We start from the raw sequence: 72,089 nt of genomic DNA on the forward strand, positions 1-72,089 counted from the left end.
TGTTTTCAGGGAAAGGACACCGGATGAAGCTGAAATTCTATTGAATAATATGTTGACAAATGAAAATAATTGGACACTTCCTGAGCCAATTCCGGAGCCAACTCCTAAGCCAACTCCGAAGAAGAGGGGTGTTCTATTTCTCAGTCCTGAAGATATGCAAGAGGCAAAGAAATCTATGAAAGAAAAGGGTATTAAAGCTGAAGATGTTAAGAATTTACCTCCTGTTGAAGAAATACATGGTCTTAATTCATCACCTATTGAAGAAACACACAGTCTTGATAACCCGACACAGGTAGTAAAGGTAAATTCTCTCTATAGATATGATAAATCTGAAATCCCTCCTACTAAGTTTGTTAGCCAATGTTTGGATGATTTTGATAACTTTATGGTTAAGCAAGAAAACTTCAATGCTTATTTTGGTAGGTAATTAAAACGCAATGCTTATATGATTGAACACTTGGGTGATTATATGTCTAGAGTTAAAGGTGAACTTAAACTCATTAGTAAACATGCTTCTATGGTTACCACTCAAGTAAAACAAGTACTTAAAGCTCAGAATGATTTGCTTAGTGAATTGAATAGTAAGAATAATGACTTTGTTGTTAGAGTTGCAACTAGAGGGGGTAAAGTGACTCAGGAACCTTTGTATCCTGAAGGTCACCCTAAGAGAATTGAGCAGGATTCTCAGAGAACTAATGTAGATGCACCTAGTCCTTCTAAAAAGAAGAAAAGGAAAAATGATAGGACTTTGCATGCTTCTAGTGAACCTGTTGCTGACATACTTGAGAATCCCAATGATATTTCTGTTTCTGATGCTAAAACACAATCTGGAAATGAACATGAACCTAGTGATAATGTTAATGATGATGTTCATGTTGATGCTCAACCTAGTAATAACAATGATGTAGAAATTGAACCTGTTGTTGATCTTGATAACCCACAATCAAAGAATCAACGTTATGATAAGAGAGACTTTGTTGCTAGGAAGCACGGTAAAGAAAGAGAACCATGGGTTCAGAAACCCATGCCTTTTCCTCCCAAACCATCCAAGAAAAAGGATGATGAGAATTTTGCGCGCTTTGCTGAAATGATTAGACCTATCTTTTTGCGTATGCGATTAACTGATATGCTCAAAATGAATCCTTATGCTAAGTATATGAAAGATATTGTTACTAATAAAAGAAAGACACCGGAAGCTGAAATTTCCACCATGCTTGCTAATTATACTTTTAAAGGTGGAATACCAAAGAAACTAGGAGATCCAGGAGTACCAACTATACCATGCTCCATTAAAAGAAACTATGTTAAAACTGCTTTATGTGATCTTGGAGCCGGTGTTAGCTTATGCCTCTCTCTTTATATCATAGAATTGAATTGAATAAGTTGACACCTACTGAAATATCTTTGCAAATGGCTGATAAATCAACTGCTATACCTGTCGGTATTTGTGAGGATGTGCCTGTTGTGGTTGCAAACGTTACTATTTTAACGGACTTTGTTATTCTTGATATTCCCGAGGACGATAGTATGTCTATTATTCTTGGAAGACCCTTTTTGAATACTGCAGGGGCTGTTATTGATTGCAACAAAGGCAATGTCACTTTTCATGTTAATGGAAATGAGCATACGGTACACTTTCCGAGGAAACAACCTCAAGTCCATAGTATTAATTCTATTGGAAAAATTCCATCGATTATTTTTGGAGGTTTTGAATTTCCTCTTCCTACTGCCAAGAAGAAATATGATATTCTTATTATTGGGGATGTGCATATCCCCATTGAGGTAAGACTATAGGAATCAGCTACTTTGCCGTCTGCCACGGCAGACGGCAAAGGCAAGGATGGCGGACGGCAAAGGCCTTTGCCGTCTGCCGCGGACGGCAAAAGGCTACGGCAAAGTAGGCTACGGTAAAGAGCTTCTTTGCCGTCTGCTTTCTGAAGCGGACAGCAAAGGGGCCTTTGCCATCAGCGGCGGACGGCAAAGAAAGCTGACGACAATAAATTCGCTGTTAGTCCGTTAGGTGGCTAATGGCAGTCTTTGCCGTCCGTGGCTGACGGCAAAGAGCATCCGGCCTTTGCCGTCTGCCACTGTAGGCAAACTGACCAAATGGGTCAGCTGGCAGGAAGCACAGGTGGTTGCCACGTGGCTTCCTTGCCGTCCGCCGCGGACGGCAAAGAGCCCATTGCCGTCGGTGGCAGACGGCAAAGAGCCTGAATTGCCTCTTTTTTCTGTTTTTCCTTATACCCAACCATTTTCACGGCAAATAGATGATACATATATATTTTTCACATGGCAAGTTCACAACAAACATATGAGATATCCAACACATATAATTTCATCATACATGCATAGTTCCATCAACCATACATAGCAAGTTCCACATACATGCATCCAACCATACATATTACAATAGTGTCATCCTACCATACATGCATAGTTCATCGATACAGAAGAAACATAGTTCATCCAAACAAGCACTCCATCTATGCTAGCTTCCGTGAAGCGAATGAATTCTGCAAAAAGGGAAATAAGAAAGTTAGAAGAAGAAGATTAGAAGAAGAAGAAGAAGAAAATGAAGAAGAAGAAGAATATATGACATTTATGTGCTAATTTAGGTGAAATTGATCGTTTGTGAGCTAACTTAGGTGAAATGGATCGTTTATGAGCTAACCTAGGTGAAATGGATCGCTTATGAGCTAACTTAGGTAAAATGCATCATTTTAGAGCTAACCTAGGTAAGATGGATCATTTATGAGCTAAGTAAGGTAAAATGTGTCATTTTAGAGCTAACTTGGGTAAAATGGATCATTTATGAGCTAAGTAAGGTAAAATGGGTCATTTTAGAGCTAACTTGGGTAAAATGGATCATTTATGAGCTAACTAAGGTAAAATGGATCATTTTAGAACTAACTTAGGTAAAATGGATCGTTTATGAGCTAACTAAGCTAATTATGCCATTTTTGACATAAGTAAGCTAAGTACATGTCATTATTGAGCAAACCTAGTTAACTAAGCATATTAGAGCTAACTTTGGTCATTTTGGAGGAAACAAAGCTAAGTATAGATCATTTTAGAGCTAACTTAGGTAAAATGGATGGTTTTGGAGGTCAGTAAGCTTATTAAGTCATTTTGGAGGAAATAAAGCTAAGTCTAGGTCATTGTGGTAAGCATTTTGGAGGAAATAAGGCTAAGTCTAGGTCTTTATGCATTTGTTAAGCAAAACACTAGAGAAACTTACCATGATCATGGAGGTGTAGGAGCGGGCAGGCTCGTGCCGGTAGCTGGAGAAGGATCGTGCGATGCTTGTCTGGAGTTACGCTGCACCAAAGATCATTTCCAATGTCTCATTAGCATGATGACACTCAAATGTTAAGACTAGCAAGTAATGTCCATTCAAATTAAACTCACCGTGGTCACAGGAGCAATCACTGGCATCGGCGGAGCGGTCTGACCGGTCTTCTCGCACACAGACTGCACATTTGGTTTTGACGACTCAGTCATACTAGTTAGTAGTGAGACAAACACTACATGAATGTTTTGGCTAATCTGCAGAAGAAACTTACCACAAGGAGCTCGTACATGGCCCTTGCCTGCATGTCATTCCGTGCCCTCTCCTCCTCCAACATCGTTGTCGTCCTCTCCTCCAACTCCCGCTGCCTCTCCGCCGCCTCCGCCAGAAGTTTCTCCGTTCTATCTCTCTCACTCTGTATAGCAGCCTGCAACACCACTCCTCGTTACCATTTGTAATCATTGATGGAAGCACAAACAATGTAATGGAGAAAGATAACTGAGTATGTATAACTAACCTTGATGGCGAGTTGGACTAGCCGTTCAGGAGGCCTTATCTCAGGAGTGGAGCTCGACTGGCGCGCCTTGATCTCCGGGAGAGTGCTAGGACAACGGATAAGTCCATCTCCAATGGCTATGGAGCCATGGGACCTCCCGCCACCAGATATCATCACCAGCTCTGGATCAATGGGACCCTGGCTTGGGTTAAAGTCCTCCGCTTTCCTCGCCTTCCCCTCATCTCTATATTTCACGAGCTTGTCATGGGAGGAGATGTTGGTGAATTTGTTTGCATCATCGAGGTCAGACGGAGAGAATGCCTTGACTTTCTTAAAAGAGGCAGTGTGGGCCATGGCATACATGTCGTACACCTCTGGCACCTTATCCGCCTTATTGTAGCGTCCCTGAAAGAGAGAAACAAAGTAAATTAGTAATTAAAGGGCTCAAGCTAGCATGATGAATGAATCTCATGAATCATGAAGCAAACCACATACCCAGTTCCGCCCGAACTGATATAAGTTGGAGCTGCCTTGATGGTGTGGCACACCTTCCATTTGGGCACGTTTGTCCTTGGCCGCGTTGTGGACGGCTGGCCATTCTTTTGAGCTGCCATGATGGTGTGGCACACCTTCATTTGGGCACGTTTGTCCTTGGCCACTACAGCATGACAAGGCCAACGCATTAGATATTTGAAGAAACATGAATGCAGAAGGTATAAAAGGATTAAATGCACTTACCTCTCCCCATCAGGGAAAATCAACCACCTCTGCTCGCGGGTCGCCGGCACGAACGGGAGTCGTGTACAACCACGCTGGTAGACGGCGCCCCCCTCCTCCTCAATATCAGTCGGCTCCCCGCCATCATCAGCATGGCCACTCGGCCCCTCAGGCTCATCCGGCCAGGTACCCCATCCAGACGTGTGCTCCTCCGGGGTCTCGTGGGCCCAAGGCGCGTCGACCCAAGGCTCGTGGGCTGAAGGTCCGTCGACCCGAGGCTCGTGGGCCGAAGGCTCGTGGACCGGAGTCCGTGTAGCCTCCTCCTCGGACGAGTCCACCCTAGCAGTCACGTGCTCGGGTGAAACAGCTGGGGGTGGCGGCGAGGAAGGCGCCCTAGCAGTCACCCTACCTCCTCTCCCGCGACCACGTGCTCCAACTCCTCTCTTCTTCCCTCCCTTACCTCGTCCCCTGCTGGGCACCGCTGTCGACGAAGAAGGGCCCGACGGTGTTGCCATACTATCCAGCAACGCTCGGCGGAGAGGTGCGTGTGGAATGGAAGACCTCCCACCACGCGCCGACGAAGAAGGGGCCTCGGAGCGCTCCCGACCAGCGCCCACCATCTTTCAACACCTGCCATGACAAAGAGTAAACGAAATTAGTACAACATAAAAAAATACCGACATGAATAATAATATGTATATCACTTATGTATCGTCATCAAGTACAACATAAAAAAATTGAATACCTGACACTACTAATAATCTCGATCACTATCATCAATAAATGCATAATCATCATCATCACTATAATCAATGACGGGCTCATAGGGTTCAGTGGCATCAAATATATGACCTAACTCATAATTCACAAATATATGACCTCGTCGGCCTCTGGTGTCGTGGGTGTCGTGTCGGGGTCGGGGTGCCGTGTCGGGGTCGGGGTGCTGTTTCGGGGTCGGGGTGTTGGGGTGGTCGGGGTCGGGGTCGGGGTGTGGTGTCAGGGTGTCGGGGTCGGGGGTCAGGGTGTCGTGCTGGGGTGTCATGCCGGGGTGTCGGGGTGGCGTGTCGGGGTCGGGGTGTGGGTCGGGGTGTGGTGTCAGGTTGTTGGGGTGTCGAGGTCGGGGTGTCAGGGTGTCGGGGTGTCGGGGTCGGGGTGTCAGGGTATCTTTTTCTTCTTCTTCTTCTTCTTCTTCTTCTTCTTCTTCTTCTTCTTCTTCTTCTTCTTCTTCTACTTCTTCTTTTTTCCTGTTTTTTTTCTTCTTTTTCTCTTCTTCTTCTCTTCTTCTTCTTCTTCTTCTTCTTCTTCTTCTTCTTCCTCTTCTCCTTTTTCCTCTTCTTCTTCTTCTTCTTCTTCTTCTTCTTCTTCTTCTTCTTCTTCTTCTTCTTCTTCTTCTCTTCCTCTTCCTCCCTCCTCCTCTTCCTCTTCCTCTTCTTTCTTCCTCTTCTTCTTCTTCTTCTTCATCTTCTTCTTCTTTTCTTTCTTCTTCTCCCTCCACCTCTTCCTCCCTCCTCCTCCTCCTTCTACTCTTCTTATTCTTCTAAACTAAAACTAAAACTAATCTAAAATAAACTAAACTAAAAATAAAACTAAAAATAAAACTAAAGTAAAACTATAACTAAAACAGAAACTAAATTAACTAAAAGAAACTAAACTAAAACAAACTAAACTAAAAAAAGGGGGGAAGATCACTCACCTGCGCAGGGGATCGCCGGTGGAGGGGGAGGCGGCGGCCTGGTGGAGGGGGAGGCCGCGGCGGCGGCCCGGTGGAGGGGAGTCCACGGCGGGTGGGGGCAGCGGCGGCCTGGTGGAGGGGGAGGCCACGGCGGGTGGGGCCGGCAGCCCGGTGGAGGGGGAGGCCGCGGCGGGACGGGGCGGGGACGGCCACGCAGGGGAGGGGAGGGGGCGACTGGCCTGCGTGGAAGGGGCGCCGCAGGGGAGGGGTGCGGGGCGACGGGGCGAGAGGGCGGCGGCGGGCGGTGGGGCGACGGGGCAAGGAGGGCGGCGGGTGGTTGGGGCGACGGGGCGAGAGGCGGTGGGTGGGCGGGTGGTGGCGGCGGGTGGTGGGGGTGGCGGCGGGTGGCTGGTGGCGGGGGCCGTGGCGGGTGGCGGTGGTCTTCGGGGTGGGGAGGACAGAAAGAGAGAGAGAGGGACGGAGCGGGTGGGGGGACGACCGTTAGTTAGGTTGTCTCTTTGCCGTCCGCCCCCTTTGCCGTCCGCTTTTTTGCTCTTTGCCGTTTGCTAGCAGACGGCAAAGAGGGGGGCCGTTAGGTTTTTTCTAAGCAGCTCGTTAGTGGGGCCCACCTCTCTCTTTGTCGTCCGCCAGCTGACGGCAAAGATTCTTTGCCGTCCGCCAGCAGACGGCAAAGAATTGGCTGATGGCAAATTCATTCTTTGCCATCAGCCAGTTCTTTGCCGTCCGTTTTTTTCAAGCTGACGGCAAAGACATTCTTTGTCGTCCGCCAGCAGACGGCAAAGAATAGGCAGACGGCAAATAAGCAAATTCCATTAGTGTAACATAGTGTTATTCGAAATTTCTCCGGTTTTATGCGATTCGGAATGAGTTTGTTAACAAGACCTGATCAACCTTGTTAGTGGATTCCTTTTGATGAGCATGAGATGGATGAAGTTAGAAAGCACAACCTTCTGTACCCTCCTTTTACCTTCTGTTATTTAGTTGAAATAAAGTAAAAATAGTATTTTTCTGTCTGTTTTCTGAATTATCCGTGCAATATAAAAATACCCCGAAAATAAAAGTTCTCCAAATGCCCCGAAATTGAAATATGATTTTTTCTGGAATATTTGAGAATATTTGGCACTGAGAACACAGCAGGTGGAGCAAGCACCTGGGCACGAGGGTCCAGGGCACGCCCCCCTGCCTCGGGGGCCCATGGTGACTCGCCTCCACTTATTCCTGCACCCACACACTTCTTCCTCCCAAAAAATCACCATCCAACTCAAGCACGAGTTCTAGCTCATTTGTGCTGCGATTTTCGATCTCCTTGCTCAAAGCAGCTCTCACAAAACTGCTTTAGGGGATTGTTCCTTGGTATGTGACTCCTCCATTGGTCCAATTAGTTTTTGTTCTAGTGTTTTATTCATTGCAAATTTGTGCTGCCTAGGTGACCATGTTCTTGAGCTTGCATGTCAAATTTATATGTTTCCAAGTAGTTCTAATGCATGACATTGGGCTCTAGGCACTTGTGGGAGTAGTTGCTATCAATTCTGTTGAGTTTGGTTCACTTTTATTTGAAGTTACTAAAATTTTCAGAAATTTTTCAGAGGAAGAAATATGTTTAGGAAAATGTACCAAGGTGGCCCTTCAAGGAAGCAAGGACCCAGGCTCGCAATGCGCGATGCCGACGATGAACCACCAAGGGAAGCTCAAGTGCGGGCTTGTGAATGGCCTTTAGAGGACTTCATGGATCGAGCAGGAATCAAGGAAGAATTTAACGCATATGTGTGTAACGCTGATCTTGTGAGCTTCGAGGCAGATAAGTGCCGTCAATACCACTATCTCACTGAATCCTTTGTGAGGAGGTTTGAATTTTCATCATCACGCAATACTCAAACTGTCCTATTTGATCTTTATGAAAACTCTTATACTATGGACTTAGAGGATTTTAATACTGCTTGCAAGCTTCCACAATGGGGTAGTCCTAGTGAACCTCGCAGATCTGAGTTTAGAGATTTTCTTGCTAGTATAAATGTGGGGGAGTCTAGAGATATAACACGAGCTACCATAAGGAGCATTCATTTCCCTGCTATACATTATTTTGCTCTCTTCATAGGTAGGTGCATAAATGGTAAGGATGAAGCATGTCACATGTGTGTCCCTGATCTCAGTGTTCTCAGGAGTGCTGTATTAGGAGATAAACATTATAATTTGGGAGCCATTGTTGCACGTAGGTTGCATAATAATAGAATTAATGGAGATTTCTTTGGTGGAATTTATGCAACAAGTTTAGCTAATTTTCTTGATATACCCATACGTGAGTATGATGTTGAATTGCCTCCTGTTTATTTAGATTATGAGGCTATGGTTCGTCATCAGTTTGTTGAGAGGAACGATCAATTCCTCCAGTACCGACTAATCTTTGACAAACGACGCACCTATCACGTCGCTCTCCCTGCTCCTACTTTCTTTGACTTTCAGGAAAATGGGAGATATTTTATAACCAGAGAGGAGGCGGACGAGTATAAGAGAAGGACGGAGACAGCCCGCCTCCAAGTTGCAGCCCATGATGCAATAGCCACTGCATCTCAGTACGACCCCAGTTACAACTTCGGATATTCGCCAGGCCAGCCATGGCAATAGACCACCTTAGGCTAATAGCCTAAGCTTCGGGGAGTACGCATTTCCCACCAACATTACATTCATGTTCACACACTCATTGCTAGCTGTCGGTGCTCATACTTTTTCACTGTACTATGCATGCTAGTTTATTTTCCTTTTCATGCTTTCTTCTTGTGTGTTTGAAAAACCTTAGGAAAACTAAAAAAATTAGTTGTAGCTTTAGCTAGTTTACTTTTCTTGCTGTAGTACTAATAATTTAAAAGAAAACCAAAAAATATTTCATGTTCTTCTTTTGCTTGTTGGGAGCTTTCCCGTGTAAATAGTTTTATTTCTTTTCTTTTCTTTGGGGGCCGATTGGAGAAGACCATGATTAAATTGTTAAAGTGGCTCTATTATGCATTATTATTGATTTAACCAAGAGCCCATATTGCCTTGGCTTCTCCTTTTTATTGAATGATCGCAGATTCCAGCTTAGTCCAATACACTATTATTATTATTCACATCGTTCGGTCGTGCAAGTGAAAGGCAATAATGACGATATATGATGGCCTGATTGAGATGAGAGAAGCTGGTATGAACTCGACCTCTCTTGTTTTTGTAAATATGATTAGTTCATCGTTCCTGATTCAGCCTATTATGAATAAACATGTTTGCAATGAAAATTAGAGAATATAGTTGCTTATGCCATGCTTAATTAGCTAGGAGTTTATAATGGTTTACCTTGCGTGCCAAGATGCTATTAAAATGGTTGTGATGTGGTATGATAGGGTGGTATCCTCCTTTGAATGATTCGAGTGACTTGACTTGGCACATGTTCACGCATGTAGTTGAAACAAAATCAACATAGCCTTCAGGATATTTATGTTCATGGTGGATTATATCCTACTCATGCTTGCACCCAAGGTTTATTAATTTTAATGCATGTTCATGACTGTTGTCGCTCTCTAGTTGGTCGCTCCCCAGTCTTTTGCTAGCCTTCACTTGTAGTAAGCGGGAATACTGCTTGTGCATCCACTTACATAAACCCCAAAGTTATTCCATATGAGTCCACTTTACCTTCCTATATGCGGTATCTACCTGCCGTTCCAAGTAAATTTGTATGTGCCAAACTCCAAACCTTCAAATGAAATTCTATTTTGCATGCTCGAATAGTTCATGTATTAACTAGGGTTGTCTGTATCTTCCATGCTAGGCGGGTTATTCTCAAGAGGAGTGGACTCCGCTCCTCACTCACGAGAAAATGGCTGGTCACCGGGATGCCCAGTCCCATGCTTTATGCAAACCAAATCAAAATAATTGCAAACAAAACTCCCCCGGGACTGTTGTTAGTTGGAGGCACTCGTTGTTTCGAGCAAGCCATGGGATTGATGCTTGTTGGTGGAGGGGGAGTATAAACTTTACCATTCTGTTTGGGAACCGCCTATAATGTGTGTAGCATGGAAGATATCACCATCTCTTGGTTGTTATGTTGACAATGAAAGTATGCCGCTCAAAATATTATTTATCTCTATTTCAAAATCAAGCTCTGGCACCTCTACAAATCCCTGCTTCCCTCTGCGAAGGGCCTATCTATTTACTTTTATGTTGAGTCATCACCTTTTATTAAAAAGCACCAGCTGGAGAGCACCGCTGTCATTTACATCCATTACTATTAATTTATATTGGGTATGACTATGATTGGATCTCTTTTACCATGAATTACAATGTCTAGTCAGTCCTTGATCTTTAAAGGTGCTCCGCATTTATGTTTTGCGGTCTCAGAAAGGGCTAGCGAGATACCATCTTGTGATATCATATCATGATTGTTTTGAGAAAGTGTTGTCATCCGAGATTTGTTATTATTGCTCGCTAGTTGATTATGCCATTGATATGAGTAAACATGAGACCTAAGAGTTATTGTGAATATGGTTAGTTCATAATCTTTGCTAAAAACTTGAATGCTGGCTTTACATATTTACAACAACAAGAGCAAACGGAGTTTGTAAAAGTTTTTTCTTTATCACTTTCAGTTTATCAACTGAATTTCTTGAGGGCAAGCAAAGGTTTAAGCTTGGGGGAGTTGATACGTCTCCGTCGTATCTACTTTTCCAAATAGTTTTGCCCTTGTTTTGGACTCTAACTTGCATGATTTGAATGGAACTAACCCGGACTGACGCTATTTTCAGCAGAATTGCCATGGTGTTATTTATGTGCAGAAACAAAAGTTCTCGGAATGACCTGAAACTCCACGGAGATTATTTTTGGAAATAATAAAAAATATTGGCGAAAGAATCAAGGCCAGGGGGCCCACACCCTGGGCATGAGGGTGGGGGGCGCGCCCGGCGCGCCCCCTGCCTCGTGGGCCCCCTGGAGCTCCACCGACCTCAACTCCAACTCCATATATTTGTGTTCGGGGAGAAAAAAATCAGAGAGAAAGATTCATCGCGTTTTACGATACGGAGCCGCCGCCAAGCCGTAAACTCTCTCGGGAGGGCTGATCTGGAGTCCGTTCGGGGCTCCGAAGAGGGGAATCCGTCGCCATCGTCATCATCAACCATCCTCCATCACCAATTTCATGATGCTCACCGCCGTGCGTGAGTAATTCCATCATAGGCTTGCTGGACGGTGATGGGTTGGATGAGATTTATCATGTAATCGAGTTAGATTTGTTAGGGTTTGATCCCTAGTATCCACTATGTTCTGAGATTGATGTTGCTATTACTTTGCTATGCTTAATGCTTTTCACTAGGGCCCGAGTGCCATGATTTCAGATCTGAACCTTTTATGTTTTCATGAATATATGTGAGTTCTTGATCCTATCTTGCAAGTCTATAGTCACCTACTATGTGTTATGATCCGGCAACCCCGAAGTGACAATAATCGGGACCACTCCCGGTGATGACCGTACTTTGAGGAGTTCATTTATTCACTAAGTGTTAATGCTTTGGTCCGGTACTATATTAAAAGGAGGCCTTAATATCCCTTAATTTCCATTAGGACCCCGCTGCCACGGGAGGGTAGGACAAAAGATGTCATGCAAGTTCTTTTCCATAAGCACGTATGACTATATTCGGAATACATGCCTACATTACATTGATGAATTGGAGCTAGTTCTGTGTCACCCTATGTTATTATTGTTGCATGAATAATCGCATCCGGCATAATTCCCCATCACTGATCTAATGCCTACGAGCTTTTCACATATTTTTCTTCGCTTATTTACTTTTCCGTCGCTACTGTTACAATCACTACAAAACTATCATTGTTACTTTTGCCACCGTTACCGTTACTTCCATACTACTTTCCTACTAAATACTTTGCTGCAGATACTAAGTTATCCAGGTGTGGTTGAATTGAAAACTCAACTGCTAATACTTGAGAATATTCTTTGGCTCCCCTTGTGTCGAATCAATAAATTTGGGTTGAATACTCTACCCTCGAAAACTGTTGCGATCCCCTATACTTGTGGGTTATCAGTCAATTTTTTCGCGAGGCATCCTCGTTCGAGCCCACAGGCAGGCGCACCTCTCCTAATCCGTGCCCCTTGGGTATCGCGATACGAAGCGCTGGGTCAAGGCTTGGGTGAACGATAAGCCTCCTAGTGAGCCTCCTAACGAAGTTTTTGCAGTTCCTAAAACGACCACTGAGTCAAGGAAGGCCTTGACAGGCACCAGGAAGCAAGTCCCTCGCGAGAAGGAGGCTACCCCAAGCTTGCATGCCAAGCTAAGTTACTCCCCCAAGCGTGCCAAGCTAAGTTACCTCTACACAAAATTACTGCACAGCACGGAAACAACAAACATAGCATAATGATTGGGAAATCATAGTCGATACACGCCCCCCGGGGCCCATACTGGTTTCTTTTTTTATGCAGGAAGGAAAGGAAGAACAAAACAAAAGCAGCACCTGCCCCTCTCACGGAGCTTAGCCGGACCCCTCCTCACGCTTCACGGAGACGCGGCAACGAGTCGACCCGCTGCCACCCTCGAAGCGGGCGCGGCGGTGTGGCGGCTGGTCGTAGCCACCACTGCTGAAGCTGTCGCCGAGGGAAGAGCCACCGTAGCTGGACGAGATGCGGTCGGCACCAAGGGCGGGTTCGCCCTCCTCCACGTCCCGACCATCGCCAAGGCCGAGCACCTCCTCACCGTCGTTCACCTCAGGGCAGCACCCGGCGCGGCGACCATCTTCTCCAAACACCCTCACGTAGAGGGTCGCGTCACCATCATACTTGAAATGGAGGGTGCACCGCCTGCCCAGGCCGCGCGCCCGGGCGAACGTCTGCCAGCCGCGAGCCAGGGCTATGTTGCCCGCGGCGGAGACCTCGACCACGACCCAACAAGCCATGCTGCAGCAACCGTCCGCCTGCAGCCAGAACCCGCCTGGACCAGAGGCTGGCAGCTCGTCAACGAAGAAGCACGGGAGTTGAAGCCAGTTGCCGGCCGGGTTCTCCGACTAGATGACGAACTTCGGCAGCACCTTTGCCGAGTGGAAGCGCGACCGGGGAGGCCGCGCAACCACGGCACGTCTCCCTTCATCAACAAGGCTGTCGCGACCGGAGCGACCACTGCCACGCGCAGCGGCGCCACCCCGGGAGCGGGGGGGACGTGGCGGGGGTCACGGTGTGCTTACGGGGAAGGCCGCGTCCACGCTTGGGCACCGGGGAGCCGGGCCCCTCGCGAGGGGCCTTTCCCTTCTCTGCGGCAGAGAACCTCTTCGACGGCGCAATTGGAGTCGGTGGTGGAGCAGAAGAAGAAGCAAGCGGAATGGGAAAAAATGGGCGACGGGGGCTCTGCCCCCCTCCTCATTTATAGCAGGAGAAGGCCAACTAGCGCCTCCACGTTCACAGGTAATGATGGTTTTCCTTGCATGTCGCAGGGACTTGTCAAGTTGGGCAGTTGCCGAGGCAGCGTGGGGAAGCGGAGACGCCCACGTCCAATCAACCGCCACGCGTCGACCAAGGCCGCAGGCTATTGGGGCCCGTGGTGCTCCGTACTTGACCTTTGGCTTCGCCTCGAAGCCAAGCCCGAGTGCGCCTTGGGCCCGGGGGCTACTGTCGGCGTCCTGGGAACGGGGGTCCCCAGACTTGCCTGCCTGCGGCCCACGGCGTGGCTGTGCTAGCAGGCCTGTACGGCCCATCTTCATCAACAAGGCATTCAAGACTCTCGCGAGGGGCCAAGCCTCGCGAGGCGGACGATGCAAGACCTCCTCAGGAGCGGCCTCGCCAGGCAGGCTCGCGAGGGGCGGAGAGGTCAAGGAAAGGCAAACCTCGCGAGGTTCTCGTGACGTGAGCCATGACGATCCAGACCAGGCAGGCGCCAGCGCACGCAACGTCCTTGTTTCTCCTTTGGTGCTAAGGAGGCAAGCGCAGGCGCGGAGTACCGAGGCATCAAGCAAAGGTTTCCATATCGGTGCAACGAGACCAAGACCAGCAGGACGGCAAGACGGAGGTCACCATGGAGCCCATGGCGACGTCACCACCAGAGCCTTTTGCAGGCGAAGATTGCTTTTGTCACGATAAGCTGTACTAGCTGTCCCCTTTCAAATTGGCCGTTATTGGCTCCCTTCCCGCTCAATATTTGGGGAGAGGACCAGGGCCTCTATAAATAGGACTAGCCACCACAGTAGAAAGCAGCGAAGCCTGAGCTGATTGAATCCACACACACAAGTTCGCCAAGCACAAGAACACCTCAACCTCAGGAGGCTGTTCTTCCCCTTGTACTGTTCATCATCAGCCCAAGAGGCAATCCACCACCACCACCACACTGGAGTAGGGTATTACACCACGACGGTGGCCTGAACCAGTATAAATCTTGTGTCCCTTGTGTTATGAGTTCTTCGAGTTCGTTCTTGAGATCTTAGCAAGTTAGGACATGGATCGGTAGGGGGAGAACTTCGCGCGCACCCCAGTGTACGAACCTTAAGGGTTTTGCCGGAACCCTTGATCCGATATGATCGACAAGTAATAACGGACGGTGGTGGTATTAATGTACTTGCATCGCGAGATAGTTGATTGTCTAGCATTACTCTGCATCTTATCTGCCCTGCCCACCACTTCCGCCAAATTATCATATCTACATTTACTCTTACCAAAATGTTGAATAAAGCCAATGCCACTGCACACACGTTGATGTCTGCATTCCTCTTGTCAATACCTTTTGCCTTGTAACCCTGTACTTAATTAATTGCTATTTGATTATGTATCATCAGTCTGCACTTGAGCTTTATTATCCTCTGTTTCTTCCAATATTATTTGATCTATATTTACTCTTTGCAAAATGTAGAAAAATGGCAACGGTTATAAAGAATTTTCTTTGGGGAATTTATTGAATTATCCTTCCATCAACATGGAGATGGGCTTTGTCCAGCCCGTGTTAACATGTAATGTAAGTTCATCCTTCTCAAGCCTTCAAACTTTGTTCTAGTATAGAGTTGGATAGGCATCATTTCCCCCACTTCGGTTTACTTTGCTGTTTACATCTAATTGGATGTTTGCAACAACTACCAGTTTTAAATTATAGTTGTAAAAACATGTTCCTTATGCAGAACAGATCCATTTATTTGCTTATATAATTGTGAAACCTGTTACGTGTCTCCTTGTTTTTCTTTCAGAGTCGTATCTCTTATGCCAGGCAGAACTTTAGGGAAGATAGTGAGCCAAATCATATTGAGGACAACGAGATGACCCCAAGGTCCTGTCTTGATGAAGACAGTGAGTATAAGCTACTCACCAGCAGGTGTGAGACAACCTCTGTGCAGTCGCTGCCTCAATCAGTTCGACTTCTTCAGTCTCAACTTAAAGCGGAAAGGCTTGCTTCAGCTCAGCTGTGACTTGAAGTCAAAGATGCAAAGAAGATGTCAGAGGACTGCCATGCACACTATCGTCCCATACAGCTAGGGATGGAGCATCTATCGTTGACACAACTGAGGTCTCATCAGCTTGTTCGACTGCTTGTGGGGCCCGTCCTGGCCAGGCCTAGTGCCTTCTGAAGTGCTCTCAGTTTTGTATATTCTTTTGTCGGCGCGTTTGTATGCACTGGTGGCGACCTTTGATGCCCAGTGTATGTAATCCACGGTCACGTTGCGCTTTATTATCACCGGTAGCAAACTTTGATTCCCAGTGGATGTAATATGCCGTAATTTCTTTATTGTATAGTCTAGTTTTATTCTTTGGTCGGTATGCTCTAATTTGGGCCGAAAGGTTCAGTGGATCTCTGTGTTGTCGGTCTTCAGGCCGGCCCGTTACTCATATGGGCCAAAACGTGGGCCTATAATCATCTTGGGCCATTAGCAGGTCTAAACCTATAGTAGTTTCCCGCCTTTAACAGGTCGAGTAAAGTTCTAGCCACCTGGGCCAGAGAATACCATGGGCTTTTAACAGGCTAAAACCTAGATTGGGCCAGCATTGGGACGAAAAATTCACGGGCCAATACAGGCCGAAACTGCCTAAGGCCCATGTTTCACTACAACAGGAACCCCCCTTCAGCAACGCATCGATGTGTTGCCTTTTGTTCATATAGGCGTTGCTATGGTCTACACCAACGGATTTGTATGCGTTGCCGTTGGTGGCGTTGGAAGGGCCTACAACAACGTATACACATGCGTTGGTAACTAGTGTGTATAAGTGTTGTAAGACGGCAACGTATTAAACTAAATCCTAACAACACATCATATGCGTTGGTGATTACCCTGCACAAATGGATTTTCAATTGGCAAAAATAAATCATTGCAACTCTCAAATTAGTTGCTACGTAGTCCCTCTGTTCCCAAGTATATGATATTTTGGTAGTTCAAATCGAACTACCAAAACGTCATATATTTAGGAACGGAGGGAGTAGAATATTAGGCACTTTTGCTAGTATACAGGAGATGGAATATAGTAAGAAAGACCTCATATATTAAATCAACAATGTTGTTTTACAAAGAACACCATCCAAAGAACACATTGTTGCTTTACACCATCATCTTGTACACATGTGTTTTACAAGAACATGTGCACTCTACACAGAAACAGATCGAAGCTTCATTAAAGGAAACAAAAAACTAAGCTCATCACATGAGCATCTAGACTGACATGTTCAACCTTCATTAACTAAAACCAAAATGATCAGTTTCCCTTGGCATCCATGACTCCATATCTTGAAGATAGTTAATGCCAATTGCAGCTATAGAAAACTGCATATTCTGCATCTCTCTAGCAATGAATGAAATACGAACAGTTAATATAGCACTTAGGGTAATAATAAGTTCTCGATGAATTTAAGTGCAGGTACCAGCCAATATAAGCAAAGAAAAAACATGCAAGTAACAAAAATTAATTGAGGCTACATTTCCTGTAAATTTGGTATAGTGAATGCCCAGCCACATATTCAATTAATAATGTTGATTGCACTAGGTGAACAGATTGTGCTAAATGTGAAAGAGATGATAAAGCTAACCACAACTTATGCTTGTAAATACTGGGTCATGTTCACATTTATAGTCATCAGAAATTATAGGAAACAAAATACAAATTAGAAAAAGGCTCTATGTTTGGAGCTTACCTTTTTATTGGTTTGCACTTCCGAAGGCAGAGCATATGAATAGGCGCAGGCACAGAGCAGTTGTTAGAGTTAATTATCCTACAATCATATGCATCAATAATTAAGATTCTTGAGAAAGAGAAAAAAATACTAATGCACAACATGAAAAACACATACACAAATTACAACAGAAAATACCTCTAGTGATATTATTTTTCTAATCGAGAGATCACATCTGAAATAATCTAGAAAGAGTTGGTACCAAAACTAATCAATCTTTTCTAAGATGATATCAAATACATGGGGCAAACATTCTCAGAGAGAGAGATCAATCTAAATGAACAATTAACATGACATATAAAGACGAATCCATATACACACGCCGCCCGCACAAACAAAAAGAGAGAAGGGATCGATGAACACCACACCTCCATGACGTCATTGACGTACTGCCATCATCGCTGGTCATATTTACCTTCCCAGCTTGCAGCACTCATTCAAATGCGCAATCTGATTACATCATGTATATTTATATCTTTAATATTATGTGTAAACCTGCAAGACTATAGTTCACTAAGTAACAACTTAAAATTCACATACTGGTGAGAATAAAAGATGTGAAGTGGCATCTCATGAAACATTTTTTGTTGTTATGCTTTCGTCTGATCTAGAAAAGTTTGTAGTTCATCATAATATGTGAATAAATACAAACATATGAGAATTTAGAAGTACCTAAAGTTAAACAAAATCGATCAAATTTACATACACACTTACGCATGCTAGCAAGTGTGAGATGTCTAGACTATGATTCATATACCTTTTTAATATGTAGTTTTGTATAATCATGCTTAATATTACTGAATAAGAAGTACTTATGCACTTGGAATATTACTGCCTCCTTGACAATAGAAGCTTTAGTAACATGAGTGAATAAATAATGCACGATCACCCTTGTTTCCATGGAAAACTAGATTCTCTCCTGATAAGCCTCGGAGGATGCAAGCATTGATATAAACAAGACTGGTGGACAACTAATTGTTTTGTTCTCCAGTGTAATCTAGCACTCTAGAATATGATATACATCTATAGAAATAAGTACATATGGATATGCAAACACGAGTATGGTTTGAACAACTAAAGCAGAAGATCACCAGCAGAAACCTGCATAGCAAAATTAGAGCATCAGGTTTCCTTCAACAACAAAAAAAGAGAACACTAGCCATAAATTTAATAAAGTAATTGGTCCACCCATGGCACAAGTGGAAGGTTAGAGAAGCTAGGGAACCAAATGCCAATGGAATTATAGAAGCCACAATGTTGTTAAATTCGGGGGGAACGGATTAGTGGAAATAACGGAATTGTTACGTTCTTCAGGGAGATAATCCAGGTGAGCGATGAGGTAGGCAGTAGGCGACCATGGCAGCCTCCCGGGGAGAGAGCGGCTGTAGGTATCGGTATATCCAGCCGTCATCTATGATGACACGATGACAAACCCTTGGTAGCCATGCCACATAAAGCACTAGAGAGGATAAGAACATAAGGGAGAAGTGTCTCACTGAACTATTGGCGCCGGAGTCGAGGTAGACGTGTCGGAACAGCGCCGTCCAGCCTATGGCGGCAACTGCCCGTCCGGAGATGCGGGGGTTAGCGAGCCGACCAACCGGAGGGGCAGGGGTTGCGCCCTCGACGCATGGCGACTAGGGTTGATGCAGGGGCACGGGCAGGGGCGTTGAGGACGTCGCGGAAGTGGATGATCCGCTGCGAGCACTGAGGGTGGTAGGGCCGGCAAGCTATGCAGCGGGAGAGCGCCAGAGCTTGCCCAAATCGTAGGAGGCAGCGGCGGCGGCGGATGCGGGGTCGTGGTTATGGAGCTCTGGTAGGAGAGAAATCGGGGGAGGGGGAAGAGAAGGATAAGGAAATTTGGTTTTTCTTTTTTAACAATGTTTGGACGGAGGAGGTACAATATTGAAGGTGGGCACGTGGAAGTTAGCTGCTATTTTGAAGGGAACGAGGAGATCAGCGCTAAGTGGGGAGGCGGGAGGTTTAACTAAACAACGCATTCTTTGTTATCGTTGGTAGACATGCGTTGCTATATGGGGGTTCTTGTTGTAGTGTTTGGCCCAAATAGGACGAGCAGTTAACATGCCAAAATATATCTCGGGCCAGTTTGGTCCAATAAAATTATGGGCTTTAAGCAGGCCGGTATCCATGCGGGCCATAGGCCCAAAAGTGTCATGGGCCATTATCAGATGGGCCGTAAGCAGGCTTGATTCAACGCGGGCTGTAATTAGGCCCAACTATTCCACGGAACATTGACAGGCCGATAGGCCTGTTGGGCTGAAATTTATCCACGAAGACTACGGGCCGTTAAGAGGCCTAAAGTTACTTCGGGCAAGAAATAGCCCAGTTTCTGCATGGGCTGTTAAAGGGCCTAAAGTTAAACCGGGCCGACAACGTCCTAGATGCACCACGGGCCGCTAACATGCCGAAACTATTATTGGGCCGAACTGGTTAACGGGCATTTAACACGTTGAAATACAAACTGTCTTAGAATGGGCCCAAAAGAACAGTGGCCTGTTAACGGGCGTGATCCGATATGGGCCATAATTTGGCCCAAAACACGGCAGGATGTGAACGGGCCTGATCTGCTATGTGCCTTAATTTGGCCCAAAACATGGCACACTGTTAACGGGCCAACCCACTAGCGTTTGAAAAAACATGGTGGGCCTTTAGCTGGGCCGGCAATCTCATCGGAATGGGCCTCTGTTGGGCCATGCCACGTGTCGACGTATCATAGACGCCTCCTATCCAATGAGTGGATGACATCTGTCCCAACGGTGAGCAAACACGTGTTTCCTCCGGCCAATGAGAATTTTACACGTGGAAAATCCCCATTGGTCCGGGGTGTTAACAGGTTATCGGATCCAAAACCAGACCCGATAGATTAACGGCGACCCGTTACGGTCGATGCCATGTGTCGGTCACCCTTGACGAAAGCACTTCTATGACGCGGGATTTATCATCATGGAAGTGGACACTTCCGTGATGATAATTTTGGTAATGTCATGGAACACTTCTATGACAGCACAGGTATGACTATCTTGATTCTGTCATAAAATTGTCATGGATGTACATCCATGATAGAAAACGTGACCTACTGTGACAAACGCGTATCATCACAGAAGTGTATTTTTTTGTAGTGAATTTTGAATCCATGGATTATACGCACTCTCACCCTTGCACCATTGCTAGCCTCTCTAGCACCGTGCAACTTTCGCCAATACCATACACCCACCATATACCTTCCTCAAAACAGCCATCATACCTACCTATTATGGCATTTCCATAGCCATTTCGAGATATATTGCCATACAACTTCCACCGTTTTGTTTATTATGACACGTGATAACCCACAAGTATAGGGGATCGCAACAGTTTTCGAGGGTAGAGTATTCAACCCAAATTTATAGATTCGACACAAGGGGAGCCAAACAATATTTGAAGGTATTAGTAGTTGAGTTGTCAATTCAACCACACCTAGAGATTAATTATCTACAGCAAAGTGATCAGTAGCAAAGTAGTTTGATAGTTTTGATAGTAGTGACATCAGCAATGATAACAATAATAGTGATAGCAGTGATCTTGTAGCAAGTGTAAAAATGATGATAGCAGTAGTAACTTAGCAGAAACAATATGGAAAAGTTCGTAGGCATTGGATCGGTGACTTGTTGGATGATATTCATCATGTGACAGTTATAACCTAGGGCGATTCTGTACTAGCTCCAGTTCATCGATATAATGTAGGCATCTGTTCCGTAAGTAGTCATACGTGCTTTATTAAAAGAACTTGCATGACATCATTTGTCCTACCCTCCCGTGACAGCGGGCTACATATTGGAAACTAAGGGATATTAAGGCCTCCTTTTAATAGAGAACCAGAAAAAGCAACAACACATAGTGAATACATAAACTCCTCAACTTACGGTAATCACCGAAAGAAGTCCCGGTTATTGTCACTCCGGGGTTACCGGATCATAACATGTAGTAGGTGACTATAACTTGCAAGATCGGATCTAGAACATGGATATAATGATGATAACATAAACGGTTCAGATATGGGTTCATGCCACCCGAGCCCAAAGTGACAAGCATTAAGCATGGCAAAGTCATAGCAACATCAATCTAAGAACATAGTGGATACTAGGGATCAAGCCCTAACAAAACTAACTTGATTACATGATGAATCTCATCCAACTCCTCACCGTCCAACGAGCTTACGAAGGAATTACTCACTCCCAGTGGGGAGCATCATGGAGTTGGCGATGGAGAAGGGTTGGTGATGACGAAGAACGAAGATCCCCCTCTCCGGAGCCCCAAACGGACTCCAGATCTGCCCTCCCGCGGAAGAACAGGGCTTGGCGGTGGCTCCGTCTCATGGATCGCGATAATTCTTTCTCCCTGATATTTTCCTCCAAAAATAGGATTTTATAGCGTTGGTTTCAGGGTCTGCGGGGCCACCAGGTGGGGACAACCCACCTGGGTGCGCCAGGAGAGGGGGGCACGCCCTGGTGGGTTGTGCCCACCTAGGTGCCCCTCTCTGGCAGGTCTTGGCTCCAGAAATTATCTTTTATTGTATAATTATTTTCCCCAAAGTTTCCTTCCATTCCAAGAACTTTTATTTCTGCACAAAAACAAGACCATGGTAGTTCTGTTGAAAACAGCGTCTGTCCGGGGTTAGTTTCATTCAAATCATGCAAATTAGAGTCCAAAACAAGAGGAAAAGCGTTAGAAAAAGTAGATACATTGGAGACGTATCAACACGCTTCAACATTGTCATATTGCTTTGCATGATCATGTAGTTGACATTGTATTTGTGGCAAAGCCACCGTTCATGATTCTTTCATACATGTCACTCTTGATTCATTGCACATCCCGGTACACCGCCGAAGGCATTCATATAGAGTCATATCCTGTTCTAGTATTGAGTTGTAATTCTTGAGTTGTAAGTAAATAAAAGTGTGATGATCTTCATTATTAGAGCATTGTCCCAATGAGGAAAGGATGGAGACTATGATTCCCCCACAAGTCGGAATGAGACTCCGGATGAAAAAGAGAGGCCAAAAAAAGAGAGGGCCAAAAAAAGAGAGAAAAGAGAGAAGGGGCAATGCTACTATCCTTTTACCACACTTGTGCTTCAAAGTAGCACTATGATCTTATTGATAGATAGTCTCCTACGTTGTCACTTTCATATACTAGTGGGAATTTTCATTATAGAACTTGGCTTGTATATTCCAACGATGGGCTTCCTCAAATTGCCCTAGGTCTTCGTGAGCAGGCGACTTGGATGCACACCCACTTAGTTTCTCTTTGAGCTTTCATAAACTTATAGCTCTAGTGCATCCGTTGCATGGCAATCCCTACTCCTTCACATTTATATCTATTGATGGGCATCTTGATACGTCTCCAACGTATCTATAATTTTTCATTATTCCATGCTATTATATTATATGTTTTGGATGTTTAATGGGCTTTAATATACTCTTTTATATTATTTTTGGGACTAACCTATTAACCGAAGGCCCAGTGCAAACTCCAGTTTTTTTGCCTATTTTAGTGTTTCGCAGAAAAGGAATATCAAACGGAATCCAAACGGAATGAAACCTTCGCGAGGATCTTTCTTGGAACAAACACAATCCAGGAGACTTTGAGTGGAAGTCAGAGACGCAACGAGACGGCCATGAGGCAGGAGGGCGCGCCCAGGGGGGTAGGCGCGCCCCCACCCTCATGGGCCCCTCGTAGCTCCACCGACCTACTTCTTTCGCCTATATATACTCTTATACCCTGAAAACATCCAGGGGAGCCACGAAACCACTTTTCCACCGCCGCAACCTTCTGTACCCATGAGATCCCATCTTGGGGCCTTTTCCAGCAATCTGCCGGAGGGGGATTCGATCACGGAGGGCTTCTACATCAACACCATATCCTCTCCGATGATGTGTGATTAGTTTACCATAGACCTTTGGGTCCATAGTTATTAGCTAGATGGCTTGTTCTCTCTCTTTGGATCTCAATACAAAGTTCTCCTCGATGTTCTTGGAGATCTATCTGATGTAACAATCTTTTGCGGTGTGTTTGCCGAGATCCCATGAATTGTGGGTTTATGAACTTGATTATCTATGAATATTATTTGGTTCTTCTCTGAATTCTTATATGCATGATTTGATATCTTTGCAAGTCTCTTCGAATTATCGATTTAGTTTGGCCTACTAGATTGATCTTTCTTGCAATGGGAGAAGTGCTTAGCTTTGGGTTCAATCTTGCGGTGCTCGATCCCAGTGGTAGAAGGGAACCGACACCTATTGTATTGTTGCCATCGAGGATAAAAGGATGGGGTTTATATCATATTGCTTGAGTTTATCCCTCTACATCATGTCATCTTGCCTAATGCATTACTCCGTTCTTATGAACTTAATACTCTAGATGCATGCGGGATAGCGGTCGATGTGTGGAGTAATAGTAGTAGATGCAGAATCGTTTCGGTCTACTTGACACAGACATGATGCCTATATTCATGATCATTGCCTTAGATATCATCATAACTATCCACTTCTCTATCAATTTCTCGGCAGTAATTTGTTCACCCACTGTAATGCATGCTATCATGAGAGAAGCCACTAGTAAAACCTATGGCCCCCAGGTCAACTTTACATCATATAAGTTTCCAATCTACTATTCTAGTTTACTATTTATTTTGCAATCTTTATTTTCCAATCTATACAACAAAAATACCAAAATATCTATCTTTTTATCTTTATCAGATCTCACTTTTGCAAGTGGCCGTGAAGGGATTGACAACCCCTTTATCGTGTTGGTTGCAAGGTTCTTATTTGTTGGTACAGGTACTAGGCGACTTGCGTGTAGTCTCCTACTAGATTGATACCTTGGTTCTCAAAAACTGAGGGAAATACTTACGCTACTTTGCTGCATCACCCTTTCCTCTTCAAGGGAAAACCAACGCATGCTCAAGAGGTAGCAAGAACCAAAGCCTAAGCTTGGGGATGCCCCGGAAGGCATCCCCTCTTTCGTCTTCGTCTATCGGTAGCTTTACTTGAGGCTATATTTTTATTCACCACATGATATGTGTTTTTCTTGGAGGGTCTTCTATGATTTGAGTCTTTTCTTTTTAGTTTACGACAATCATCCTTTCTGTAAAAACCTTCTGGGAGAGACACACATGAATTAGAATTTATTAGAATACTCTATGTGCTTCACTTATATTTTTTGAGCTAGATAATTTTGCTCTAGTGCTTCACTTATACCTTTTTAGAGCACGGTGGTGGTTTTATTTTATAGAAATTATTGATCTCTCATGCTTCACTTATATTATTTTGAGAGTCTTTTAGAACAGCATGGTAATTTGCTTTGGCTATAAAATTAGTCCTAATATGATAGGCATCCAAGATGGGTATAATAAAAACTTTCATATAGAGTGCATTAAATACTATGAGAAGTTTGATACTTGATAGTTGTTTTGAGATATAAAGGTGGTAATGTTAGAGTCATGCTAGTTGGGTAATTGTGGAATTGGGAAATACTTGTGTTAAGGATTGCAAGTCCCGTAGCATGCACGTATGGTAAACGTTGTGTGACGAAATTGAAGCATGGGGTGTTCTTTGATTGCTTTCCTTATGAGTGGCGGTCGGGGGCGAGCGATGGTCTTTTCCTACCAATCTATCCCTCTAGGATCATGCGCGTAGTGCTTAGTTTTGATGACTTGTAGATCTTTGCATTAAGTATGTGAGTTCTTTATGACTAATGTTGAGTCCATGGATTATACGCACTCTTACCCTTCCATCATTGATAGCCTCTTCGGTACCGTGCATTGCCCTTTCTCACCTTGAGAGTTGGTGCAAACTTCGCCGGTGCATCCAAACCCCGTGATATGATACGCTCTATCACACATAAGCCTCCTTATATCTTCCTCAAAACAGCCACCATACCTACCTATTATGGCATTTCCATAGCCATTCCGAGATATATTGCCATGCAACTTTCCACCGTTCTATTTATTATGACATGCTCCATCATTGTCATATTGCTTTGCATGACCATGTAGTTGACATCCTATTTGTGGCAAAGCCACCTTCATAATTCTTTCATACATGTCCCTCTTGATTCATTGCACATCCCGGTACACCGCCGGAGGCATTCACATCGAGTCATATTTTGTTCTAAGTATCGAGTTGTAATTCTTGAGTTGTAAGTAAATAAAAGTGTGATGATTTTCATTATTAGAACATTGTCCCATGTGAGGAAAGGATGACGGAGACTATGATTCCCCCACAAGTCGGGATAAGACTCCGGACGAAAAAAATATAATAAAAAAAGAGGCCAAAGAAGCCCAGATAAAAAAAAGAGGCCAAAGTAGCCCAAACAAAAAAATGAGAGAAAAAGAGAGAAGGGGCAATGTTACTATCCTTTTTCCACACTTGTGCTTCAAAGTAGCACCATAATCTTCATGATAGAGAGTCTCTTATTTTGTCACTTTCATATACTAGTGGGAATTTTTCATTATAGAACTTGGCTTGTATATTCCAATGATAGGCTTCCTCAAAATGCCCTAGGTCTTCGTGAGCAAGCAAGTTGGATGCACACCCACTTAGTTTCTTTTGTTGAGCTTTCATATATTTATAGCTCTAGTGCATCCGTTGCATGGCAATCCCTACTCCTCGCATTGACATCGATTGATGAGCATCTTCATAGCCCGTTGATTATCCGCGTCAATGTGAGACTTTCTCCTTTTTTGTCTTCTCACATAACCTCCATCATCATATGCTATTCCACCCATAGTGCTATGTCCATGGCTTGCGCTCATGTATTGCATAAAAGTTGAAAGAGTTTGAAAAGGCTAAGTATGAAACGATTGCTTGACTTGTCATCGGGGTTGTGCATGATGGGAGCATTTTGTGTGACGAAAATGAAGCATGGCCAAGCTATATGATTTTTTAGGGATGAGCTTTCTTTGGCTATGTTATTTTGATAAGACATAATTGCTTGGTTAGCATGCTTGAAGTATTACTATTTTTATGTCAATATTAAACCTTTGTCTAGAATCTTTTGGATCTAAACATTCATGCCATAATAAAGAGAATTACATTGAAAATTATGTTAGATAGCATTCCACATCAAAAATTCTATTTTTATCATTTAACTACTCGAGGACGAGCAGGAATTAAGCTTGGGGATGCTTGATACGTCTCCAACGTATCTATAATTTTTTATTGTTCCATGCTATTATATTATCTGTTTTGGATGTTTAATGGGCTTTAATATACTCTTTTATATTATTTTTGAGACTAACCTATTAACCTAAGGCCCAGTGCAAATTACTATTTTTTTGCCTATTTTAGTGTTTCGTAGAAAAGGAATATCAAATGGAATTCAAACGGAACGAAACCTTTGCGAGGATCTTTTTTGGAACAAACACAATCCAGGAGACTTGGAATGGAAGTCAAGGAAGCAACGAGGCAGCCACGAGGCAGGAGGGTGCGCCCAGGGGGGTTAGGCGCGCCCCCACCCTCATGGGCCCCTCGTAGCTCCACCGACCTACTTCTTTCGCCTATATATACTCTTATACCCTGAAAACATCCAGGGGAGCCACGAAACCACTTTTCCACCGCCGCAACCTTCTATACCCATGAGATCCCATCTTGGGGCCTTTTCCGATGATCTGCCGGAGGGGGATTCGATCATGGAGGGCTTCTACATCAACACCATAGCCTCTCCGATGATGTGTGAGTAGATTACCACAGACCTTCGGGTCCATAGTTATTAGCTAGATGGCTCCTTCTCTCTCTTTGGATATCAATACAAAGTTCTCCTCGATGTTCTTGGAGATCTATCCGATGTAATACTCTTTTGCGGTGTGTTTGCCGAGATCCGATGAATTGTGGGTTTATGAACTTGATTATCTATGAATATTATTTGGTTCTTCTCTGAATTCTTATATGCATGATTTGATATATTTTTGTAAGTCTCTTCGAATTATCGGTTTAGTTTGGCCTACTAGATTGATCTTTCTTGCAATGGGAAAAGTGCTTAGCTTTGGTTCAATCTTGCGGTGCTCGATCCCAGTGACAGAAAGGGAACCGACACGTATTGTATTGTTGCCATCGAGGATAAAAGGATGGTGTTTATATCATATTGCTTGAGTTTATCCCTCTACATAATGTCATCTTGCCTAATGCGTTACTCTGTTCTTATGAACTTAATACTCTATATGCATGCTGGATAGCGGTCGATGTGTGGAGTAATAGTAGTAGATGCAGAATCGTTTCGGTCTACTTGACACGGACGTGATGCCTATAGTCATGATCATTGCCTTAGATATCATCATAACTATGCACTTTTCTATCAATTGCTCGGCAATAATTTGTTCACCCACCGTAATACATGCTATCATGAGAGAAGCCACTAGTGAAACCTATGGCCCCCGGGTCTACTTTACATCATATAAGTTTCCAATCTACAATTCTAGTTTACTATTTATTTTGCAATCTTTATTTTCCAATCTATACAACAAAAATACCAAAAATATTTATCTTATTATCTTTATCAGATCTCACTTTTGCAAGTGGTCGTGAAGGGATTGACAACCCCTTTATCGCGTTGGTTGCAAGGTTCTTATTTGTTTGTGCAGGTACTAGGCGACTTGCCTATAGTCTTCTACTGGATTGATACCTTGGTTCTCAAAAACTGAGGGAAATACTTACGCTACTTTGCTGCATCACCCTTTCCTCTTCAAGGGAAAACCAACGCATGCTCAAGAGGTAGCACATCTCCATAGCCCGTTGATACGCCTAGTTGATGTGAGACTATCTCCTTCTTTTTGTCTTCTCCACAACCACCATCTATTCCACCTATAGTGCTATGTCCATGGCTCACGCTCATGGATTGCGTGAAAGTTGAAAAAGTTTGAGAACATCAAAAGTATGAAACAATTGCTTGGCTTGTTATCGGGGTTGTGCATGATTGGAATATTTTGTGTGATGAAGATGGAGCATAGCCAGACTAAATGATTTTGTAGGGATAACTTTCTTTGGCCATGTTATTTTGAGAAGACATGATTGCTTTATTAGTATGCTTGAAGTATTATTGTTTTTATGTCAATATTAAACTTTTAGTTTGAATCATACGGATCTAAACATTCCTGCCACAATAAAGAAATTACATTGATAAATATGTTAGGTAGCATTTCACATCAAAAAATCTGTTTTTATCATTTACCTACTCGAGGACGAGCAAGAATTAAGCTTGGGGATGCTTGATACGTCTCCAACATATCTATAATTTTTTATTCTTCCATGCTATGATATTATCTATCTTGGATGTTTTATATGATATTTTACATGATTTTTGGGACTAACCTATTAACCTAGAGCCCAATGCCAGTTTCTGATTTTTCCTTGTTTTTGAGTTCGCAGAAAAGGAATATCAAACGGAGTCCAATTGAGCTGAAAATTTACAGTGATTTTTTATGGACCAGAAGAAGCCCTCGAAGCAAAAGAGTTGGGCCAGAAGAGCCACGAGGCCTCCACAAGGGTGGAGGGTGCACCCACCCCCCCAGGGCGCGCCCTCCGTCCTTGTCGTCGCCTCGTGGACCCCCCTGACTTGTTCTCGACGCCAAAAATTCCTATAAATATAGAAACCCCCAGAAATAAACTTAGATCGGGAGTTCCGCCGCCGCAAGTCTCTGTAGCCACCAGAACCCTATCGGGACCCTGTTCTGGCACCCTGCCGGAGGGGGAAACCATCACCGGTGGCCATCTTTATCATCCCAACGCTCTCCATGATGAGGATGGAGTAGTTCACCCTCGGGGCTGAGGGTATGTACCAGTAGCTATGTGTTTGATCTCTCTCTCTCTCTCTCTCTCTCTCTCTCTCTCTCTCTCTCGTGTTCTTGATTTGGCACGATCTTGATGTACCGCGACCTTTGCTATTATAGTTGGATCTTATGATGTTTCTCGCTCTCTACCTTCTTGTAATGGATTGAGTTTTGCCTTTGAAGTTATCTTATCGGATTGAGTCTTTAAGGATTTGAGAACACTTGATGTATGTCTTGCATGTGCTTATCTGTGGTGACAATGGGATATTCACGTGATCCACTTGATGTATGTTTTGGTGATCAACTTGCGGGTTATGTGACCTTGTGAACTTATGCATAGGGGTTAGCACACGTTTTCATCTTGACTCTCCGGTAGAAACTTTGGGGCACTCTTTGAAGTTCTTTGTGTTGGTTTGAATAGATGAATCTGAGATTGTGTGATGCATATCGTATAATCAAACCCGCGGATACTTGTCATGACATTGGAGTATATAGGTGACATTAGGGTTTTGGTTGATGTGTGTCTTATGGTGTTATTTTAGTACGAACTCTAGGGCTGTTTGTGACACTTATAGGAATAGCCCAATAGATCGATCAGAAAGAATAACTTTGAGGTGGTTTCGTACCCTACAATAATCTCTTCGTTTGTTCTCGGCTATTAGTGGCTTTGGAGTGACTCTTTGTTGCACGTTGAGGGATTGTTATATGATCTAATTATGTTATCATTGTTGAGAGAATTTGCACTAGTGAAAGTATGAACCCTAGGCCTTGTTTCGAAGCATTGCAATACCGTTTTTGCTCACTTTTGTTACTAGTTACCTTGCTGTTTTTATATTTTCAGATTACACAAACCTATATCTACCATCCATATTGTACTTGTATCACCATCTCTTCGCCGAACTAGTGCACCTATACTATTTACCATTATATTGGGTGTGTTGGGGACACGAGAAACTCTTTGTTATTTGGTTGCAGGGTTGTTTGAGAGAGACCATCTTCATCCTACGCCTCCCACGGGTTGATAAATCTTAGGTCACCCACTTGAGGGAAGTTTGCTACTGTCCTACAAAACTCTGCGCTTGGAGGCCCAACACGAGTCTACAAGAAGAAGGTTACATAGTAGACATCAGCGGCACCGCGGGCAAAGTTTCCCAGCACATTTCAAAATTTTTGGCCTACCGCCTAAATATCTACACCCGCCCCCCCCTCCGTCCCCACCCCCTTTTCTCCCCGACCACAAGTCACATTTTCCATGTTTCCTTCTTCCTTCCTTCCTTCCTAAGCTATAGCCGATTCCTCGCTTGCTTCCTCACTCTCGTCGTCTCGCATCCTATCGTCGGGGTCGCCATGGTCTTCTTCAATGACCTCTCCAGCGGTTCCTCCTCCTCCTACGACTCCGTCATCAGCCGGGTATGCCTCTCTTCTCTTTGTCGGGCTATGACTTGGAATGAAGAGTTTTAACCCGGCGGTCCATTTGAGTCATTTCTTCCTCTTGTAGCTCCCTAGGACCATCAGTTGCAACGAATGGAGCAGGGTGGCTGAAGATCTGTCTGCTCGTTGTCACCATCAATCTCCATACGTGAAGCTAGTTGCGTTTGAATCTGTGGACAGTGGGAGGAAGTTTCTGGCATGTGTAGAGAAGGTTAGACCCTCTTTCATTGCTACAAATTATTTGTTAGATGTGATATAGACACTATCATGGTCCCAACCCATTCATACCACATCTTCAACCGAACGCATCCTAAGACAGTGTCACAGTTTGTACCTAGTATCTAAAAATGTTCCCATCTCATCAGCGGCGCCATTAGAAGATTATTTGGCACCGCTTCAGCAGTTTGTGCAGCCAACTTTGGTCCACACATCTGAGCAGCCAAGCAATAAAATACTAAATCTTTATGGCACGAAGGAACTGGGCATCGGAGCAACTAGGTGCTCCGGAGTCCGGGTCCCTGATTTTTTCCGCTACATCGGCTCGCCAGTGCACGGCACCGGTGCGAGATGTAGCAATAGTTGTCTTCACACCGGTTTTGACATACATAGTGGACGGCCTTAGTGCTGTTGGTTCTATGTTACTAAATTTGTGCATGTACACACCTGTTAGTATCAATTTGCTGCCATCCAAACACTATCGCTATGCTGTTGCAGTTATATTTACCTTTCTCATAAAATGTTTAATTTGTTATTTATAGTACATGAGTAAGAACTTGTAGCGTTGTTGTAGTTAATTATAGCTTCTGATGTTTCAGAATTTGGTTGTTGTCTCAGTAGCAATTAATTCATTTGCACATTGGTCTTTTTGAGAAGATATGTCATAATTAACCTGTTTCTTCAGTTTTTCAAAATAAGTAGTGGTGATTTTCTATGTTGCTATAAACCCATTTTCCCTACAATTGTTACTGATTTAGTTTTAAATATTATTGGATGAACGAAAGTGTTCTTACTTGGAGTGGGTTGATCAAGAGTGGACACCGAGTGGCCACCGTCTTTGAAGATGTGCCTAGCAAAGCTCTGGAGCATGTATGAGGAAGAGAACAAAGATAGGCTTAGAGAAAGTGTTGTCAACGCTGAAGAATATTTGAAGATGCGGGATAAAAAGAGTAAGGTGGAGAATGAGCTTAGATTTTTTAAATCAAACTTTGCTAAGATGGTGTTGGCGAAGGAGGAGGCACTTTCCCAGTTGGCCAGTGCAAAACAGGTTCTTACTGAACTGAAAGCAGAGGTGGATAAGACGGGCCTCCATGATCTCGATTAGGGAAATGAATATATTGTTCTAATATTGTTCTTATGAAGTTGAACTAGCTATATGCTGTACTATGCGGTTTTCAGGTAGCTATCGTACTATGATGTTAAAATATATTTATATGCCTAATATGAAATTAGCAAACAGCTGTTTCATATGAAATGTGAATTTGCGTAATACTGGAATTATTAATTATAAATTAATAAACCTGCTAAATGTGTCATGGAACTTTGCAAACGGTTCTACCAATAAAAGCGCTTGTGATAGATAGTCCAATGCCACACAGTTTTCTTCATCAAATCATGTGTGATGTAGTTGATAAAAGCAAACGATTAACTAAGGCAGAGCGTGTGTGATAGTTACACCTATCACACACGAGACTATACATAAACCTGTGTGGGATGTACATACGAACGAAAACGTTTTCCCTAGATTAACTGTGTGGGATGTACATACGAACGGAAACGTTTTTCCTGGATCGACTGTGTGAGATGTACATATGAACGAAAACGTTTTCCCTAGATTGACTGTGTGGGATGTACACAACAACGGAAACGTCTTCCTTGGATTGACTGTGTGTGATATACATACGAATGAAAATGTTTTGCTGAGATTCACCGTGTGGGATGTACATACGAACGGAAACGATTGGGTTTCGATGCCTCGCCCGATCGCACACGAACTCATTTTGCCCCAACCTGTGTGCCAGGAGGGCCTATCCCTGACGGTTTCTGGGTCGTGTGGGAAGGAGTCCCCTATCGCCCACACTCACTTGGCGATGGTTCCAAATGCCGTCGCGGAAAGGGGTTAAAAACCGTGTGTATAGCACCGACGCGTACCAGTGCACCCACCACCACCACCATCGCCACCACACATCACGATGCAAACAAGTAGCATAATTGTACCAACATAATTTTTTTGTATTACTATTTTCTTGAAAGAAGTATCGCAGTCTAAATCTTAATTAACTCTTGTTGTCTTGCTGATTAGGTAGGTAATCACAGTATAATGTAGCACAAAGATGTAACAGGTCACTTCCCGAAGGTGATGAGGGGCCAAGAAAAATGAGAGGTATGTACTTTTGTGAACATAATCTACTTTTTGTAATACATTAGTGATTGAATTTCTTAGTTTCTATGAGTTTACTTTTTCTTAAGGATTTCTACTAAAAAGGTGTATTAGAGATAATATTGTGCAGAAAATGTGCATCATATACATGTTAGGTAATACGAGATAGTACAACCAAAATAGTACTAAGAAATATTGTGCAGAAAATGTAGCACACAATGTACTCGACAATTAGGTGCATTAGAGATAATATTGTGCAGAAAATGTAGCACACAATGTTGCCGCTCAAGCTAGGCGGCAGGACGCCACATTAGGGCGCACAAACGCCCACACCGAGATTGCATTGCCTCATGCGATGCTTCATTTAGTCTCCTGGGTGCCAGGTCACGTCTCTTTTTGTTCTCTACACATGCACATCATTCACTTCTTGTAGGCGTCGTTTGAAATGCATTTCTCAAGTCTGTTGATGCTTGATGTTGCATGTTGTAGTTCAATCCAAGAGTTTTAGAGGTCGTGTTTTATTCTATATCTTGTGTCTGTTTTAGTGTTGACCGTGTGCATTGTAACTGTGTGTGCACTCATGATGTTTATATTCTCCTTTACAACATTATGAGTTAATAAAAAAAGTCTTTTATCAGAAAAACATGGTACATACATATTAGAATTCACTATTCTTTCCCTCAAAGAAAATATGATTCTTATTACGGAACAACAGATCAATAAACAAAAATTTGAGAGTACGTTAAGACGTCAAGTTACGTATACGTATATGTGTATATAATGAACAATGTAACAAATATTGATCCCTACGCTTCATCACCTGTGCAGCCACTCAACACTCTTATTGTCCAGTAGTACTGTTTCGAAACTGCTTCGCGCGCACTGCCAGTGCCATTTTATCTGCCTGCCATCCTCTCAGTACGTGTCTCCTGGCCTCTAACCTAGTAGTAGAGTATATATCAGTCAACGAATAGAACTGCTTTGCTTTAGTTGGCTTTGCAATTCTTGGTCAGGGACCAAAGCCCGTCCCTCCCGTGTGCACCTCGAAGTTAGGCATCAAATGAGCAGAAGCGGCAGCAGCCGCGGCCGCCGCCCTGTTGTTAGGAGGAGCCACCTGGCTGCCGTACCCGATTAGTGCTGCGGCAGTTGGGCTGTAGAAATCTACCATTCCTGCAGCTTCCTTCAGCATGTTGTTGTTGTGGCCATCCTCGTGGTGATGACGGTGATGATCACTAGTTGCACCTGCACCGCCGCCCTTGATGATATTGCCCGCCGTGATGGCGGCGTCCCTGACGGCGGCAGCCGTCGAACCGCCGCACTGCCGTGGCTGCGTCTGGTAGAACACCTTGGAGACGACGAGCTCACCATCCTTCTCCTCCTCATCGGAGCCTAGGTGGTATTGGTGCATCACCCAGTTGGTCTTCTCCGGCTTGCGCTGCTTGCCGTAGTTGGTATAGAGGACGAGGATCTTTTTGTACCCCTTGAGCTTCCCGTCGGTGAATACGGGGCGGGTCTTGCCCGTTTTGTGCCACCTCGTCTCGCCGCCCTGCTCGTCGGTGTGCACCTTGCGCCGCTTCCTAGTCCCCGTCGTATACGCCTTTGATGGACGGTGGAAGAAGTGGCGGATCAGGCCGTCCTTGCCAACTCCTGAAACGAACAAAGTGAATAACCGTGTTGCAAACGGGCTACATGCGTAAATTCAAGAAGGTGTCTAGCTCTCATCGTAGATGAGAAATAACCAAGTCTCATCTAATTCCTACATTATTTGATTTCATCTGGAGAATTGTATGGATTTTTTTCTTTTATTTTCTTATTTGATTAATTAAGTGGTGTAGGAGTTAGATGAGACTTTGTTAATTTTCATCTAGATAAGAATTAGCAAACTCGTAAATTCAATCCATTGTATATAAGAAACATGCATGTGTGAAAGATAACTCGCGGTACCCTTTGTAGTACAAAACAAAACACTACCGTAACTTTATTTTGTAGGAAGAAAACACTAACTTTGTTGATCAAATGAAAACAGTTCACTAAAGAAACTGAAATTAATACGAGCATAGAAAAGGAAAGATCCTCTCAGACACGCGCCGGAGGGTCAAGAATGAAATGACTTTGTAGTTTATGTGCCCATGCACGGGGGATTGTATCATGTGCACTCACATTTGTGGTGCTATCAATGCACCGGATACCCTAGCACATAAATGTTTGTAAAAACTGAAAACCATCTAGTAGAAGATTGACACAACATCAATGTATGTTGTCACAAAATTTCATATTTAAATTTGAGACATCGCTCGAGATACAAAAATGACAAATTTTGGCCAAATATAAAGTCTAACTTATGTTATGTACTATTTAGTGTCAATTTTTTTTTCGAGCAATGTTCTGAATTTTGATTTGATTTTTTTACAACATACATTGATATTGTGTGAATATGCTATTTTTTACAAAATTATACATTTTGAAATATACTACGGGAGTTTTAGTGCACCAAAAGCACCCATGCACCAGGTATTCTCCCTGCATGCACAAAGGAACCATGCATGTGGCATTAATCCCAAGTAAATAGGCCCAAATGTGTTTTTTCTCAGACTCTAGCGAATGTTTTTTTTTCAGTTCTATCACGTGTTTCCGTAAAAAAGAAATCTGAAGTGTGCAACCTTAGTCCAGAAATGTGCAGCTTACTAGGTGCAGGTTTCTAAATTTGAATTTGCAAACAAGTTTTAAAATGGGCAGTTACCTAACCGATCAATATATAACGAGTGTTCAAGTTCTCCAACAAATAAGAGTCCACTCTATTCGACTAATTTCTCCCTATACAATGTTTAAGTAAGTGTACTTGTCAGAGAGATAAAAATACACTTGCTGCTAAAAAACAAAAACTATTTTTACAACCTAAACAAAAACTCTAATGTTTGGAAAGGTAGAAGCCAGTTCAACTAAAGAACTCAACAGAGTTTGCATTTTGCCAGATCGGTATGCAACCAAAGAGAGTAAAGTGAATTCGATGATTTTCCATACAGTAATGTATTTACTTCACAAGCTATAAATAATGCAGTCAATTTCTGAGCCGTTAGGCGTGCGGGAGATCTGTGCAGAATTGTTTGTTTTGAGAATCAGGAATGAGAAATCATGCGTTCGCCAGAGTTAGAACCCACAACCTTAGTTAGCATTCCTTGTCCAGGGCACTCTTATCAGACTAGTTTGTTGCGATTAAATGTAGAATAGTCTTTTGTATTTGTAAGGGGGTTTATTGTTATTTTTGTTAACAATATACTTTTCTAATGTTTCTATTTTGGTTTGATTATGTTTACTATACCTTTTAAAGTTGTGCAATTGCACACTCATTTTTGTGCAAGTGAACATCTTTTGCATGCAATTACACTTTTTTTTTTGGTTTGCAGTTTTGCACTTCTGGTTTTGCGTGGAACCTAAATTTAAACATACTTGCCCATGCAATTTTGTGTTTAGAAGTGCAAAAAATATGTTACATTAATTGATGATTTTAATTCATTAATCAGGGGTTTAGTAAGCATGAACATGAATGAAAGAGAAGAAGAAGGAAAGAGGGGAGCAGAATCAAATGTGATTTAACAAAGAAAAAGGCAACCATGATATAGACAATCGCTAAAGGAAGGCACACACGAGCTTCTTTTCTTGTGAATTGGTTTTCAAACCTACTAAAATTTGCCCTATGTGGTGTAAGCCTACACTTGACTAGGAGTAGCAAGAATAACTGATAATCAAGAGTTCCAAGTTTCTTAAGATAGATTCCAAACACATTTAACTAGTTTCATCGGCACCTCCATAGGAAAAATATACTTTTCTATATGCAAATTTGGACTAGCTAGATTCAAATTAAATTCATACTAAATACATTTTCTCGGCAAAAAAATATATGATAAATTTTGCTCTAATAATTTGGGTTGGGGCCTGAAATAGTCATGTGCCCCAAAATTTAAACCTTGGACAGCCCGCAACACTATATAGTTCTAGAACCCAAAAAGAAGTGTATTAATTGGTTGAATAAAATGTAGTCTTTAAAACCAAATAGTTTTTTAAAACATGTGGTAAAAGTAAAGACTCTTGTGAATGTTTTTCACTAACAACTTATAACTAAACAAGTGCACAACAAGGTATTAAACGTATCTATATTTTATTACTAATTCATACATCTTATTAGTTACTACCAACTTATATTTCAACCTCCTTTTCTATATATTTTTACTAATTCCTACAGAAAAACTAAGTAGGGCAGTAATGCTTGGCTTATATTTGATAAATTAATGATATAGCAATGATATGTCATTCATCACTCTTTCCGTCACAAAAAGAAAATAATAGGAGAGGATTGACGTGTGTGCCTGATCTATTGTATATTCTTGTTTGTAGTACCCGGCATAATCAAAATAAGAACTTAAATTTTGGGGTAAAGATAATGCATTCCCGTAAACAAAATGTTTCCACATATATATGTGGCAAAATAATTAAACAATGACCAGCTAGCGTACACACAAATATAAGCATGGAGTGCGGAAGCACGTAACTTTGAGATAAAACAATCCTTCTTAATCTGAAAAATAATGATAATTAAATAAAAAAACATCCATATCACAGGTCCTTTCGAATTAAGTTGATATTTCCTTGCTTTAGTCTGATGTTGCGTGCATCCTGCATGACGTAGACATTTGATGGCACCTTGTTGTGTCGATCTCATTTTTCCAATGTGGAAATAATATACTTATGCCATATGTAGGAGAAGCGATTACTTGAAAGGCAACCTTCATGGAGTTATACGTATCGTGCACCAGTGCAAATGCATATGGGCTACGCAGATGCACACCTATATATATTAAACAAAGAAACACAAAACAAATACGCAACACGTACGCTTATGCAATTTTCTTTTTGTTCTAGATAGAGTACCGATCAAGCAAGGGCAAGGAAACCAAACTGAAAATGACTTAAACCCAAATATTGTATCAAAACAAGGAGTTTTAGACGCAGAATCAATCCATATCTAACAAGAGTTTGTGAGCAGTGTCCCATGACGGATCAACAATCGCTCTCTCTCGCCCTCGCCTTGTCCTAATCCGAAATATATCTTTTTCTTTTGAAATCCGGCGCTTTCCCTACCCGTTTTTGATGTAACGCAAGATAGCCCATAGAGCCCGCGCAACTAATAACATGTACAGTACTACGTACGTAACCACGCAGAGACTCACATGGCGGCCGGTCAGATGTTAAACGTGTATATGTTGGCGATCGTAGTATTGTAGGACGACGTACGTGTGTGTGAGTGTAACAATACCTGGAAGCCTCTCGGGATGGGTGTAGCAAATGCCGTTCTCTCCCTCGATCGCCGGGATGAACTCGTCGATGAGCGGGTGGAGCTTGCGCGTGTCCGGCCTCGCCTTCCCCTCCAGGTGCTCCAGCAGCTCCTGGTCCGTCGGGTCGAACTTGACGCCGGCCGGCAGCCCAGGCAGATCCTGTATCGTCGCGGCCGCCTGCAACTGATCCATCCATGGAAATGATTGATTCATCATCATATAGTCATGCCGCGATCTCACTCAGACCCAGAGAGATGGATAGCAAGTTGGCGTGCAGGAGCGGGTACGTACCTGTTCATACTGCGCATGGTGGCCGCAGGCGGGGCACGTCCTGACGAGGCTGACGTGGGAGGAGGCCTGCTGCTGGTGGTGCTGCTGCTTCTTGGCCGCCGCCGCCGCGACGGCCGCGGCGGAGGCCAGGTTGTTCTCCACGGCGCGCACGTCGTTGAAGCTATTGCACCATGTCATGGCCGGCCGACACGGCACTCCCGCGCCCCACCACCACGTACTTAATGATGATGGATGTAGAGGATATGGAAAGCCTCTTGGTGTCCGCAGCTCCGCTTTGCTAGCCCGTCCCCATATGCGGCAGGATCAAGGCCGGCCCTGCCGCCTGGGAGGGAATGGGTGACAGGGTAAAAAGAGGAGAGGAGAGGAGATCGAGGGAGATCGGGGCTGGTGGCTGGCTAAAGAGGGCGGGCGAGGGAACAAAGCGGCCTGAGAAGAGAACAAAGAGAAAAAGAGGTTAGAGAGGAAGCTTGTCCCTGTTAAAAGCTAGCTACCATTGCCTGCGCTTGTTGCTGCTGCTGGGTTTCTCTCTCTATCTGGTGCAGAGGAATAGAATTCTCACCAACTTTTGGGTTGTTGCTTGCCAAGGAGATCGATCGCCACGAGCGAGCTAGTTGTACTACCAAGTAGAGATGGATTGATGCATGGCTCGATTGATTGATGACGAGAGACCAGGTTGAGAGACAGGCACAAAGGAGAAATTAATAAAGAGGTCGGAATTCGCGCAAGCAAGATCGGACCGGACAAGATCGCTGCTGCTGCCTACCCCGATCGATAGATGGAACTGCTAGCAGTACCACCAGCTTATGGGTTTGTACGTGTCAATTTGTTGAGAGAGAGAGAGAGAGAGAGAGAGAGAGAGAGAGGAATATGATAAGAGAAGAAACTGGAGGGGATCCGGGCGAATGATGGGCGGTTGCTTGGCCCTCAAGTCTGGGCAAGCAAGCCGTATAGGTGAGCCGGAAACCAGGCGGAGCCGCCGGATTCTCTGCGCGCGACCGCGGAACGGGCCGGGCCCCGCTAGCTAGCTATCGCACGCGAGTTGCTGCGTACACATCCACGCATCCATCTGATGTGTACGTCAAGTCCACCCATCGAGCAGTTGTTGACGTGTGTGTGTGGTTGGTATTTACACGTCTCAAAAGCAAAAGACTAGCCGCACACACAGCATGCATCGCAGCCACAATTAACTAGCTAGCCCAGCATGATCACCGCCAAGGCTTACGTTCCAAGAAAAGCCCGTCATGCTTCATCTGGAGTATCTGCCACGACCGACCGATGGATCGACCGGCCGGCGGCCGTATTACATTACACCAAACACATGGACGACGGCCCGTCGAAAACAGCACGTGAACCGACCGACCGACTACCACCGATCGAGAGATGTACTTTGGTCTAGCTAATATATATTATATATACCGGCCCGCCGCTGGCCTGGCCAGGAAGACCACTGTTCACCGTCGCTGCGATGGATCGGTTGGTAAAACCAGCTGCTGCGGGCCGGGCAGTACTACAATTGACGTAGATGGATGGGTGCATCAGCATGCACGTTTTCTCTTTCCTGGGATGCAATCAGTGGGGCGCTCGCTCGCGTGATCACTTGCCAAAACCTTAAGCTACTACCAACAACGGAAATGTACGTACAGTCGCACTCTCGCCCAGGAGAGAGATGCAAGGAACGGCGACAGAGCTAACCGAACCCAACCCAACCCAACGTGTACGTGCGTGCGTGCGTGCGTGCTTGGGATGGACCGATGGAGGTGGGGGGAGGAGGAACGAAAAGAAGAAGAAAGGGAACTAGTAGAGCTCAAAAAAAGGCGTGGGAGAGGTGCGACGGGGCGCGGGGTGGAGTGGAGATAGGGCAACCGGCTGATTCCTGACCCTGAGGACGTCCCACCACACACCACACTATGCGCTGCGTGCGCGCGCGTGAGACGGGGAGATTGTGTTGAGGGGGCTGCTAGGGAGGGGGATATGTTGGAGAGGGACCTTTTTAGATCCCAGGTCACCGTAGAGTGTCTTGGAAGAGAGACGATACCCCAACGACACAAGACTTGAACCGTCCATCTACCGACCCAGACCCAGACCCAGCCCAACTATCCGGCCAGTACAAAGTTAAGCCGGCCGATCAACCCTGCTGCATCTGCATGCACAATTGCAGATTTCAACCATGCCCCACGCGCGTGCTTCGTATTTTTTTTCTTTTTTCATTTTATTTGCTTGGTTTATCCATGCAGGACCAGAGAGACTATTGAATTATTCCAATACGTACTTAACGCTGGTGGCTTTAGTCACTACTTAACAGGGCAACGGCCGTTAATTGGCCACGTCGTCGCCTTAATCACTAGTTAGCAGGCTGTGGTTTAGCTAGGGTACAACCTCATGTATGTATGACCTAGAGCCTTGACACACCTGATTTAGTTTGGTATAATGGCCCGATTTGATCTTCTCGACCCGGCACACGGCCATTCTCCTCAATGTAGTTCCTGGTAACTTAGATCAAGTGTCGCAATTGGCTTCGACAGCGCGACCCACTCTCCCCATACTTATTTATTATTGTTGCACATGTTCTCCTATGGCTAATTTAGCAAGCTTGCTCCGCTGGGATGATCTATGATCTCTCACCCTCTGGTAGCGGTAGTTGCGTGTCTCATCGTTTTGTATGTCGATGATACTCTCTGTCGGCGTTTTGGGAACGGGGGTTACTTGCCTGCCTGCGGCCCACGGTGTGGCTAAGTCAGCAGGCTCATCTTCATCAACAAGGCATCCAAGACCCTCGCGAGGGGCCAAGCCTCGCGAGGTGGACGACGCAAGACCTCCTCAGGAGTTGCCTAGGCAGGCAGGCTCACGAGGAGCGGAGATATCAAGGCGGGGTAAACCTCACGAGGCTCTCGTGACGTGAGCCATGACGATCGGCGCTAGGCAGGCGCCAGCGCGCGCAGCGTCCTTATTTCCTCTTTGGTGCTAAGGGGCCCAGCACAGGCGAGGAGTACCGAGGCATCAGGCAAAGGTTGCTATATCGGTGCAACGAGACCAAGACCAGCAGGACGGCAAGACGGAGGTCATCGTGGAGTCCAAGACGGCGTCACCACAGAGCCTTTCGCAGGCGAAGACCACTTTTGTCAGGATAGCTTGTACTAGCTGTCCCCCTTCAAATTTGTCCGCCGTTGTTGGCTCCCTTCCCGCTCAATATTTGGGAAGAGGACCAGGGCCCCTATAAATAGGTCTAGCCACCATAGTAGAGAGAGAGAATCGAGAGACACGCACAAGTCCGCAAGCACAAGAACACCTCAACCTCAGGAGGCTGTTCTTCCCTCTATACTGTTCATCATCAGCCCAAGAGGCAATCCACCACCACACACTGGAGTAGGGTATTACACCACAACGGTGGCCCGAACCAGTATAAATCTCGTGTCTCTTTGCGTTGTGAGTTCGTCGAGTTCGTCCGCGAGATCTTAGCGAGCTAGGGCGTAGATCGGTAGGAGGGAAAGACTTCGCGCGCATCCCAGTGTTCGAACCTCAAGGGTTTGCCCGAACCCCACATCCGACATTTGGCGCGCCAGGTAGGGGTGCGCCGTAGCTTCCCTTCCATCAGTTCGTCGTTCCATCGCTCCGTCGTCTCCATGGCGGACGCTCGCCGTGCTTGAGCTAAGCGTCGGGCTGCCCTCACCGCCCGCGTTGCTCAGACGGCTCCCGTCGGTGGGCCACCTCGTCGTTCTCCATCTCCCGCCGCCAATGCTGCCACCGGCCCGGCGGGGAACGAGCAGCAGGCGTCCTCGCTGCATCCTTCGGTGCGGTAGGACGGCCGCACCGCCACTCCATCGGTGACCCCGACTGGTTCTTCGTCTCACACACGCCGCGCTCCAATGGAGGCACGGGCCGCGCTCCTTGCAGCGAACAAACTCCTACGCTACCGCCCAGTCGACGACCTCTACGAGGATTGGCTCGACCGCGTCGCCGAGCTCGTCCGCGCCGCAGGGGGCTCTCTGGCGCCGTCCCTCTCTCTACCTCACCCTCAGCCAGCCACGGGCGATGAAGCTCATGGCGCGCCTCCACCACCTCTGCCCCAAGACGGTGCCTTGGCACCAAGGTGCGCGGCCCCACGGCGTGATCCGCCACGCCCGGTGCCCGCGCGCGAAGAGAGAAGCTGCCAAGAAATCCCTCGGCCGCGAGAGGCTGCACGCCCGTGCCACCTCATCAAGACCACGCACCGCCCGCGGTGGCGCCGCGCGGACCTCATCAAGACCAAGCTCCACCTCCGAAGCGGGCCCCAGCACCACGGCCGGCTGCCGCGCCTTCACCCCCGAGCTGCGCAGCGTCGCCTGACCAGGCAAGTTCAAGCCAGATCTGCCTCCTCGCTACGACGGCACCGCCGACCCCGCGGAGTTCCTGCAGCTCTATGACCCGAGCATCGAGGCGGCCAACGACGATGACAAAGTCATGGCGAACTGGATTCCCATGGCTCTCAAGGATGGAGCCCGCTCCTGGCTCCTGAACCTGCAGCACGACTCGATCTCCTCCTGGGACGAGATGCGCGACCGCTTCGTCGCCAACTTCCAGGGCACTCGCGATCGCCCGCCGGCCCCGGGTGACCTGCGCCGCATCAAGCAACAACCGGGAGAGACCCTCCAGAAGTACATCCAGCGCTTCAACAACACTCGCCTCAGGATCCCCAAGGTCACGGACGAGGCCATCATCTCCGCGTTCTCCGATGGCGTCCGTGACATCAAGATGAAGGAAGAGCTCGCTATCCATGAGGAGCTATGCACATCTCAGGAGCTGTTCAAACTGGCGACCAAGTGCGCAAGAGCTGAGGAGGGGCGCCTCTCCCTCCTCGAGCTGCCAGCTGCGGGTACAGAGGAGAAGAAGGCTAAGGCCAAGGACGCGAAGCGCAAGGAGGCGGTTGTGCTCGCAGCGGAGCCCGACACCAAGCGGGGCAGAGATCAGCCCGAGTCATCCAAGAACAGCCGACCATTTTGCGCCTTCCACAACCTCAACACCCACAACACCAGTGACTGTCAAGAGCTCAGAGCCATACGAGAAGGACGCTTCGGTCGACGCCCCGAGCGCAGCGACCGGGGCTACGGCCGTGGAGGAGGACGTGGAGGCGGACGCTGGGACGATCGTGGCCCGCGCCAGGAATGGCGCGACAGGCCTCGTGAGGACCGCTGGCAGGACCATCCTCGCGAGGGCGCCTGGAGGGATCAGCCTCGTGAGGATCGCCCCCAAGGCAACACCGGTCTCCCCCCACTGCCGCCACCGAGAAGGAATGACGACCACCATCAGGACGAGGGGGCTGGGGGCTTCCAGGAGCCGCGCGCAATCGCCTGCATCTTGGGCGGCGCCCAGGCCCCAGCCTCTCAGTGCATCTTCAAACAGTTCGCTCGCGAAGTGAACGCGGTGCTCCCCAAGCTCGAGGCCACGCGCCCACTCAGGTGGTCCCAATGCGCCATCACTTTCAACTCGGCAGATCAGCTCAAGTGCGCGGCCACCGCCGGCGCCCTCCCGATGCTTTTTTCACCAGTCATCAGCAATGTGCAAGTCACCAAGATCCTCATCGACTGCGGCGCAGGGCTCAACATCCTGTCCGTCGACACGTTCGACAACCTCCAAGTGCCATATGAGCAGCTTCAGCCTACCAAGCCTTTCTCAGGAGTGACCGACGGCTCCACCACGCCGATAGGGCAGGTCCGCCTACCTGTCACCTTCGGAGAGTGCAAGAACTACCGCACCGAGCTCATCAACTTCGACGCTGCGCACACCCGCCTGCCGTACAACGCCATCCTCGGGTATCCGGCCCCGGCAGAGTTCATGGCGGCCACCCACCACGGCTACAACGTCCTCAAGATGCCGGGAAGCGGCGGAATCATCACGGTCCCATGTGAAGAGAGAGATGCGGTGTGATCCCTTGAGCGCGCCTTCCATGCTGCAGCAATCAGTGACCCCGACAGCAGAAGCGAGGGCCCTCCGGAGACCATCCCCAAGAAGAAGCAGCTGCGCCGCGCAGGACCTCAGGAGGATGGCGTCGCGGCAGGAGCGTCGTCAGGATCAGCGCCCGCCTCAGGGGCGCCTCCCTCCATCGCATAGGAAGGTGCGCCCAGCGCCCTCCTCGGGCAGGGCTCGGGGGCTCTCTTCTGGAGGGCCTCAGACCTTGCCAACCTCACGAGCGAGGCGCTTGGGCACCACTTGGAGGCGTGCTTCGCAGCACGTGTCCCTCAGGAGAGCACAGGGCAAGGAGTGCCCACCACTCAGGAGTTCATCACCAAGACCACTCAGGAACTGCAAGACGCAAGAGCCATGCGCGGCGACAGCCACTCACGAGGTGCAGCTCCCCATCCTGGCGAGGATGCTGGGTTGCGTGTCTTCATCGACGTCCACGGGCTCAACAGGGCCGCATCTCAGGAGCGCTTCTGGCCTTCGCGTGTGGGCCGCTGCGAGGGCCCGCCACATAGCTACGTTCGCATGCCCTTCGGTTTGCCGAGCGTGGCGTCAGCCTATCAGCGCAACATGCGGCGTGTCCTGGTGGCTCAGGAGGCCAGGTACCACGCCGTCCTGGAGGAAATGGAGACGGTCTTCAAGGAACCTCCCGAGGCTCGGGTCTTTGGTGGCTCGTGAGGACTCATTTCTTCGACGTACGCCTTCAGCTGCACCAACTCTACTTCATCTACAGAACCAGGTGACATCTTCCAAGCTCGTTTAGCTGGGAGCGCCCCTCGGACTGCATTATTCCCAGGCCGCGTGGGTCCGTCCCTGCGGCATGTATCCCTTTCGCTCATGTCTTTAGCTTACCTCGCTGGGGGCGCCCCTCGGGCTGCATCATCCCCAAGCCGCTCGGGCCGGACCCAGTGGCATATATCTTCCTGCATTTACCTAAGTTGATTTGCTTTCCATGCTTAACCTGCCCACGGCTATCGCCTGCTCGATCATCGCCTCCCACGGGGCCTTCTCACAAGCACGGCACTGGTGCATGGGTCCGTCCCTGCCACGTCGACAAATCTGAGCGGCCGAGCTCTGGCTCACGGCACGCCCCGCGCATGTCACCTCACCAGGCCCTCAGTGCCTTCACTTCATCCAGAGCAACTAAATTTTTTGCAAAGTGAGATCTGATATAGATGGATAAACGGTAAAGTAATATTTTTGGTATTTTTGGTTTATAGAACGGAAAGTAAAGGATTGCAAAGAAAGTAAATAGGAAACTAAAATTGTAGACCGGAAACTCATATGATGGAAAATAGAAGATTATATGATGGAAAATAGACTCGGGGGCCATAAATTTTACTAGAGGCTTCTCTCAAGACAGAAATTATTACGGTGGGTGAACAAATTACTGCGGAGCAATTGATAGAAAAGCGCAAAGTTATGACGATATCTAAGGCAATGATCATGAATATAGGCATCATGTCCGTATCAAGTAGACCGAAACGATTCTGCATCTACTACTATTACTCCACACATCGACCGCTATCCGGCATGCATCTAGAGTATTAAGTTCATAAGAACAGAGTAAAGCATTAGGCAATATGACATGATGTAGAGGAATTAACTCAAATAAAAAGATGAAAACCCCATCTTTTTATCCTCGATGGCAACAATACAATACGTGTCGGTTCCCCTTCTGTCACTAGGATCGAGCACTGCAAGATTAAACCCAAAGCTAAGCACTTCTCCCATTTCATGGAACACCAATCTAGTTGGCCAAACCAAATCGATAGTTCGAAGAGACTTGCAAAGATATCAAATCATGCATATAAGAATTCAGAGGAGATTCAAATAATATTCATAGATAAGCTGATCATAAATCCACAATTCATCGGATCTCGGCAAACACACCGCAAAAGAGTATTACATCGAATAGATCTCCAAGAACATCGAGGAGAACATGGTATTGAGAATCAAAGAGAGAGAAGAAGCCATCTAGCTACTAGCTATGGACCCGTAGGTCTGTGGTAAACTACTCACGCTTCATCGGAGAGGCAATGGTGTTGATGTAGAAGCCCTCCATGATCGAATCCCCCTCCAGCAGGACGCTTGAAAAGGTCCCTAGATGGGATCTCGCGGGTACAGAAGGTTGTGGCGGTGGAAAAGTGGTTTCGTGGCTCCCCTGGAAGTTTTTGGGATATTTGAGTATATATAGGATGAAGATCTAGGTCAGGGAGTCACCGAGGGGCCCACAAGGTCGGGGGGCGCGCCCTACCCCCTGGGCGCGCCCTCCACCCTTGTGGCCGCCTCGTGGCTCTTCTGACTTGCACTCCAAGTTTCCTGGGTGTCTTCTGGTCCAAGAAAAATCATCGCGAAATTTTTATTCCGTTTGGACTCCGTTTGTTATTCCTTTTCTGCGAAACTCTAAAACAAGGAAAAAACATAAACTGGCACTGGGCTCTAGGTTAATAGGTTAGTCCCAAAAATCATATAAAATAGCATATTAATGCATATAAAACATCCTAAACAGATAATATAATAGAATGGAACAATAAAAAATTATAGATACGTTGGAGACGTATCAAGGACCTGATAGTCCAACTTTTGCTGACCGAGCCGATCCCTAGCAGCTACTTCGGTTTGGTGGCACGGCTTGTCGATACGCGACCGCGGATTGATGCCGTGAAGCGCTCGGCCTGCATAGAGGGTGCCCGGATGGCCTTCGCCCGCTTCAAAATGCAATGGGTGAAGATGAAGGCCACCGAAGTGGCAACCGCAGGCCCGCCCGAGGGCAAAGATAATCGGAAGCCGGAGAGGTACTTTGACGACATCCTAGAAGGAGCCCGAGAGATAGAGGGTCAATGTTCTAAGGACATAATATTTGATTAAATGTGTTCGGGTTGTAGAAACAATGTTGTGAACCCATGCTGTTATATATCTATGTTTGCGCCTTCTATTCGAGCGATTTTTTCTCCTGTGCAGCCGTTTATTGTTATATTCCTGAAAGTTGCCAGTCGTCGGCTTCAGCCCCCACGTAGATGCTACAGGGGTGTTCGGCATAACGCTTGACTACACTTTATCCAACGACTTGGTCTGTAGAGGAGGTGTCCGCGAGGTGAACCAGGCAATCGGACTATGCGGCTTTATTACTTTCACTTAGCCATGGGAGTTTGACTGTGGAGCTAAGTACTAGCCCCTTGTGCGTGTGCAGCTATCCGGACTATGGTGCCTTTCCACTCGGCTGGATGAAGACCAGCCCTTCGTGTAACACAGGGTGAATCACTAATGATTTGTAGTATAATACTAAGTCGCCGAATCGCCGACCAGCTCTCGCCTATCATGACAGTCAGTCTTCGGGTTTCTCTACTGAGGTACTTGACCGGACCAACCAGAAATACAATCGCAGTAGTTCTCCCTTTACTACCTTAGCCAAACGAGCGGAACATAAGGTGGTAAGCATAGGAGCCGAGCAACCCAACTATAGACCAAAGACATGATTCAGAGCCGATGCATATAATGCAATATCCAGGACGCCGAAGAGTTCCCTATAGGTGTTCGGACTTGAAATGTGCAGGGCCAAATACTGCCCTCGGTGTTAAGGCCGGACTAAAGCATGTGTGGCAGTCTGAAGTAGGGAGGGAATACAGATGATAATATAAGATAAAATGTTTGCCAAACAAAGTGGTGATCAACTGCTTCCTTTATACCCTGATTAATACGTCGAGCCGTGTGGTTACAGATAATGCCATGAATATCGAGGCCATTTTACATGCCAAAAGTTTACACAAGGGAAAGGTTTATACAGAGCCTAAAAGTAGTTGTTTGAGAATCCCAATGATGCCCTGCTGCATGTCTGCGTCGTTTCTCCTTGGTGAGACATCCTTGGAGAGGAGGAGTCCGGTGGTCGTCTGTTAAAAAGAGGAACCTAGAAAGGAGTCCTCGGACAACTGTAGATCAGACTTGTTTTTTTAATAAACCTATAGTGGGAAAAAATTGTGGCCCGAATAGGGTCAAGCCGTACTATGGACCTTTTTCTGCAGTGTGCCCCCGACGCCGCCCAAGGTATTTTATGTGCGTAGTTATGTACGCGAGGTACATATGCCGCAAGCTTATGGGGCGATCGGCGGAGGATAAACTGCTATTCAAGCTCCAGTTCCACCGAGCTACCGCATTGTAACGCGGATCAGACACGTTTAGCAGTGTCATGGGTCCTGATGACCGATGAGTTGTTCGGCTTGATGAGGCCGCTCTGTACTTTGGCTGCTAGGGCCGCGGTATGCTCCTCGGTACAGAGGGGCGCTCCTTATTCCCAATTATTGTGATGATGCCACGAGGTCCAGGCATTTTGAGCTTCAGATAAGCATAGTGTGGGACTGCATTAAAGCGGGCAAAAGATGTTCGTCCGAGCAGTGCATGATAACCACTGCGAAAAGGAACGATGTCGAAGATCAATTCTTCGCTTCGAAAATTATCTGGAGAGCCAAATACTACTTCCAGTGTTAATGAGCCCGTGTAGCGGGCCTCCACGCCGGGTATCACTCCTTTGAAGGTAGTGTTGCTAGGCTTGATTCTTGACGGGTCCATGCCCATCTTACGGACAGTATCCTTATAGATCAAGTTGAGGCTGCTGCCGCCGTCCATAAGGACTCTAGTGAGATGGTATCCGTCGATGATAGGATCGAGTACCATGGCCGCCGAACCTCCGTGACGGATACTGGTTGGGTGGTCCCTGCGATCAAAGTTGATCGGACAAGCCGACCATGGGTTGAATTTTGGCGCGACGGGCTCTATGGTGTAGACGTCCCTTAATGCACGTTTGCGCTCCCTCTTGGGGATGTGGGTGACATAGATCATGTTCACCGTTTTCACCTCGAGGGGAAATTGTTTCTGTCCCCCAGTGTTCGGCGGGCGAGGCTCATCAGCATCCTCGCTTTGAGGTCCTTTCCCCTTATGTTCGGTATTTAATTTACCGGCCTGCTTGAAAACCCAGTAGTTTTTGTTGGTGTGGTTGGCAGGCTTGTCAGGGGTGCCATGAATCTGGCAAGGTCCCTCTAGTATTTTTTCCAAGTTGGATGGACCGTCCCTATTACCTTTGAATGGCTTCTTCCACTGACCGGGTCTGGAGCCACTGAATCCGGCGTTTACTATCGTATCCTCTGTTTCTTCGTTATTGTTCTTACGCTTGTTTTTGCGGCGTCGTGGCCTGCCATTGCCGTCCCTGGCCTCAGAAGTGTCGGGGTCGCTGGTACTATTGCTTCTATAGGCCAACCAGCTATATTCACGCGCATAGAAGCGGGTCATAAGTGCAGTAAGGGCTGCCATAGTCTTCGGCTTTTCCTGACCAAGGTGTCGGGCGGGCCATTCATCACGGACGCTATGCTTAAATGCCGCTAAGGCTTCGGCGTCCGTACAGTCCACGATTTGGTTATTTTTAATTAAGAACCGATTCGAAAGTTTGCAAGCGGACTCTCCGGGTTGCTGGACTATGTGACTCAGGTCATCAGCATCCGGTGGCCGGACATAAGTGCCCTGAAAGTTGGCCCGAAATGCATCCTCTAAGTCTTCCCAACTTCAAATGGAGTTCTCTGGGAGGCTGTTCAACCAGTGCCGTGCTGGTCCTTTCAGCTTTAGAGGGAGGTATTTAATGGCGTGGAGGTCATCTCCGCGATCCATGTGAGTGTGGAGAAGAAAATCTTCAATCCATACGGCGGGATCCGTCGTTCCATCGTATTGCTCGATGTTCACGGGTTTAAACCCTTCTGGAAATTGGTGCTGCATTACCTCATGGTAAAGCACATGGGGTGTGTGGCACGTCTGTACCAGGCGACATCGCGATGGAGTTCGGATGACATCTGTGTTCGGTGCTGACCCCGAACTTGGTTATGTTTGTCGTGCTAGGCTTGATAGCCGTCATCTCGTGTGGGGGCACGTCCTCTTGATCCATAAATTGATCTAGTCTGGCCGACTCTATTGGTCAAGTCCTGACATAGGTCGTACGTGTAGCCTGGAGCCGTTGTCTCCTTGCCCCTATGGTGGGGGGCGCGCGCTGGTGTTCGGCATAATTAGCCGTTTTGTCACGTCCACGTGGTGGTCGGTCCGGTTGATCAGCTTGATTGTATTTTGACGGTATTGGCGCAAGGGCCTCGTCGTCGAATTGTTGTAGTAGCCTGCGTTTGGGATAACTCTTTATTTGGCACTCAAAGCCATATCCTTCTTCGGCGGCTAGGACCTTAGTCCATCTGTCGTTGAGCGTATCCTGTTCGGCTTTAATCTTCTGCTTTTTTTTCACGCTCCGTGCAGTGGTGATGAGCCGTTGCTTGAAGCGTTCTTGTTCGAGGGGTTCCTCTGGATCGATGAAATCTTCATCACCAAGGCTAACATCCTCTTCGGAGACAGGTAAGTAGTTAATATCTTCTGAATCCTCGTGATCGGCGAGTTCTTTGGGGCTGAATTGACCCTCTTCCCTTTCATCCTGCTTGAACGCAGGCTCAACGGGGTTGTCAGGGTCTTCGGCGTTGTCCGGAGTGTCATTATCTCCGGTGCCGGTATTGCTTTCCCTTCCCCGACGCGATCGTGAGCGGAGCCGCTGACGCCGGTGTTTTGGTGGTTCATCGATGGGCTTATCCTCATCTGGATCTCGAGTGCCATCGTTGTCCTTCTTCTCAGGAGTGTCCACCATGTATACATCGTAAGTAGAAGTGGTCGTACAACGCCCGGTGATGGGCGGGTTTTGACCTGATTCGGCTTCGACATCGTCGTCCATGCCATCGATGTCTTTGGAGGTGTAGTCTAGCATGTCGGTTAAATCCTCGACAGTGGCTATTAAGTGGGTGGTGGGTGGGACGTAAAATTCCCTACTCTCAGCCCCCAGTTCAAGCTGGGCGTAGTTTGGAGGTGATACTTCTGTGATGGCGAGAGACTGTATTAAGTCTAGACTATCGTTTAAGAGCGAGAGTTAAACATGCGTCTGAGGATCTGCGGAGCTAGGTCGGCAATAACCACTTGACCGAGCCCGAAGGGCGCAGACCTCGAGAGTTCGGAGTTCGTGTCGAGAGACGAGTCCAGCCTCTCGGTAACAGGAAGAGTCCCGTTTGACTCCGGGTCCGCCACGACGTGGTCGCATCTGGGTCTCCAGCTAGAAGCTCCGTGATGGGAGAGAGTCCGGCGGGGTTTTGTCGGATTTCGGGTTCCGGCAAAACCCTTGAGGTTCGAACACTGGGGTGCGCGTGAAGGTCTCTCCTCCCCCTAGCACTCTCCCTCACCGCGATATCAAGGCTCAGCGCGTCGAACTCGAAGAACAAAGGGACACAAGATTTATACTGGTTCGGGCCACCGATGTGGTGTAATACCCTACTCCAGTGTGGTGTGGTGGATTGCCTCTTGGGCTGAGGATGAACAATTACAAGGGAAGAACAGCCCCCTAAGGAGAGGTGCTCTTGTGCTTGGTGAGTTTGTGTGGATGAGGATGATCTGAATGGCCTCTGATCAGTTGCCTCCTACTGTGGTGGCTAGCCCTATTTATAGAGGCCCTTGTCCTCTCCCCAAATGCTGGCGGGAAGCGATGCCACAACGGCCGAATTTGAAGGGAGACAACTAGTACAAGTTATCCTGACTTAAGGTGGTCTTCGCGTGCCAAAGGATCTGATGGTGACGCCGTCCTAGGCTCCACGGTGACCTCCATCCTGCCGTTCTGCTGGTCTTGGTCTCATTGCACTGATAGGGAAACCTTTGCCTGATGCCTTGGGACTCCTCGCCTGCGCTTGCCTCTTTAGAACCAAAGAGGAAACGAGGACACTGTGCGCGCTGGTGCCCGCCCGCCCCCGGTCGTCATGGCTTGCGTCACAGAAACCTCGCGAGGTGCCCCTTGCCTTGATCTCTCCGCCCCTCGCGAGCCAGCCTGGTGAGGCCGCCCCGGAGGAGGTCTTGTGTCGTCCGCCTCGCGAGGCTTGGCCCCTCGCGAGGATCTTGAGTGTTTGCTGGTGAAGATGGGCCGTACAGGGCCGCTGGTGGAGCCACGCCGTGGGCCGCAGGCAGGCAAGTCTGGGGACCCCCCTTCCCAGGACGCCAAAAGTAGCCCCCGGGCCCAAGGCGCGCTCGGACTTGGCTTCGAGGTGAAGCCAAGGGGCAAGTGCGGAGCGCCGCGGGCCCCAACAGCCTGCGACCTCGGTTGACGCGTGGCGATTGATGGGATGTGGGCATCTCCGCTTCCCCATGCAGCCTTGATATCCGCCTAGCTAGGCGGCCACCGTGACTTACACAGTTATTCCCCCATTGCCGGTGACGCACCCCATCCAACTCTCCCGCCTTTCCGAAGCAATAACCTCCTCTTCCAATCTGTCCCGAGCTCGGCCCTCCTTGTTGCCATGGCGCCCCGGCGAATGGAGAAAGGGAAGGAGAAGTCTCAGTCTTCAGCCGGGCCACCCTCGGCCGTTGAACCCGCCGTGGGCCGGTCGTTGGTGCTCAACCAGGAAGCCATGGACAAAGTGCGCCCTGCGCTCGCCACTCACTTCAACGAATGGGGGAGGACGGCGGCCTGGCCCGCATCCCGCGCCTCTGTCGAGAGGACAGCCACCGAGGTCCAATTCTTCATCGACGCCCTGTGGGCTAGCCTGGTTCCTCCCTTCTCCGCCTTCTTCAACGCCTTGCTCTCCCACTATCAGATCCATATGCTGCACCTGGATCCCCAATCAGTCTCCGTTCTTGCCATTTTTGCTTTCGTCTGCGAGGCCATGGTGGGCATTCCCCCTTCCGTGGCCCTATTGCACCATTTCTTCTCGCTGCACCTGGCTAGCCCTCGGCAGCGCTCGGGATGCTTGAGCTTCCAGGCCGTGGCTGCGACGGCCGGCTCGGGGATTGATTTTGAGCTTCCACCATCCACAAGCGAGTTTCGTACACGATGGGTGTTTGTGGACGTCGGTGTGCTCAGCCCCCTGCTCTCGCCCCCCTTTGGCGCCCGCCGTTCCGAGCTCCGGCTGGGGCCACGAGAAGCTCGTGGACCCCTTCCTTGCATTCGTCTGGCTCCGGTTGAAGAGGCTGAAAGATCTCGGCATGACTGTGCCCATGGTGATGAAGGAGTTCCTCCGACATCGCGTTGCCCCACTCCAGCGCCATTCCCAGCCAATGTGGGCCCTGTCTGGCGGCCAGGATCGCATGAGGCTTCAGGAGTCGGGGCTTCCGCCCGAGGCGCGAAGAACGGTGCTCGAGGTCCTAACGGGCAACCCCTTGCCAGCCGATATGCCGCAGGAGGGCTGTCTTTTGTACCGCTGCTCAAACAGGGTGGAGTTCGCGAGGCAGATGCCCCCCTTCGATGAATGGGGGCTACGAGCAGTCAACCTTGAAGGGCCTCGCGAGAACCCTGTCTTCGTGGTTCCCCTCCTTGCCGCCAGCGCCAAACTTACCCCAAGAGTGGATGTAGGGGCGAGCACTGCTGGAGGCCGGAGGCGCGGGTGCTGAGGTGCCGACACCGCTCGAGGCTCCCGAGGTGCCATCCCCAGGAGCCCGTGACTCTTGCCCTAGGGTGACGGCTGACGGGGTGACGCGATCCGCTGCTCCTGAGGCCGAAGCCTCTGAGGTCTCAGCAGGTCATCATGAGGCGGAGCCCGAGGGCTCCCCTCAGCCCAGCACTCCCGAGGTCGCCTCCTCGGGCGCCTCACCTGCCACGCCCTGCGCTGGTTGCCACATCCAAGGCTTCGGCCGGCTCCGTCTGGACTTCGATGCGCTCCGCAAGAGGAAAGGGTCTACAAGCTGCAGCAGTGATGCCTTCCGGCCATTGAAGCAGAGGAAATATATCGCCATAGACGAGTGAGTACCTTATCTTTGTAATTTCTCGAGTGCTGCTTCCCCTCCTGATTGTGGCTCCTCAGGGTCCCTTCCGCTAAGGCGGCAAAGTCTCCCGGGAAGCAACCTCCTCCTGCCTCGAATCCCCCGCTGGCCTTGAGCGCTCCAAGCCAGCATGCCGCACCCGGCGCGAGGTCGGCCGGAGAGGCAAACACGCTAGCCTGGCGCCTCAAGCCCGCACCTTTGCCATCTCTCCTTCATGGCCTCGCCTAGGGTGCTGCAAGTGTGCTAAGGGCTCCTCCTCTGGTTATGGACGACGGCTGGATGACTTCGATCCTGGCTTCTTCTTTGAGCAACGAGCCTCAACCCATCCAGGCCCCTGCCGAAGCCCATTCGGCGACCCGGGAGGCTCTAGCCCCAGCCCCCTACTGAAAGGGGGTGAGCCGCTTCGGATCCCGCCGGCAACCCCCGCTGCGGGGACGGACCCGGTTGCGCGCTTAAGTTTGCGCAAGAGCGGAGTGTCATCCGCCACGAGCTCTTTCAGGAGGCAATGGGCGCGATGAGCCGGCTCGGCCAAGAACTCGTGGATGTTGATGCGCGCCTTGAGGCCAAGGATCTCCGGCTGGTGGAGGAGTGGCATCAACTGAAGGTTGTTATCAACCTCGGCTGCCTTCAGCGTGAGCACGCCAATGCGAAGGCCGAGGCATCCCTGGCGACCTCGCGCAAGGCCAGCGTCCGAGCCTTGGAGGAGGCCAGGGAGGCAGACTGTCGCCACGCGATTGCCAAGGAGCGCAGGCGGGAGCTCCAGGCCTTGAACGCCTCCTTGGAGTAGCAGGTGGAGGCGCGCAAGGCCTCCTTAGCATCGATGAAGGGTGCACCGTCCGACAAGGAGGAGATCTTGAGGCACGAAGAAGCACTGCTGCTGGAGGCCATGGAGCGCAGCCTCGAACTCGAGTGGTTGGAGATGAGGGAGCGCCAGGTCGCCCAAGCAGAGGATGCCGTCGGTGCGCGTGAGGCCAAGGCTCAGGAGGAGGTTGGCCGCCGGGTGGCCGAGGCTGGCACGGTCCTTGCTGCAGGCACGACCTGAAGCTGACACTCGTGCAAGCCGAAACTGTGGGCAGGACCACTGCCCTCAAGTCAGCGCTGGCTGAAGCGGAACAGCGCGAGAAAGCCGCCTCGGTCGCCTGACCTCTGTGCAGGCCGAGCTGGCCTCCGCCCGTGCCGAGCTTCTCTCTCTTCAGCAGCGGGTTGCCAGCGCCGAGTCCTTCGCGCAGCAGAGCAGGGAGGAGGCACTTCGCCGGCAGATGCTACTGCGTGAGCACGCTCCCATGCTTCGGGACCTCAGGACGAAGGCCAACCAGGCGCTTGGCACCATCCGCGATGAGCATGCTCCTCATCCCCACGCCGAGGATTACGCCAGCCATCTCCGCTTCTTCACTGATGTTGTGATGCGCCTGGAGAGCCGTGCTGAGAGAGCTCGCGAGCTTGTGGACGAAAAGAGCCGAGGCCTTCTCGGGCGCGCATTCTCCCGCATCTTCATCCATCTCCTGAACACCAATCCTGACTTTGACTTCGATGCCTCTATTGCCCTAGTGCCCGAGGCCATGCGGGGCAACCTAGCGTGCTGGGTGGACGACAAGGTGGACGCTCTGGTTAGGGCCTTTGCTTCTGACGATGACGCGGTGGTGGTCGCGGCAGACGAGGGCGTCGTGGTTAATGACGACGAAGATAACGTCGGCGACGGCGCCAGCAGTCTATCCGGGAGCGGTTCGGGAGATGAGGTGGGCGCCATGTCCGACTGAGCCCGCGCTCCTTCATTTTGAACCTGCACGGGAAAGCTTGGGTCCGGCCCTTCACATTGTAAGAGCATTTTGGAAAGTGGGAGCCCCTTATGTGAAATAGACTACCATTTTACTCCTTAGGCCAGGTTAAAAAACATGCTCTTGTGTGCTTGCGAGCCCCCTTGTAGGTTTGCCGCCGTAACTTACTGTGGAGACTTACTTTGGTCCGGTGGGGCTTCGGGCTGACTTGGCAGCTGCGAACTTCTCCTGGGGGGAGTCCCTTTGCAAGCTCACGAGGTTTTAGTTTTGAGAGGGGTTCGCCAGCCAACCCAAGAGGGCCTCGCGAGGAGCGAGCGCCAGTGAGGGCGGGACACACGCATGGTGCGCGTACGCCGCTGCCAGCCCCCGCTCGCGAGGCACTCGGAGGGGGCGGGGAACAACAAGCGCAAAATCTCAAGAAAGCGTGAATCCTGAAACTCATTGAGTTAACACGAGCGAAAAAGGATGCTTCCCACGAAATCGAAACGCAACTTTAAATCCAAGATCGAAAGGCTGCAAACCCGAGCTTCAAAAAGAGAGGCCAGAAGCAAATAGCCGCGTTCGGCACCTAGCTAGTCTTCTTGTCTTCTAGTCTTCGAGTCTTCTCACCAGCGCGGAGCTAAGTGCTTTCACAGGCCGTGAGCATAGTCATTGGGGGACAGTGTCGACGGCCAGTGCAGAGCATGGTGCTTCCACTAAGACGTGGGCGGGAGCCCCCGAGGCCCGAGGGCGGCACTCCGAAGACTCCGGGGCGTGTACAGCCCCACTCATTATTACATGAGAGTGTCACGAGCGGAGACCTTCACAGGCGTGAGCCTTGCTTCATATCGCCAGATGAGGGCCCGCCTTGCGCCACCCTCGACGACCGTTGGGGCGTCCGGAAACCAGGACGATGCCAAGGGGCAAAGGGGACACTAGCGGCGCCCTCAGCGACCACGGGCCCTCTGCTGGGGGAAAGCTCACCAGCGCCTTCCCGACGGAGGGCCTACCTCCGGGCGATGCCTTGCTCCATGCGATGCGGGGAGGGGCCTTGCTCCCGGCTCCTTCCTTGCAGCCCCTAGTGCTCTCCCTGGTGGAAGGGGGACTGCCGTGCTGGGGCTGTCATCCGCCGCTGTGACCTGATCCATTTTCCCATGGTTAGCGTAAGCCTGCTCCTGAGAGATTAGCGGTACCCTGTAGCTGTTGTCGCCGGCATGGTTGGCGAGGCTCCCGGGTGGCTCCTGGAAGGCCTCAACTTCTAGCGCCTCCTCTTCCCAGCCTGGCTCGAGGAACGAGCCGGGGTCATCTTCCGGCGTGTACTCCTGGTCCATCATGCGGGGCACGTAGGCCTCCGAAGCCGTCGCCCCGAAAGCCTCGCCGAAGTGCCCCACACTCCACGTCGCCCGGTGCGGCGTGCCGCCCTGAGGATTGTAGGGCGACGTCCTGCCGGGGCCGTGGGTAGCAACGTTCGTGCCTGCACCTATCGGGGATGGCACAGGTGCAGTTGGGTGTCCGGCGCCGCTGGTTGCGCCGATGTCGACAAAACCTCCTGGCACGCCCGGGGGTGAGCGGACGCGGCGAGGCCCGCCGTGCGATCTGGCCGTAGCCTAAGGTGTAAGCAGGGAGCAGAAAGGCGGCGCTCCCCTGGGTGCGGCGTCCAATAGCTCGGTGACGCGCTCCAGCAATGCATCTCGGCCGTTCTCCATCAGCCGGCACCGCAACAGCTCCCGTGCCACTGTGAGTGCGGCCCTCCTGTTCGCTTGTTCCCGCCGGGTGTGCGGCACCATCGCTGCGGCATAGCTTGAGGCCCTTGCGGCGGCCCGCGCGCGCCGCGGGGTAAGGGCAGACGGTGTCGGGCTGCGCCGCCCACGGCCCACAATGTCTGGCGGCGCGCGTGCCGCCCGAGGCGCGGAGTTGAGGTCTCCTTGGGCGGTCGACGCCGCCCGGGCTGGCTAGGCCGCCCAGTGTTCGGCGTTGGCCCTCAGGTCGCCGGTCATCGGCACTGCAGAGTACTGGCGGGTCTGCTGATGGAAGAGAGGCTTCAGCGCACCCCTACCTGGCGTGCCAAATGTCGGATTTCGGGTTCCGGCAAAACCCTTGAGGTTCGAACACTAGGGTGCGCACGAAGGTCTCTCCTCCCCCTAGCACTCTCCCTCACCGCGATCTCAAGGCTCAGCGCGTCGAACTCGAAGAACAATGGGACACAAGATTTATACTGGTTCGGGCCATCGATGTGGTGTAATACCCTACTCCAGTGTGGTGTGGTGGATTGCCTCTTGGGCTGAGGATGAACAGTTACAAGGGAAGAACAGCCTCCTGAGAAGAGGTGCTCTTGTGCTTGGTGAGTTTGTGTGGATGAGGATGATCTGAATGGCCTCTAATCAGTTGCCTCCTACTGTGATGGCTAGCCCTATTTATAGAGGCCCTGGTCCTCTCCCCAAATGCTGGCGGGAAGGGATGCCACAATGGCCGAATTTGAAGGGAGACAACTAGTACAAGTTATCCTGACTAAAGGTGGTCTTCGCCTGCCAAAGGCTCTGGTGGTGATGCCGTCCTAGGCTCCACGGTGACCTCCGTCATGCCGTCCTGCTGGTCTTGGTCTCGTTGCACTGATAAGGAAACCTTTGCCTAATGCCTTGGGACTCCTCGCCTACGCTTGCCTCTTTAGCACCAAAGAGGAAACGAGGACACTATGCGCGCTGGCGCCCGCCTGGCCCCGGTCGTCATGGCTTACGTCGCAGAAACCTCGTGAGGTGCCCCTTTCCTTGATCTCTCCGCCCCTCGCGAGCTAGCCTGGTGAGGCCGCCCTCAAGGAGGTATTGCGTCGTCCGCCTCGCGAGGCTTGGCCCCTCGTGAGGGTCTTGAGTGTTTGCTGGTGAAGATGGGCCGTACAGTGCCGCTGGTGGAGCCACGTCGTGGGCCGCAGGCAAGCAAGTCTGGGGACCCCCGTTCCCAGGACGCCGACAGGTTTATCCTCCCGTGTTCGGACGAAGTGGTCTGCCCCGGATCTAAGGCCGAGGCGGACATGAGTGTCGACCCCTGGACGGGATCTAATAGTAGATCTGAAGGGTCTCCTTCGTGTGGGTGGGGAGCGGCGGCCGAGGCCGCGAACCCCTCGAAGATCGGGTCTCCTCGAATATCGGCGATGTAGTTCAAACTTCCAAACCTGATCTGGTGACCAGGGGCATAGCTGTCGACCTGCTGAAGATGACCGGTCGAGTTGGCACGTAGCACGAAGCCACCAAACACAAAGAGTTGACCACGGAGAAAAGTCTCCCTGGAAACAGCGTCATTGTCGATGACGAGGCGAGCCATCGATTCTTCTTTCGACAACACAACAAAACTCTTAATGAAAGCACCAATGTCAGTGTCAAAACCGCAGATCTCGGATAGGGGGTCCCAAGCTATGTGTCTAAGTATCAATGGTAACAAGGGACAATAGGGACACGGTGTTTACCCAGGTTCGGGCCCTCTTAAGGGAGGTAAAACCCTACGTCCTGCTTGATTCTATTCGGTGTGTATAAGGATTACAAGAGTTGACCTACCTCAAGATCTTGAAGGCTAAACCCTAACTGTCTAGCCTATGATCCTTCCCCTTTCTGCAGACCTAACCCTCCGGTTTATATACACACCGGAGGGGCCTAGGGTTGTACAAAGTAGGTTTGCAGAGGAAAGAAGTATTACACCCAGACACTAAACATGCCATTCTACACACATAGGAGTTCTACCTGGACACGGGGGATAGTCTTCCGCTTTGTCTTCATGGCCCATCAGTCTAGCCCATATCGAATAGACCGGACACCCGAGGACCACCTAATCGAGGACTCCCTCACATGTGCATGTTCCCTCTGAGCCTGCCATCCACCTTGCGTCTAGCTTCCCTCAAACTTACTTCGGTCTTCCTCTCTCCATGATAAAGATCCACATCTCGACGTTTGCAACGCCTCTAATCAATAAAATTTACAAATAGCTCATTTGCTTTCCCTTGAGGGAGGGGGGTGATTCCCTGTGATGTTGTCCTCAACTCCCTCCCCGCTATTTCATGTCCTCCATTGTGCTACCCCCTGGAGTGATCGAAGCAATTGACTAAAAACTTAAAGCCTTTTTCTGTATTGGGGTTGAGAAGTGCTCCTGGTCAAAATGTTTACTTGATTGGGAGGAATGTGGTGTAGGTATGAAGGATCTTCAGTGACAAAGCCTATGTCTTGTTCTTTGGTTTTTGCATAAGCTGCATAGGTATGCGCGTTGGCAATTGCTTCCTATCTACTAGGAAGATGTTGGACCCTAAGTGCAAGGGTTTATACCAAGCAACAGATACCCGTAAGTGACCTCAAGTTTATAAAACCAAGAGGAGCTACGCGATTACAACCAATGATCAGTAACTGCGCACACAAGTACAAAACCTCCTTGAGCCCCCCAACAGGACTAGTGAGGTTGTCAATCTCACTAGCTATGCTAGTTACAAAAGAAATTAAACCCAATGGTGGAAAGATTGGATGGAAAATAACAAAAAAGTAAAAGCAAGAACGTAAATTGAGGTTGAAAGCTTTATGCAAGAAGATAGTCCGGGATCCATAGGTTCACGTGGTCTCTCTCAAAAGATAAGCAACTGTGTGGTGAACAAATTACAATTGGACAGAGACTAAATTACAATATTTATCAGTATGAATATTCATGGCATAATTAGCATATGAGCATCACGTTCTAAGTCTATACGCACGTATCCAACTACATCTATAACTAATACTCCACCCCAAAACCGCTATCCAGCATGCATCTCAAAGTATTAAGTAAAAGAGTATTGCAATAAGTACAATGACATGAAGTAGATGATATATTGTCTTCACGTTAAAAGGAAAACTACGCAACCATATTTTTATCACTAGTGGCAATGATGCAATACAAACCTTTTTCACTTTCTGTCATTGTGGTAGATTACTTCCAAGATTTAACCCAAATATCATACAAAAATCCCTCTGAAGATCAAACCTCAAACTTGGGCAAAGAAAGAGATAATAGGTTAGAGAGCATATATTAATAAGAATTGTGTAGCAAAGAGACTAAATATATGTAGCAAAGAGACCAAATAGATCTCAAAAGAATTCATGAATAGATCTGATCATAAAGTGACAATTCATCATATCCCAACAAACACACCACAAGAATTACATCACATGGATCACCATCGTGTACGACAGCTCATGTGATATTTGTATTGAGAACCGAGAGAGAGAGAGAGAGAAAGAGAGAGAGAACCATCTAGATACTGCTATGGGCCCATAGTCCAAAGGAAAATACTCATGGGCGATCATGATGGCCTTCAAGAGTTCATGGACATGGCCACCGAGATGATTCCATGCTCCAACAGAGTAGCGAAAAAGGCCTCCAGATTGGCTCACAGAGAAACAGAGGTGTGCGATGGCTGGAAAATTAGGGTGATAAATTACGAAGGGTATCAGAAGTATATGAAGGCACGAGGACTGAGAGACGGCAAGAAGTATATGAAGGCATGACCATGCGCCCCTCCCTGGCGTGTGGGGCCTGCAGGCACCCTCGTGGACAAGGTCGGTGACCCCCGGAAGCTTTTGGACTTGAAACTTTTGCTAATTTTTTCTGGGATTTTTCTGAGCCCGATAAAATTGATTTTCCTGAAAAGTCCAAAATGGTAGAAAACGATAACTGACACTGGACAATGGATTAATATGTTAGTCCAGAGAAATAACATAAAACAATTTAGATGGTGCCAAAAGTATGCTAATTTAATATAAATATGGCATGAAACAATAAAAAATGTAGATACATCACAGACGTATCAGCATCACCAAGCTTGATCCCTACTCATCCTCGAGTGGATAGATGATAAAATAATATTTTTTAGTGTGAATGCCACTAACATAAAGTAATAGTCTATAGTTGATACAAAGCAAGCAACATCAAAATATGAAAGAAAAATAATTGGCGTGTTTCATGGATCAAGGCTTTCACATCAATGCTCATCGAACGTTGTAAGGTTTGGAAATATGTCAAGTGTATCATGAGACATGTTGTGCAAAGGTTTTACCATAGCAAACATATAATGATGACATGACCCAGAGTGACAGCCAAGTAAAATAGTAACATGATTCTCCCTTTTCAACTATAAATACTTAAATCATGTTGAAACACGAGCGTTGATCTTTGCGCTTAACTGGAAAAGAGAATGATAATGGATGTTTAGGAGTAGACAAAAAGTGGAAGAAAGTCTCACACCAATGCGATTGATCATCAGGTAATGGATAGGCCTTATAATCGATGTCAGTATGAGGACTAGGGATTAACATGCAACAGATGCACAGAGCTATGAATATATGAAAGCACTCTAATGGACTAGTGGGGTGTGCATCCAACTTTCTTTCCCACGAAGACCTAGAGCACTTTGTGGAAGCTCATCATGGGAATACGCAGGCCAAGTTCTATAATGTAAAAAAATCCCCAACTAGTATCTAATCATGAAGCATATGAAAACTCTTTAGATGACAATGCAATGTGCTACTTTGAAGCACATATGTATGTGAAAGGATAGTATTGTGCCCCTCTATCTTTCGTTCTTTCTTCTTTTTTCACTGGCCTTTTTGTCTCCTTTTTAATTCCTCATCAAGTAGGGGAAAGGCTCTAACATGGTGACCAATACAATAACTATACCGATAACTCAATTGATAATGAACATGATGCAAAAACGTCTACTAATGACCTCTGGCAATGTACCAACATGTGCGGTGATCTAGCGTAGCAAAGACATCGAAATGGACATGCCGTGTAAATACCATGCTAGCTATCTTATGATCATGTAATGGCGGTAATAAATATGTCTAATCATGTAATGAATGGTGATGGAAGTTGCATGAAATATATCTCAGAATGTTATGGGTATGCCTTGATGAGTTGGTATGGTGCCTGTTTTGGGAAGGATAGATGGTTTATGTGTGGGAGAATTAGAAGAAGTTCTCTCATGGGAGGTGGATTTAGCGAAGGATGTGCCAAATCTCAAGGTGAGAGTGGGAAATGCATGATACAAGAGAGGCTAGCAAATATAGATAGGTAGAAGTGCAGAAGATCTTAGCGTGCAATTTAAAAGATTCATTATGAAAATCATGATCTACACACGATTATTATGAAACCAAGTTACTCCTAGGGGAAATGTTTGGCGTAGCCGAAGCCCGTTGTGCATCGTCGACCCATTCTACATGAGCAGATACTTACAATGTTTTTTAACTTAGTCCTCTTTGCAATAGTGGTCTCACTTTTATGTAAACTAGATGACCCGTTGTGCCATATTGGCGCAGAGACCAACTGCAACCCAAAAGTTAAGCAAATTATTTAAAACTACATCCGGGAAGATAAATGAACTATTTGAAGAATTTTTCTCATCAACTATTTGTAAATGATTATGTTTGTACAACATTTTTTTTGCCTTAATGATGATCCTTACCCATAGCTTTCTTTGGTGGCACATAAGCCATTCACTTGAGCACACGAACAGACACTCGGAGTTTTTTTATGCATCAGTCTTTCCTCATATCATAATTATGATGAAAAAACAACCAACATTTGGATGATTCGGGTGTGCTATCAGTGGTCGACGACGAGATCGTCCATCTGGAAAAGCCAAGCAAATGAATGGTCGCAAAGAGGATCGGGCAGGCAACCGAATAGCCGGACTGATAGAAATGCTAAGCACACCATGACGGCAATGACCTGAACCATCAGAAACGGTCACGCAACATAGAGGCAATCTTCTATCTAACAAAACAACAAAAATACCTGTTAGACCAGCCAGCTAACCCGACGGAAGTTAAATGACCCCATCGCGGCCATTGGCTCAAAGACCAACTGCAGCCATGAAGCAAAGCAACGGTGAGTAAAAATCTGCTCCAACTACACTGTTAGCCTACGTGATGGAATGCCAAGCAAACAACACACCATGGCATATTGAACTACCAAAACATCTTACATTTAGAAACAGGTCATAAAGCCATCATCCATAATCGGAGGGATGAACCAGCAAGGATCGGGATAGAAACAAGAAAGCTAGCACTGCCAGAGCTTCGACATGACCGATCGTACCAAGGAAAAAACTCAAAGAGAGTGTGAAAGTGATAACAAAGGCACGCCGAGCAGTGTATTTTACAGTGAATTCGTGGGAGATGGCTTCGCCTGGTGTGAGGGACGGCAAAATGCCTAACCATGGTTGTTCCAAGTCGGTTGCTTGTATTCGCTATCTGCGACGGCAAAACAACCGACCAAGGGTGGTGTCACACCCGTTGGTAAAGTCATTGCATGCATCCCACTTAATGGGGTCGGGGCATGTCGCCTTTGGTGCGATGCTCTCATGAAGGGGAGAGGTTCCTGAATACTCGCACAAGGAGTTTGGTCCGTCGAGCTGGTAATGTGTACTGGTTTATTTTTCGAAGAAAGGTTTTCATCATTAACATGGCAATGAACAACCATCATGACAAATAGCTGATGCAATATCCTTCCCATTCCGTATTTTAAAGCTACGTCAAAAGCATTGTACCACTCTGCGTCATCGCCGAGCAAACCCCTCGCCGAGGAAACTTTCCTATAGGTCGCGTACACAACAATTATAAGTCGTAACATCAACATAATATGTCACGCCTAATATGACTCAAACGTATCTAGAATTTTTAATTGTTTCATTCTATTATATTATCACATTAATATAATTTATTTATATTATTTTTCTGGACTAACCTATTAATTTAGTGCCTAATGTCAGTTCTTGTTTTTTTGTGCATGTTTTTGGTTTCGAAGGAAACCAATATTTAGGAGGGTCAAAACACGATGCCAGTTTTTGACGATTTTTTCTGGACGACGAAGGACCCTAGAAGCTTCGGGGGAGAACTAGACGACCCACCATGGGCGCACAGGGCCAGGTGGCGCGCCCTGGCTCCAAGGCGCTCCACCATGACGTGTGGGGGCCATAGTAACCGCCTTACCTCTGTTCCACCGCTATAAATCCCTATAAATACTGAAACCCTTCGCCGTATTTTCAGAAGGATTTTATCACTGTCGCAAGTTCCTATTTCGGGAAGATCCAATGTGGATGCCTATTTCGGAGCCCCGTCAGAGTCTTGTTCATCAACCTTGCTACCTCCATGATGATGTGAGTAGTTCCATTAGGACCTTAGAGTCCATAGTAGAAGCTAGATGGATTTCTCTCTCTCTTTTAGATCTTCAATATAATGTTCCCGTAAGCTACGTCACATGATTAGAATCAATTCGATGTATTGGTGGTGTGTTTGTTGGGATATGACGAGTTGTCACTTTATGATCACATTGTTCATTGAAACCAATTGAATCTTTTGAGGTTTTCTTGTTGTATAATTAATTAGCTTTGCATGCTCTCCAATTTATCTATCTTGTTTGGCCAAGTTCGATGGGTTTTTCTTTAGAGGGAGTGGTGCTTTCTAGTGGGTTCAATCTTGCTGTGATCTAACACAATGAAAAAAAGGTCTAAGACACGTATTGTATTGTTGCCACTAAGGATAAAACGACGGGGTCTCGTCAAATTGATTGATGTCTTGTTGTCTACATTATGTCATCTTGCTTATTACGATACTCTGTTTCTTGCAAATTTAATACCTTGCGATGCATGCTGGACAGCGGTTTTGGGGTGGAGTATTAGTAGTAGATGCAGTTGGATTAACAATCTACTTATCACGGACGTAATGCCTATATGATATTATACCATGAATGATAATAGTCATAAATATAAATATTGTAATTTAATCGCTGCCCAACTATAATTTGTTTACATGGCATTTGCCTTTTTTAGAGAGATGCCACTAGTGAACCTATGTCCCCCTCGGTCTATTCTCCATTACTAATTCTTCTACACCATTGCTACTTTCATTTTGCGGTGTTACGTTGCTATCAACTATCTTTATCACTTGCAGTTTAATATTGTAACTAGCAAGACAAGGGGATTGCCAACCCTCTGGCCATGTTGGGAACGTGTGTTAGTGTTTTGTGCACATGTGTTGTTGAGTTTTTTGAGCTTCGGAGACTCCTACTGGATTGATAACCTTGGTTCTCTAACCAAGGGAAATACTTGCTACTCTTCTGCTTCACCCATCCCCTTGGGGGAAACCCAACAACTCCTACGGAAGTAGCAACACCTTTCACAATCATCAAAAGCATCCTAAAGTAGTATAGCTCACCGCTCGATGGGTGCACATAAAAAATGTTATGTGCGCCAGACTGCAAGGGGCCTGGCTAGTCGGTGCCTCGTTGAACGTCATGCCGTGGCCTTACTCGGATGAGTTTCCCACCCAGAACAACAAAGGAAAAAATGAAATCTGATGAACTACCCGAACATCCAGAGGGAGCATCATTAGACATCAACCCCACACACACCTAGACCGACCCATGCAGAAGAGAGGGACGAGCTTCACCGTTCACAGTATAACTACCGAAGCTTTTCTCCAATCATATAGGACCAATGATAAAACATCTCCTGTCTTGTGTTGTTGTCTGTAGCCTGTTTTACCAATCATTACGTATGTCGAATGTTGCTGGAAAAAGCTCACCGAGGGTTCGAGAAGATAGTTCTAGAAGGGGGTGAAGAGACACTAACAAGGCAAAAGGTGCATCTTTTAATTCTCTTGGAATTTGGGAAGATTTTGGCACAAGTTAAGTGGCAAGCAATACAATCCACACATGCATATCTAGAGTATAGGCAGCGGATAAGGAACAACATGCAAGTGCAAGAAAGTAAAGGGAGGTAGAGACCGAATATCAAACGCAATGAAGACATGGTGATTTTTGGCGTGGTTCCGATAGGTGGTGTTATTGTACATCCATGTTGATGGAGACTTCAACCCACGGAGGATCAAGGCTGCGCGAGTCCATAGAGGGGTCCACCCATGAAAGGTCCACCCAGAAGCAACCTTGTCTATGCCATCATGGCTTCCGCCCACGAAGGACTAGCCTCACTCGGGGTAGATCTTCACGAAAGAGGCGATCTCCTTGCGCTTACAAACTATTTGTTTGAACTCCACATGATTTGGAGGCTCCCAAGTGACAACCAATCTAGGAGACACCACTCACCAAAAGATAGTAGATGTTGTTGTTGATGATGAACTCCTTGATCTTGTCCTTCAAAAGATAGTCTCCTCAACACTCAGTCACTCTCTCACAGATTTAGCATGGTGTGGAAGTAGGATTGAAGTGGGAAGCAACTTTAGGGGGCTAGAAATCAAGGATCAAATGGTTGGACTGGAATCTCTTGATCTCAACACAAGGGTAGGTGGTTCTCTCTCAGAAAATGGTATGGGAAGTGGTAGTTTCGTCCTGGTTGCTCTGTCTGAGAGTAGGTGGTGTGGGTGAGGTATAGCCGTCACCAAAAATCTAGCCATTACAAACATTTATTCACAATTTAGTGGGCCCGGGTGAAACCACTCGGTGAGACCGAGCAGTGCAAAAGATTTGAACTTCAGACGTTTCGGTGAGACCAGATGAATCCACTGGGTGGGACCGATTGATGATGGCCTAAGCACTGTCCACGCTTTGATGACACTGATTGATTTCACTAGGAAATTCCGAAATGAAAGCGATAGGTTACAGAAAGGTTGCTAGTGCACTTCGGTGGGACTGAATGTCATCTCAGTGAGACCGAGTTTCTAGGGTTTAGGTAGTGGCTCTGTCAAGAGCGTATCTCGGTGGGTCCAGATTGGAATGGTTCGATTTTGGACAGATAGGATTATGAGGGTGTGGTTGAGGATTTTTGGAGCAATATCTCTAAGCACTTTAAGCAAATGACTCATGATCAAAATCTCATCCCCTTTTAATAGTATTGGCTTTCCTATGGAATCAATGTGATCTTTGATCACTTTACCGACAAATATTTCCATCAGTTAAGAACCAAGGTTATCAATCCCAGTAGGACAATCACGCAACACCTCGTTAGGAGTACCTGCACAGAAAATAACAAATACATGCACCCAAGTTGTCAATCCCTTGACGATTACTTGCAAGATTAAATTTTGTAGCGATAGATATATAGATAAAACACAAAATAAAATAAGTAAAGAAAAGTTGCGGCAAGGCATTTTGGATTTTAATATATGATAAAAGTAGACCCGAGGGGCATAGTTTTCACTAGAGGCTTCTCTCTTGAAAATAGCATACGGTGGGTAAACAAATTACTATTGGGCAACTGATAGAAAAGCAAATAATCATGATGATATCCAAGGCAATGATCATGGATATAGGCATCACGTCCGAGAAAAGTAGACCGACTCCTGCCTGCATCTACTACTATTACTCCACACATCGACCGCTATCCAGCATGCATCTAGATTTTTAAGTTCATAAAGAACGGAGTAACACCTTAAGCAAGATGACATGATGTAGACAAAGTAAACTCACGCATGAATAAACTCCTTATTTTTATCCTTAATGGCAATGATACAAATATGTGTCATGTCCCTTTTTGTCACTGGGATTGAGCACCGCAAGATCGAACCCATCACAAGGCACCTCTCCCTTTGCAAGAAAAATCAATCTAGTTCGTCAAACCAAATCAATACATCAGAGAGAAATACAAAGCTATAATAATCATGAATAAAAGAGTTCAGAGAAGACTCAAATAGTATTCATGGATAATCTGATCATAAACTCATAATTCATCAGATCCCAACGAACACACCGCAAAAAGTGATTACATCAAATAGAACTCCAAGAACATCGAGGAGAACATTGTATTGAAGGTCAGAGAGAGAGACATATAGCTACTAAATATGGACCCGTAGGTCTGTGCTAAACTACTCACACGTCATCGGAAGGGCAGCAAGGTTGATGTAGAGCCCTTCCGCGATCGAGTCCCCCTCCGGCAGAGTGCCGGAAAAGGCCTCTTGATTGGATCTTGCGAGAACAGGAACTTGCGGCGGTGGAAAAGTATTTTGGGTGGCTCTCTGTTGGTTTCCAAATTTTAGATAATTTATAGAGGCGGAATTAGGTCAAACGGAGCAAAGGTGGGCCCACGAGGCACCAAGGCTCGCCTACCCCCTGGGCGCGCCCTGGTGGCTCATGGCCACCTCATTCATCCTCTGGCCCTCTCCCGAAGCTTCTAGTGTCTATTTTATCCAAAAAAAATCTCCAAAAAGTTCCGTGGCATTTGGACTTCGTTTGGTACCGATATTCTGAAAAATCAAAAACAGAAGAATAAAACAGCAACTGGCACTAGGCACTAAGTTAATATGTTAGTCCCAAAAATGATATATAATTGCTTGTAATTCCATATAGAACATCAAAGGTTGATACTATAATAGCATGGAACAATTAATATTATAGATACTTTGGAGACGTATCACCAAACCATTTCCTTTGTAGCTTGAGGGGTCCACATCTCCATCCATGTACTTGCCTAGGTTGAACCTTTCCTGAAATATACTTGATAAAAACGTTAGTCCAACAACATATAGGTTGACATGAATTACCAAAACCACCAAGGGATCAGATGTGCTTTCGCTCATGTGTCACAAAATACGCCATCAATCTTGTCCCATCTCTTGTTGATTTAAACGTTAACATAAAACACGTGTCATTCATGAGGTACAGAAGCACCACCATCACCCATCGGACCCCGCATGAGGAATAACATGGATAGTTACCCACTATGACTATAATCAGTGATGACGGAATTGAAGTACCGTAGATGCCGATGTGCTAGGTGCGAGTTTTACGGTCCAAGCTAGTGAAATCGTAGTGTCATACTTTCTTAGTCCTCATTCTGCGTCCCCACTGTAGGCCCTGAAATATATCTCTGCTCGTGCACTTCCTTCTCAGACCCCCCCCAATATCTTACCACAACGGTTCATGTCAGAGAGCTAGAAACTCAAGGCATGCCTCTGCGAGGGCCAGTTCCTTTGCGATGAGGGTCTCGGCGAGGAGGCTTGCCCTCAGCATCCTTATGGAGTAGCTTGGTCCAGTAACGCTTAGATATCATGTTGTCGTCGTGGTTGGCGTCCATGTCCTTGATTAGGTGTAGGATCGAAAGTAGGTCTAGAGGGGGTGATTAGACTACTTGACCAAATAAAAATCTAACCTTTTCCCAATTTTAGTTGTGGGCATATTTTAGCAATTTGCACAAGTCAAGCGATCAACCTACACATGCAATTCTAAGAGTGTAGCAGCGGAATGTAGAACATTGCATATGAAGGTAAAGGGAAAGGTTTGGAGAGTGCAAACACAATGAAGACTCAGAGATTTTTGGCGCGGTTCCGATAGGTGGTGCTATCGTACGTTCACGTTGATGGAGACTTCAACCATGAAGGGTAACATTGCGCGAGTCCACATAGGGCTCCACCCACGAAGGGTCCATGAAGAAGCAACCTTGTCTATCCCACCATGGCCATCGCCTACAAAGAACTTGCCTCACTTGGGTAGATCTTCACGAAGTAGGCGATCTCCTTGCCTGTACAAACTTCGTGGTTCAACTCCACAACTTGACAGAGGCTCCCAAGCGAAGGGGGTGGAGGGGTATATCTAGCCTCCACACAAAATTCAACCATTACACACATTTGAGCCAACTCGGTCAGACGGAATAGATGAACTCGGTGAGACCGATTAGTTAAAAATGTGAACATTAGGAATCTCGGTGGGACCGACCAGAACAACTCGGTGGGGCCGATGTGCTAGGGCTTAGGGAAAATATTAACTCAGTGGAACAGATTGCATCAACTCGGTGAGACCGAAGTGAAGCAATAAGGCAACAGAAAGAATGTCAAGCCAACTTGGTGAGACCGATTGCATAACTCGGTGAGACCGAAGTATATGCAACAAGTCACAGAGTGTTGGCAAGGCCATCTCGGTGAGACTGAGACCCATATCGGTGAGACCGAACTGTTAGGGTTTCTGTCAGTGGCTATGTCATGTGAACTCGGTGGCGCCGGATAGAAAGAATCGGTGAGGCCGAGTTGGAGTTTGGGATTTTGACATATTTGGATGAAGAAAGTGGTTGAGGGTATTTGGAGCTATATCACTAAGCATTTGAGCAAGCAAGAGATTAAGCAACACCTCATCCCCTTTTAATAGTATTGGCTTTCCTATGGACTCAATGTGCTCTTGGATCACTAAAATAGAAATGAAGAGTCTTGAGCTTTTGCCAATATGTGTCCTTAGAATTTTGAGGGGTCCACATGCCATACCATTCATTGAACTTCCTGAAATATTAATCTTGAATGGATATTAGTTCAATGAGCTATATGTATTTTATGAATTACCAAAACCACCAGGGGATTAGTTGCACTTTTAATCTCCCCATTTTTGGTAATTGATGACAACATATAGATCAAAGCTTCGACAAATGATAAGATGAATGAATTATATCATCACTTTGAGAAGTATGTGATAAGCAAGAGCTCCCCCTAAATTTTTGCATTATTTAAAAATTATGTTTGAATGCAAATGCAAAATCGATTACGATTATGGGTCACTCTTCCATGTCACATACATCTTGGTGGAGCGCACAAAATGATAAGAGTTAAATAACATGCAATCATCACCAAAGATAAAAGGGATTGATCATACACAAACAATGATAGAGATAGATATGCAAGCACACATTAAGCATAGTATGATCAAACACATGATCATACAAGGTATCTCACGAGCATAACACACATGTAGCATCAAGTAGCAACAACCAACCAAAGTAGCAAGGCAAATGAAAAACCAGCAAAAGCAAAAGACTCTCTCTCTCTCTCTCGAAGCTTATGATCTATACACTTTCTCCCCATTTGGCAACAAGTTACTAACAAGTTTTAAAATATATAGTGCTATACGGCACTCTAGGCACGATATTGGGGAGCTCCTGAAGGAGTCTTCTTGCTTGTAGCTCCAGTGTGCATAGACGGAGTTGAGAGAAGTCCATCTGCAAATGCTTCAGCTGATGTCTGTGGAGCTGGTGGAGTTGATACTGGAGGAGCAACT

The 72,089-nt window shown here is 47.2% G+C and overlaps 1 protein-coding gene across 1 annotated transcript; it reads right to left on the reverse strand.

Moving 5' to 3' along the window:
- Positions 1 to 33,654: 33,654 nt before the first annotated feature.
- LOC109745857 (NAC domain-containing protein 73) lies at positions 33,655 to 39,447 on the reverse strand. The gene is made up of 4 exons (XM_020304969.4): positions 39,164 to 39,447; positions 38,605 to 39,030; positions 38,295 to 38,496; positions 33,655 to 34,630 (listed from the first exon to the last, which is right to left on the reverse strand). The coding sequence occupies exons 2-4, from the start codon at positions 38,779 to 38,781 to the stop codon at positions 33,993 to 33,995; spliced, it is 1,017 nt and encodes a 338-aa protein (XP_020160558.1). The 5' UTR covers positions 38,782 to 39,030; positions 39,164 to 39,447; the 3' UTR covers positions 33,655 to 33,992.
- Positions 39,448 to 72,089: the final 32,642 nt, after the last annotated feature.

The sequence above is a fragment of the Aegilops tauschii genome, chromosome 3 (genome assembly GCF_002575655.3).
Source record: "Aegilops tauschii subsp. strangulata cultivar AL8/78 chromosome 3, Aet v6.0, whole genome shotgun sequence".
NCBI lineage: Eukaryota > Viridiplantae > Streptophyta > Magnoliopsida > Poales > Poaceae > Aegilops > Aegilops tauschii.

Bases quoted from the DNA above. Each gene is read 5' to 3' on its own strand.
- LOC109745857 (XM_020304969.4), bottom strand. From the start codon at position 38,781: ATGACATGGTGCAATAGCTTCAACGACGTGCGCGCCGTGGAGAACAAC. The intron at 38,497-38,604 runs GTACGTACCCGC...TGGATGGATCAG, and splicing joins ACCATGCGCAGTATGAACAG to TTGCAGGCGGCCGCGACGAT. The intron at 34,631-38,294 runs GTATTGTTACAC...TGTTCGTTTCAG, and splicing joins CCATCCCGAGAGGCTTCCAG to GAGTTGGCAAGGACGGCCTG.